Source organism: Acomys minous, assembly GCF_964271855.1.
Source record: "Acomys minous genome assembly, chromosome: 3".
Taxonomy (NCBI): Eukaryota; Metazoa; Chordata; class Mammalia; order Rodentia; family Muridae; genus Acomys; species Acomys minous.
Window position 1 is genome coordinate 82,378,119 of NC_140485.1, and position 70,346 is coordinate 82,448,464.

Here is a 70,346-nt window from a genome sequence, read left to right on the forward strand (position 1 = left end):
CCCTGGAACAGCAACTTGTAAGGGCAGATTCTGTGAATCAGGATGCCCCAGCCTTCATCTTCTCTGGTACCCTGCCAGAGCATATGCAAAGTGCTCAGGGCACACAATCGCCAGCGGCTCCCGCCCAGCCCCAGCGTGGAGCAAGAGTGAAGTAAGTGCTCATTAAATGCTAATGGCTGTTGTTATTGTCCTTATGGAAGGTCTAGAATTCTCCCTGTCTATTCACAGAGCAGCTTAATCTCCGCACCTCCCCCCCCCCCCTGCCCAGCCCCGGCCTCAGTTTCCTTCTGTAAACTGATGGAGTGATCACTTATCACCTGTTACATCACAGAGTTGCTGTGTCAAGGAGTATAGTGACAGAAACATTAATCCCAAAACTCCCTCCACTGCAGCATGTAAAGTGTATGGCATGGTGCATGTCTGCAAATGCGGACAAGGGATCAGAAGTTCAAAGTCACAGGAGTTTACATTTCACATGTTCCTATGGCTACCTCCCTCTGGGAACCCTTCAGTCTCCCCACCCAGGGACTAGAAGCCTAAGGACCTGCTCTTCCCTGAGCCAGCCAGTGCACGGCTCAGGTCTTCCAAGGTGGGGTTTGCGCAGAACCCGCGTGTCCCCCGTTTCGACTTGGTCTTCTCCAACCCACCTACAGTCTGTGTTTCTCTCAATTCAGTTCATGTTTTTCAAGTTGCCTGTAACTTTGAAAAAGTAAAGATAATTCCTGCCAGCAGAAAGTTGAACACTGTTACCTTAAATACAAGTTTCTCTGTTTAAGAAAGAGGGTTATGTTGATATTCGCTGAAGGAAATGCTTACATGTCAGGAAGTTGGTGGCACCCTCAGCAAGAGGGCTTACGGTTCGAAGAAGAGAAGTCCTGGGGTTGGAGAGACGGCTTAGATGTAGGGGAATGGATTTGTTCTTGCAGAGGACCCGAGTTTGACCCCCAGCTCTGTGTGAGACAGCTCACAACTGACTGGACTCCCAGCTCCGGGGACTCTAGTGTTTCTGTCTTAGAATATCTATGGACACACAGACACTTTTTTTTTTTTGAGACAGGGTTTCTCTGTGTAGCCTTGGCTGTCCTAGACTCACTTTGTAGACCAGGCTGGCCTTGAACTCACAGCCATCCGCCTGTCTCTGCCTCCCGAGTGCTGGGATTAAAGGCATGTGTGTGCCATCACACCTGGCTGCACACACACATTTTAAAATAATAAAAAATAAAGCCCCCCCTCCAAAAGAAGAGAATTCTCTGGTGGCTTTTGAATGCCTTACATCACTGGCAGACTCTTGTAAGAGGCAATGACTATGAGAGACACCATCTCTATACTCCATGAAAGATCCATGTCAGGCCAGAATCTAATTAATTAATTAATGGAGATTTCTCGGACAAGTGGCCCTGACCAGCACTCCCAGCTGTTTTCCTCAATACTATCTAATAGAGGGTCTTCTCTGGGGAAGAGGATGAGGATGCTGTGGTAGGAATATCTTTGTTTCTCAAGTGACCAGGGTGACTAGGGTGGCTGTCCCCATCTGCACAGCGGCCAGCCTGCTAGGACTCTCCACTGCTGGCTCCAGGCTCTTGGGGAAGGCATTTGAATGCAGTGGTATGTGGCTTTCTAGAAACAAATCAGAAGAGGAACCCATGGCAAATGTGATACAATATACAGGGAACCTCTGTCCTAGTTGTGGTGGGGCAGACCTATAATCCCAGCTCTTTTTTTCTTTTTTCTTTTTTTTTTGGGGGGGGGGTTTTGAGACAGGGTTTCTCTGTGTAGCCTTGGCTGCCCTAGACTCACTTTGTAGACCAGGCTGGCCTCGAACTCACAGTGATCCACCTGCCTCTGCCTCTCGAGTGCTGGGATTAAAGGCGTGTGCCACCACGCCCGGCTATAATCCCAGCTTTTGAGAGACTGAGACAAGAGAGGATACATCCAGGCCAGGCTGTGTGGCAGAGCAAGACCCTGTCTTAAGTCACAGCCACCACCAAAATCCCATTTCACCCCTAGGGCTTTGTGGGCCACAGCCTCTGAAGGGTGTGCTTAGCAGAACTGTTGACCACGGTGGAAAGCTGAAAGTAGCTGGAATGTTCATCAGCAGGACACTGGGTGAGTAAAGATGCTTTGTTCCACACGGTGGGCAACTGCACAGCTGAGAACAGGGATGCTATGACTGTTACACAGGAAAAGTCCACGCTAGATTGGTGAATAGTACAGTCACCAGGAAACCAGACACACTGGGCCAGGAGATGGTCCAGCAGCTAAAGTCTCCGGGGCACAAGCCCGACAACCTGAATTCCATACAGAACTCAGAAAAAAGGAGATAACTGACTCCCCAAATTTTTTCTCTGAGATTTATAAACACCATGCTACACACACACACACACACACACACACACACACACACACACACACCAATATTTTATAACAGAAACCGGAGAGATGGTTCAGTGGTTAGGAACACATACAGGTACTGCTCTTACGCAGGCTCAGAATTAGGCTCTTAGTTCACAATCACCTGTACCTCCAACTCCAGGGGAATTCACTGCCTCTTGTTTCCTTCAGCATCTGCACTCATGTGCATATATCACACCCCTCTCACACTCATGGGCATATAGCACACTTCATCCCACACTCACACGCGTACATCACACCTCATTACACCCCCCCACACACACAATTCATAACCTATGATCTTTAAATATGTGAGTGTGTGTGTGCCTGTTCATGTGTGTGGAGGGCAGAGGACAACCCCTAGCGTTGGTCTCTTGCACACTGCTGACCGTGTGAGGAGAGCTGACACTGCTGACTGGATGAGGCTAGCTGGCCTACGAGCTTCCGGGATTATCCTTCGCCCTCACCATAGGAACCCTGGGAAGAGAAATCTGTACAGCCGCATCTGGGGATTTGTGCTCCGGTCCTCACTGAGCAATCTCCCCAGCTCTTTTTAAAAACTGTATTATAGAATGGGCTACACAATGAGACCCTGCTTCAAAAAAATAAATGGGGGAGGAAGGATGAGGAGGAGGAGCAGGTAAAAAGAAGGACACGGCGGGGGGGGGGGGGAAAGCAAATCACTAGGAGAGAGGTGTGTGACTGACAAAAATTATCACCCAAATATATATATATACACACACACACACACACAAATCAATAAGACAAGGACGATAAAAAAAAAAACCCGTCATCTAAAGATTTAACTCACAGACTAGAAATCACAAACAGCCAATAACAATTGAAAAGGTTCCCCACCTCTGACTAATTAGGAAAAACCCAAATTTAAAGCGCATCTCTGCTCATCACACTGACAGCCCTTAGTCTGCTGGATGGATCTAAACGTGATCCATCACACACGGACAGGAAGACTCCCAGGTGATGGGTGAGGGTGGGGGGCTTGCACCGTCTCTTTGGAGAACAACCTGGCGCTGTTCTTCACTTGTTCTGTGACCAAACAGTCCATCTCTGGAGACACTACAGGGAAAAGCTCAGCCATATACATCAAATTCTCCTAACCAGCAGGGCCTTAACCCTCCTTCACCTCTAGGTGGCGTAATCTGGCCCTTCTGGGTGACTACTGGGCGAGCTAGAGTCTAAGCCCAGAGCCTGGTACCTAGGAGGTCATCTGTGTGGAGGGAGGGGGACCAGGGAGAGACCAAACCTACTCAGGACGATGTTAGGAGATGAGTGGACCGGGCTGCAAGCGGAACTCATCCACAGAACAAGTGCTCCACTGCAGTAAAGAACAGGCCCCTCCGCTGGCTACAGAAAGTGTCTCTAAAACGCACCATCAAGGAGGAAAGCCAGCAAACGCCAACAGCCAAACAACAACAACAACAAAATCCACAATCCACGCACCCATGGAAGAGATGTGGCTGTGATAGGCATGACGCACATACATTATCCTATGATAACGCGCATGCAACTGCAAGACCAGCTTTAAAAGGCCCTCAGATGTATTTCTGGCCACATCTTGCTTTGGAACAAGGGTTAGACAGTTTCATGACTCTTGCGGATCCTGTGGTTTCTTGGCATTGCGTCTACCAGACCAAATGCAAGGGGCAAACCCACCCGCTTCTCACGGTCAGCGGGTCCTGCTCCATTACACCAGTGTCCACACAGTGAGAGCTGGGAAGATGGTTCGGAGGACGGAGCACCAGGTGTGTGAGCATAAGGACCTGAGTTCAGATTCTCCCCCACATAAAATCCAGGCAACTCCAGTGGTAGGGAAGGGAGGGTTGCAGGCGGATTCTGGGGCCTCAGGGGTTTGGTCATTCCAGCTAAAATGGTAAGCTCCGGGTTCAGGAAGCCTGTCTGAAAAAGTAAGGTGGAGAATGTGAAGCATGTGTGTGCATGTACAAACACACACACACACACACACACACACCATACATACCACACACCACACACACACACACACACACACACCATACACACCACACACACACACACACACACACACACACACACACACACCATGCACAGAGAATTCAAGGAAGAATGGTCATGTTTCTGCTTTCCTTTGGAGCCAAAATGACCCAGGGTCACTCTCAAAGCCTGCCACCCACTGGGCTACATGGTGTCTCTCCAGTTATGGTTCTTTGCTTGATGCTGATCCGGTTCTACAGGACTACGACCTAGGAACTCTGTACTGTGTTTTCTCCCAGCAGGGACATTCTTGTTAACTACTAAAGCTGTCACAATCAGGAAGTTGGCATTGCTATACCTCAGTGTGATCTTCAGAGCCCAGCCAAATTCAGCCAGTTATTTCAGTAATGAAGCCCTTTATTGTTTAAAAGGTGAGTCTGGAATGCACTGGGCACTGGGTGCTGTTTTCTCTTCCGTCGCCCTGACTCTAGATGCATCTCTCAGTTCTGCTTTGTCTTTCATGGTTGTGACATTTGAGGCCACTTATCCCATGGAAGGCCTCTTGGCAGGGGCCTGGTGTGTACCCTGCTTTCCTGAAATCAGAAGTCAGTGTGGCTTCTGAGACCAGAACACTGCAGGCAGCCTCTGGGCTCTCCTCTGTGTATCCTGGCAGGAGACCTCCATCTGCTTAACAAGTGACCTTTCAAAAATTCATTTTTGCCGGGCGGTGGTGGCGCACGCCTTTAATCCCAGCACTCAGGAGGCAGAGGTAGGCGGATCGCTGTGAGTTTGAGGCCAGCCTGGTCTACAAAGTGAGTCCAGGACAGAAAAACCCTGTCTCGAAAAACCAAAAAACAAACAAACAAACAAAAATTCATTTTTGGATATACGTATTTTATTTTATGTGAGTAAGTGTAGCTGAAGTTATGTAATTATGTTTTTGTTTTGATCCCAAGTGTGGGAGGTGATACGGCCTTTAGTTTATCCACAGCTGATAATGGCCTGATGAGAGGATGCATGATCGTCGTCAGCTGGAAACTGCCTTGTGTGTGGGAGGAGGGTCTTTTCCAGCTGGAGAACATGCTTATGCAGACTCTAAGACGGTATAAATAGGAACCCAGAATGTGGGGTGGCGGAGGGTAGTGCTTTGGGGCGCTCCTAGAAAGACTACTTCAAGAAGTCCGCTGTGGATTCATTCTGTTGTTTGCTGCTGCTGCTTGCTGTTTGCTCTTTGGTGTTTGGCTGGACTGCTGGAATCCCGGTGATGAAGAGTAGAAAAGCCCCCAAGGAACTGAGTCTAAAAAGGTCTACATTGCCTGTTCCTGCTAACCCTGTTTCTCTCCTACTGAGGGTTGGTGGGTTGGAAGGGAGTTAAGGGCGTTAAAGAACCCTAAATAAAGTAGATTAAAAAAAAAAAATCAAAGCCTCCATATAAGTGTTTTTCCAGAAAGTATGCATATGTGCTATGTGCATGCCCAGCACCCAAAGAGGTTAGAAGAGGGCACTGGGTGCCCTGGAACTGGACTTTGGGATAGTTATAAGGCGCTGTATGGGTGCTGGGAACTGAACCCAGGTGCTGCACAAAAGCAAAAGCTCTTGACTGCGGAATCTGTCTTTCCAGCCCCTGGTGCCAAAACCTTGGATCACGTGATCAAACCTGTCCCATCCCTGCTTCTCCCCTGTGAACTCTGCCGCCTTCCAGCACAATGGAATGAGGCAGGCGTTAAAATCATGTAATTTAGGGCCGGAGCCAAGGGTGAGCACTGCTCTTGCTACAGACCTGAGTTCAGTTCCTAGCACCAGTTGGCTCACAAAGCCTATAACCCCAGTTCTGGGGAGATTCAATGCCTCTGGCCTGGGCAGGCACCTGCTCATGCACATACACACACACACACACACACACACACACACACACACAGAGAGAGAGAGAGAGAGAGAGAGAGAGAGAGAGAGAGAGAGAGAGAGAGAGAGGGGCAAAAAATGTGGCAATTTCCACAACAAATCTCCACACAGTGCATTTAGCTTTGACATCCAATAACTATCTTTGTTTTTGTTGCTGAGATGGTGACAGGTGCTTCCATCTTTTGAGACACTTGAATATTTCATTTAGTGATGACACTCCGAGTGTGATGTCGCATCCCTGTTTGTGGCCGTGACTCGGTCACTTTCCTAAGCACTGGTTCATTTCCACAGATCTACAAGTTAGCTCTCCGCTGCTTCCAGGACTTCTCATGGCTAGGATGTGACGTATTTATTTGCAAGCGTGCTTAGGAAAATTGCTTGAGGAATGGAGGCTTGGTACCCAGGGGCATGGTACGGGGCAGTCCTAGGGAACTTCTGAGAGCAGGTCCCCGGCTCACTGGGACATGGTCTTGCCAAGCAGTTCATATGCCATGCCTGAGGCCCACTCTCCAGAGGCAAGGGCAGCCGGCTAGCCTCTGCACGCTCCTCTGGCTCCTGGTATACGATGTGACCATCTCATTCTGTACTTGTTCCTGACTCATTATACTGTCTGACTGTCTGGTTGACAGACCGGCTGACTGACACCACAGCCTGTGCCAGCAGTGCCACCTGATATGGACTTTAAACCTTCAAAACTATATGCTAATTAACCTGTTCTTCATAAGTAGCCTGTATCTGACGTTTTAGCTCTGCTTTGTTTTTATTTTGATGGGAGGATGTGTGTTCATGTGTAGGCACACGTGTGTGTGCCAATGCACACGTGCACGTGGTTAGCCAAAGGTCAGCCTTAGATGTCTTATCTCAGGAACTGTCTACCTTGTGTCTTGTTGTTGCAATTTTTTAGTATTTATTCATTCTTATTTTATGTGTACAGGTGTATGCCTGAGTCTGTGTATGTATACCCACATATATGCAGTTCCTGAGAAGGCCAGAAAAAGACATCAGATCCTGGCACTAGAGTTACAGAACAGTTGTGAGCTGCCACGTGGAAGCTGGGAATTGAACCCAGGTCCTCTGGAAGAACAGCCAGTGTTCTTAATGTCTGAGTCATTCCTCCATCCCCCGCCCCACCCCCTGCCACCTTGTTCTTTGGGACAGAGTCTCTCTCATTGACCTGGAGCTGGCTGGGCAGTGAGCCTCACAGATCCACCTGGGACTCTAACATCTACCACCAAACATGGTTCCCAGGGATTTGACTCAGGTCCTCACGTTAGCACGGCAACCGCTTTCCTGACTTACCTGTCTTCTAGGACCTGTTTTAAGATCTATGTAGTCCAGTCTGATCCCAAACTCAAAGCAATCCTCCTGCCTCAGCATCCCAAGTGCTGAAATTCCATGTGTGCCCACCGAACCAACTAGTGTTTTATACCAGTGATGAAGACATCACAAATACTTACATCAATCCGCTTGTGTCAAAGCTCACTGACTCCAGCTCTGGTCTGCAGCATGGACCTCACCTGGCCTTCACCTTTCTCTGTTTGCAACTCCCTTCTTTGAAGATAAATAACCCGGCTTTCCTTATTATTGGTACAAGGGTCTGCCTGTTCAATCAACAACTGGTATCCTGCCATATCAGCTGGCTTTAATGCTTGATTCAAAATGCTGCCATCACCTCCAACAAACAGTGGGGAAGGCAAGCAGGAAAAAGGAAGCTGCACAATTTATTTTCAAAGTGGTAATAATATATTCACAGGGTTGCAAAGACGGTTCCCAGAGTCCACGGCTGGGCAGCTTTTACAGCCACCTATGACTCCAGGTCCAGAGTTTCCTATGCTCTGGTCTCTGTGAACATCTGCACTAACATGCACATACCCACACACAAACACACATACAAATTTTTTAAAAAGTGATATATTTATTTTGTATAAAAATAAAACTACAGAAAAGTGCAGAAGGTTTCCATCTCACCTTGAAGCCTCATTCCAATCATGACCAGTTTGTTATCTACCAGCTAATATGAATGGGTCTTGTGGTGTTTTGTTTGAGACGGGGTCTCACTATGTAGCTCTGGCTGGCCTGGAACTCACTATGTAGAACAGGCTGGTCTTGAACTCAGAGATCCACCTGTTTCTGCCTCCCGAGTGCTGAGATTAAAGGCTTATGTCCCCATGCCCTGGCATGAATATCCTTTTATTTATTTGTTTATTTATTTTCAGCTTTTCTTTTTTTTTTTTTTTAACTTTTATTGAATGCCTATTATTTACACATCATGCACCAAAATCTCTCTTCCCACCCCCCTCCCCCACAGTAAAATAAAACAAACAGACAAACAAAAATCTTGTCACAGAATCTGTAGTATATCAAGCAGTATAGCCTTTTGTCCACATATGTTTACTTTCAAATGATCATTCCTAGGAGTCATGGGTGTGGTCAGAGGCCTACACTGTCGTTACTGGATCCTCACTGGGACTGCTCTTGGATATCCCGTTGTTGCCATGTGTCAAGGAGATTCTTAATCTTTGAATCTGCAGGTCTGGCCCCTTCATGTGTTCTAGCATGTGATATTGGGGTAGATATTGGGGTGAGGTCCACTCAGAGCCCTGGATCAGGGCCCACACCCTTGTCATCATGGCAGGGCCCTCTCTCCCACTCCTGTGTCATCATGTCATTGTGGCAGGGCCAGATCACCTGCTCCTGTGTCCTCAGGGCAGAGCCAGATCACCTGCTCCCATGTCTTCAGGGCAGGGACAGTTCTCCTGCTTCTGTGTCCTTAGGGCAGAGCCAGATCACTTGCTCCCATGTCATCAGGGCAGGGTCAGCTCACTTGCTCCCATGTCTTCAGGGCAGGGCTGGCTCACCTGCTCCGGTGTCCTCCAGGCTAGCTCTCCTGCTCCTGTTCAGTCCACCAGATTCCTGCTGTCCGTCAAGGCCTGGATGGCCTCCTACTCCTGTGGGTACTGGATCTTGTCAAGCAGGTGGCAAGGGGAGGCCCCTAAAAGTCTTCTTTGAGTTGCTTGCAGAAACCATTGATGTTGGCCCAGCTTAGCTTCTTGTCCCAGGGAACTTGTGGCTCTGTTGATTCAAGCCTCCCGAGTTTCTGGTTCCATCATGTGCTCTGTCCTGCCCCTAGTATCCACCTCTGCAAGATCCAGCCTGTGAGAGGAGGTCCATGAGGCCTATGATGTGGTCAGTGCAGTCCTCACTCATATTCGACTCGAACAGCACCCTCTCCTCGAATGGCATCTCCTTGGCTTGTACTACACCAGGCCACAACCCGAAAATCATCAGCAGTGGAGGCATCCCGAGGCCCCTGGGGGATCACCAGAACATGGTCCCATGGTCCTGGGGGTGGGGGATGGCATGGACGATCCACCTGACAGGATTTCCTTCTTTTTAGGAAACACCAGCTGTGTGTTTTGGAGCACTCAGTATGGTCCTTTGGTGGCTGTGCAGTCACTGCTGTTCTGCGGATCAGACACAGTGTGCGATAGATGCCATCTTGGATGATCTCGGCTTGGGTATTTCTAATACGTTGTGCTAAGTGTTTCTTCCCAATCAGGCCACTCTCAGGGGTGAGCATTTCTGTGTAGCTCTGGAACCCAATCCTCCTCAGAATGCATTGAGGACCTCGAACCCCGTGGACATGTGCCTGCTGCGCAGACCCACACACCCACTGAATATCCTTTATTTTGTACAAACCTGCGCTTATATTATTTTCCTCATTTGTCAATACATCATGGAGCCCTTTCTATAGCAATACAGTAAGTATTGTTCTATCTTTTTAATGATTGTGTAATATTCTACTGCTTGCATACTACAACTTCAGTTAGAGGCTTCCTGTATAATAGACATCTAGATTGCTCTTAGTATTTTGCTAGACCAAACAAGGCTGCAATAAAAGGATTTTAGTACATTCAGTTCATGAATGTACAAACACATTCAGAAATGGGATTGTTGGTGTGGGGTCTTTTCTGTTACATGTTCAGTGATCAGTACCTTAATAGTTTGTCTTTCCTTTTAGAATGTCAGCGTGAAGAAGGGACTCTGCCATTCACCACTGTATTTTCAGCATCAAACCATCACAGCGTAAGAAACATTCAATAAACACGTACTCAATGAATGAATGAATGAATGAATGAATGAGCGGGCTGTGCTTTCTGAGTCTGGACTAGATTATCAAGCGTTATGAGCATTCACTCTGTTCCTGGTGCTATGTGTCCTTTGCTGACTTCCCAGACATTCCTCGGGGGTCAGGACTGCTTGGCAGCTACCAAGTCCATGACTATGTGAGATTACACAGGCAGCCTAGACCAAGTCACAGCCTCCATCTGTACGGCATCATCGGACTCTGTGGTGTACCCCACTGACCATGTCACTTAGCCTCCAGACACAGATGCCTCCCCCCTCACCAGCTGCACTCACTCTCCTGGCCCTATCAGCTTCCTTCTAGCCTCTCCCCAAGGCAAAGGCATTTGCCCCAACCCTCAGCCAGCACAGGCCAGGACCAGGGATGGGAGCTGTCATTTCCATACAGCTGTCCCTGGGATCTGAGCCCGTGGGGCTCCCCCATTTTCATTGAAAAGGCTGAATTGTCTTGGTGTTTTTTGGGGGCTGCCTGGGCGGGGCCTAGTGAGGCTATTATCCTACATTATCTCACTCCCCTGCCCCTGAAAAGAGCCTGTGACTGCCCCTCCCTCCCCGGCTGCAGCCTTTTACACTTAATTACCTCACTCAGCACCAGCAGCCTGCAGAGGGACCACAACTGGGGCGTGAGTAATCCTGCCCCACACACCCAGCCTGTCGGCAAGGAGGGACTCACCCTGTGGCCTGGGAAGAAAGGAACAGGGTGTGTAGGCCTCCCAGCCCAAGCACTCTGGGGCTGCTACCACGAGGGCCAGGTGCTGACCCCAGACTCCCCGATGACCTTTGCCAGGCCAGGTGTTATGTTCTCCACCTCCCTGGCCCTGGACTGGGAGCTCAGACTTCCCTGGGCTGCAGAAGAAGAAACACAGCTTACTGCCTTGCTTCCAAAAGTCAGGCCTGGACTCCATCCCCAAAGCGTCCCATACCACACCTTGCAAACATGGCTTCCAGGGGCGAAGCCACCCCCTCACCCTGCCCCAAATGCCTTGTGAACCTTTGTCCTCTTTCCTCCTGGCTCTGATCTTTAGTGTGCTGGAGATGTCACTGGGCCCAAGGAGCCCTTTCTTATTACCCAGCTGCTGGACATAGTCTCTGTCTGCTTGTCTTAAGAGAAAGGAAGAAGACAGGGAAGGATGGAGGGAGGGAGGGAGTCTCTGTGAAAGACATTGCTGCAATCCAGTGAACGTGAGGAAGAGTCCACAGTGAAGGAACAGACCTGCTGGGAGGGTCCGTGCTGGCAAAGCAGATGTTCTGGATGTTCTGATCAGCCTCCCCAAACCCACTCTACCCCATGCTGCAGGCTCCTAGAGTCCAGGCTTTGGGACTCAGGAGCCTAGATGACCTGGGTACTCTCAGGTCAAAACTGCTTCTTAGCGCCTGCGGGCCCCCCCCGCCCCCCCCGCCCGTGGCCCAGGTTAGGGAGTCTCCCATCACTTCGAGTCACTAATGTCACTCCCATATCAACATGGGTCACCAATGTCACTCCCATAGGATGGCTCGGTTGGAGCCAAGAAACAGCTTCCTCTCCTCCATCAAATGGCTCTACCATTTCTCAGGGCAGGGGACAAGCAGACTGGCTGCACGGTCCCGCCTCTGTCTCCCACTCCCTCCCAGGACCACAACAAGGAACTAAGCATGTGACAGGTGGCAGGAGGGATACATTTGAGAGTCAGCAAGGCCTGCGGGCCCTTTCTCAGAATAACGGCTTTAAATTAATAAAGCACATAATGGTGCAAAGGAAACTCATTATATAGGAACAGTTATCAAAATAAAATTGCATCGGAGTATGCGTGCTTCTTTGTTTCATTTTGTAGCATGAGATTTTGCAAATAACCATAGTTTTTTTTCCAAGTTGTGAAAAACATAAAAATCAGACTGTGTCTCAAAATCATAAAGAAAGTGACCAATGACTGAGGCATAACCCCTAGGCTGCATGCACACGCGTGCACACACCCACACCCACCCATATATCATATGTACACACATATACACACACATACATACAAATACACACATATACACATACATACACATATACATATACACATATACAGACACAAACAAATACATACATGCACATACACATATACACATGCACATACAAATACATACGTATATACACATACACACATACATACATACACGTGCATGCACACACACCTGGAACTTCTGTCATAGGATAAGAACACATCCCTGATTTCTATCCGTGACAAAGCCACGGATCCTGCTATTGTCACCGTGTCTGAGCCTGTAATCACGGGGGGGGGGGGGGGGGGGAGGGTAATGAGTTTTGAGGAGAGCGCAGTTTAGTTAAAGAGGGAACACTTGCCAGGCATGGTGGCGCGCACCTTAACTCTAGTACCGGAGCAGCGGGAGAATTGGAAGTCCCAGGCTAGCAACCCCGACGCTGCCTCATTAAAAAGCTGTGGAGACTGCAAAGACGGCTCAGTGCTGCTCTCCCAGAGGGCCTCGGTTCGGTTCTCAGCTTGGAAGCTTACAATGGACTCCAACTCCAGTTTCAAGGGACCCAACCCCGTCTTCTGACCTCCTCAGGTACCAGGCATGCAAGCAGTGCATTTACAAACATGCAGACATTCATACATATAAAATAGAAAATTAATAAACCTTAAAAAGAAACAAATCACTCTCAAATGTATAATGCTTTCCTGTCTGAGTTAACGGTAGGCTTCCTGAGTTCTTCCTATGAACTCCGGCTTTGGAGAAATAGGAAACATACCACAAGCGTGTTAGCATTTCCCTTCCTGTTTCTTTGCAGACATCGCTAGTCAATTACCACACTCTTTACCAAGTTCCAGGCAATTGCTACCTAGCCACCACAATTTTGCTCTTAAGCTGTAACTGATTTGCCATTCCTGGTCTGTGCGTAGGTGTGTGTTAACGGATACCTGTGGTAAAATGAAGCTTAGCCATGATACAGGCGAGGGAATAAAAATAACACTTGAGAACAGGAAAAGCAAGAAAGGCGTAAGAAATGTGCTTGGGGGCACCAGAGAGATGACGGTCCAGTGGTTACATTTAAAAGCAGTGGCTGCTCTTCCAGAGGACCCCAGTTTGATTCCTAGGACCCATGTGGTGGCTAATAACTGTCGTGGCTCCGGTTCCAAGGGATCAGATGTCTTCTTCTGGTCTCTGTGGGCACCAGCCACACACAAGGCATACGGACATACATGCAGGCAAAACACCCAAACACATACAATAAAAATAAACCTTAAAAATAAAAAGGAAAAAAAATGTATCTGGGAGTCCCAGCTGTAGAGTAAAAACAGTGCCATTTTCTTTCTCCTCGGGCCTTCTCGCCTGTCTCTGGAGTTCTGCATGAACTCCTGGGCCCTTTCTTTTTGAAACATGAGCCAAGCGGAGCAGGGCTTAGGGAGGTAGCCAAAACGACAGACTCATGTCGTGTGCTTCTTATTGGACCACGCCATGAGCACACAGTGGGACTGTCCTCTGAGATCCTGTGTGAGGAAGTAAGCAGCAATACGAGCATGCCCAGGGTCTTCCCCGAGTGTGAGGACAGAAGAACAGGAGGTCTGCATATCCCAGAGGGGGCCAGCTGGCCTGGAAACAGAGTCTGAACAGGAGGAATTGGTTAGCACAGGGTCAGAAACATGGAGGGAAAAAAACCTCCCTGGGTGCAGAAACACAAGAGTGCAACTATAAGAGAGTGGGTTTGCCATTGATTCACGATGGTAGGGACATCTCTCACCTCCTACCCAAACTTGGGCGATGTCACTGTTCCTGTCTGGGGGAGGTAGTACAAAGAGGAAGGTCCCTGGCCAGGGTAGCTGGCTTGTCAGTAGCATCAGAACAAATTTGAACGGAGGCCACCCATGCCTTTAGCGCCTGTGTGTCCATCCCTCTGCGTCTGGTGTGAGATAAAGGGGGGGGGGCTGGAAGGTGAAGAGTGGGGACATGGGAGGGTCTGATGCCTACCATGTTTGGGGTCAAGTACGGGGGACTAGTGCTAAGTCTCCAGCTTTCTCCAGGAGCTGATGGTGTCCAGCTGCTTCATGAGCGAAGTAGAAAGCCAGAGCCAGAGCCAGAGGTGCTGAGTGAGGTTGATTCCTCTGTGCCAGAAACCCTGGGCGCCCCAGAAACGCCGACTCTGCAGCTCTGACAGCCGCCTTCACATCTGCCAGGGATGGCTCTTAGCTCAGCCAGTGAGGAAGAGAGGGAGGCAGGAGAGGCCATCCCTGGTAAGAGCCAGCCTTGGCTTGGCAGGGAGCCTAGATAAATTCAGGGAAGGCACTCTGCTGCTCCATGCCTCAGTTTCTCCAACTGTCAAATGGGGATGAGAGGAGATGCTGTCAAGATCTCCAAGGATGCTCAGGTTTCGTTTTACTGGAGGGTGACTCTTCTCTAAGCCTGACAGGGCAACTGCTACCTCCAGCCTCAGTCTACCAAGGTGCAAAACCTACCAGCTCGGCCATCCCACTGCCCCAGGCAGTACTAGGGCTAAAATTTGACTTACAGGGCCTAGAAAGATGGCTCAGCAGTTAAGAGCACCAGAGGATCCAGGTTCAATTCCCAGCACTCACATGGCAGCTCACAACTGTCTGTAACTTCAGTTCCAGGGGTTCTGACATCCTGACATGGACATAAATGCAGGCAAAACAGCAATGTACATAGAACAAAAATAAAATCCAAATTAAAAAAATATTGGCTTGCAGTATTCAGAGGCCAGAGTGCTCACACTGGGCAGTGGTGGCGCAAACCTTTAGTCCCAGCATTTGGGAAGCAGAGGCAGGCAGATCTCTCTGAGTTCAAGGCCAGCCTGCTCTCTACAGAGCGAGTTCCAGGACAGCCAAGGCTATGCAGAGAAACTCTGTCTCGAAAAAACAAAATAACATCATCATCAACAACAAATGGCTTGCAACGCCCCAAGCCCATGCTGTGAAGCCTCTGATCCAGCTCACTGCTTGTATATGAAGCCCTACCACTGGGAACTGCTGAAGCCTGCCTGTCCCAAGTCCCCTGGCCCTGAAGAACCTGCATGATCAGCCTTTGGCCAGCCAGTCACTCCCAAAAGCCCTCAGCAAGGTATTGAAATGTGAGCATTTCAGAGACAGAAGTATCTCCAACTTTGAAGGAAAGACTCTCACCAGGGAGTGTCTCTGAAATGGGGTGGGGGCTGGAGTGGAGGGGGTGAGTGTGGGTGGAGGGGGAGGGTGTCCAGCAATGGCCCCAAAGCATAAGCAATCAAAGTACAAGCTGGCCAAAGGTGAGCAGAGGGTTGTGGTCACAGGAGGAGAAGTCTCATTGGTTTCTTCACTCCAAGGGGTTTGTTCACTGACCTCCCATCACGTGCCCAGATCTAGGTCCATGGTGGGGCTATGGCAAGTGGGGCAGAAGTGGGAGGGGCAGGGACATTCCTTGCAGCAGTCTGTCCACTCACTCACCCAGCACTGGTGTATTGGGCATCTTGAAGAGAGGCCCTGGCGATTTATGACGAAGAAGGCTTTGCACCCAGACAGTTTGATCAGACGCAAGGCAGGGTCGCAGCTGGGTCTCCTTGGGCATGTCGAGTCAGCTCTCTAAGCCTTGGTGCCTTCATCCTGATGGGGAGCACGGTAATGGGCGTGGAGGCCTAGTTTGGGTTCCTGGAACACAGTAAGTGCTCAGGAAACGCACAGCAAAGAGGAAAGTGAGGAGGGCTCTAGGCAGTGGGAAACAGCCTTGGGGTCAGAGAGCTTAGGGGACATAGGCACTTTCAGAGGGTTAGGATCCAACCCCTGCTCAGCTCTTCCCTGAAGCCTGTGAGGGATCTGAACGGTCTGAGCCAGTAGGAGTGAAAATGCTAAAGTTCCCAGGGTCTCTTTTTGAGAAATTTCTGCCCGGATCTTTGCAGCTGGAGTAAGGGCAGTGTGGTTGGAGAGGCGAGGCCCGGATGTGTGGAGTGTGCCGCCTGGGGAGAACAGTGATGCTCAAGTACAGGCTGTGAGACCCAGGGTGAGTTACTTAATTCTTTCTGAACTCAATTTTCCTGGCTGTAAAACGGGCCCAGCGGTGCCGCCCGCCTTCTAGGGTGAGTAGAACTAAGCACCATTTGCAAAGTGCATAGGTCTGTCCCTGGCATGCAGCCTGGAACTCTGTGTTTACAAAACGAATAAAGGAAAGCATGGGGTAACCACAAGGCGATGCCCTTGGCTTTTTCTCTGGCCTGGGTTCCTGAGGCCTCATTCACAGGCCCTTCACCACCCACCATAAGGTCCAGCAGGGGCCTCCGGGACTAGGCTTTCGATCCCAGGTGGGATGCCTCCACCAGAAGTCAGGCTTGCCAGGACTTCTCTGAGCTGCTCCAGTCAGAGCTGCTCAGCTCTGGTTTTTCTTCCTCTTCTGGCTTCCCAGCAGCAGAGCACAACCCTGTGGGGGGCTCCTTGTGGTCATGGGTCCCTACTCCAACACCCCTCCTTGGACTCACCTCCTCCCTCACATCTGCTTCTGGGATGACCAGAAAGACACAAGCAGGAATGGCATCTATCAAATCTCTGAAGATGGGGTTCCGGCTTCAAGATACTACTGGTTCAACCCTTCCCCTCCTCTGAGGAAGAAGGTCTGGATAAAAAAACGCACTTGAGACACAGGACAGAGCACGCACGGCTTCCTAGAGAAGAGCCCCATCAGTGCAGCCCCGATGCTTTTGTGGCCACTCCTCTCCTTGGAATTCATACAGAATTCCATTATCAGCTCCGGACAGCAGCTCAGGGACCATCTTGTCCCTTTCCAATTCAACAGACAAGAAAGCTGGGGGCCCAGAAGGGAGAGAGGATGGAGAAGAGCGTAGCAGGGACCAGGCTCCTAACTCCCATGATGGTGTTCCTTCTGCTCCCTACAGTGACAGGTGCAGATCCCTGATGCCCACCCCTTGTCACAGCTATGCTGGGTAACCTCGGAGCATACTGCCAGCCATCTAAGGTCACACAGATGAGACTCCTGTCTAGATGCAAGGCAGGACAGAAGGAGATGCCTGGCAGGGTGGGGTGTGGGTTGGGGGACAGAGTAGGCTAGGCTGGCAGTGTGAAGCTAGGCTTATAGCAAGCGTGAGAAGGAAATAGGAAAGGGAGCCACATAAACACGGGACGTTCCTCAGCTTCTCTGCATATGGACCAGGAGGTCCTGAGTCAGTAACAGGGCCTTCCCCCCAGGAGGCTGTGCCAAGGTTCACTGTGGGACAGGCTCTACTATGAGCACTGCACCAGTGTGCTGGCATTTGGTCATCACTGCAACCTTGCAGCAATGCCATCATTGTCTCCAAGTCAAAAAGGACAGTGTGGATATCCTGACATGCTTTACTGAACTCAGTTTCTTTAATTCGGAAGTAAGTGGTTAGAAACGCTCAGGAGGAGGAGTGTTTGCTGGGCTGAACTGTTCTGCCCATCAAAGCATCATGAGAACACCCTGAGTTTCAGCAGCCACCCCCTCCCCCGCCCCCACTTCTGTGCCTGTTTGTTCAGAGTTGGGCTTACAGTTGCAGAAGCTGCTGTGGGAGATTTCTGGAGTCTGCGTCCTTCACTTAACATAAAGCCACGTACCCCCTCCCATCCCCCCACTGAGGTCTCCTCGGAAAACCTGTCCTCTCAGGCCTATTGGGTGGTTCCTCTGACTTCAATACTTTAGCCAATGCCATGGGGAATTAAGGCATTTTTATTTTATGTATTTTGGGGACAAATAGTAAGCTCATGTTGTGAAAGACAGGGGACAGAGGCCCTTCTTGGTGTCCTAGTGATGAAGCTATGCTACCGCAGTATAGCTCAGTATATCCCATTGTCTCTAGAGAGGTACTTTGAACCTCAGGTCCTCAGACAGTTTCTTCTTAAGCTGCTATCTTAATTTCATTTCTGATTCTCATACACACACACACACACACACACACACACACACACACACACGTATATATTCTGAGAAAAATCAAGCTAGGAACATTAGAGAGATGGCTCAGCAGTTAAGAGCACTGAATGCTCTTGATTGCTCTTGCAGAGGACCTGGGTTCAGTTCCAGGGTCAGCCCTTTTCTGACCTCTTTGGGCACCAGGCACACACACACACACGGAAGGAAAACACTCATATACATAGAGTTTAAAGAAACGACAAAGCCGGGAGTGGTGGCTCACGCCTTTAATCCCAGCACTTGAGAAGCAGAGGCAGGGGGATCTCTGTGAGTTTGAGGCCAGCCTGGTCTACAAAGCGAGTGCAGGACAGCCAAGGCTAACAGAGAGAGACCTGTCTCAAAAACCCCCCAAAACAAAAAACAAACAAACAACAACAACAACAACAACAAAAAGATAAAAGGAAGTTAGCGGAGACAGGTTGGTTCTCATTCAGAATACAGGTTATAGGTTATAACCGCAGAGAAGCAGCTCGGTACCCCAGAGCTAAGAGTGGAGAGAGAATCAAACGCATAGGTGCCCTCAGCTTACTTTTTTCACTCATATATGGTCCAGGACCCAAACCCCCAGTGGGCTGTATTTTGCCACATCAATTAATGCAATTAAAGAAATCCTTCGTGGGCTCTATCAGAGGCCAAGCTGATTTAAACAATTCTTTTTTTTTTTTTAAGCAATTCTTTACTGATACTTTCCAGGTGGTTCCTGACTGTGTCAAGTTGACAAAACCAACCATCACATCTGCTAAAGATGGACACGTCACCTTCTAAATGAGGTCAAAGGTCTGGGATCTTACCCTCAGCTGGATACTGGTGAACTGAGACACATCAACTCTGTGGGGACTTTGCCGGTCAGTGAAGGGATGGGTTATTCTGTGGCCTGTCCAATGGGAAATCCTCATGAAGCAGAGTCCAGCCCCAGCCCCTACCTAGACAGCGTGGACCCTTGGGGCCTTGGTAAGCAATTTGGGCTCCGTTCTGCCATCTCTAAGACAGGGAGTTGGAATGGTGGAACTTTTGGACAGGCATAAGTGAGCCTCTTGGCACCCACTTGGTTTTTGTTTTTGTTTTGTTTCGTTTGGTTTGGCTGTCCTGGACTCGCTCTGTAGTCCAGGCTGGCCTCGAACTCACAGCAATCCACCTGCCTCTGCCTCCCAAGTGCTGGGATTAAAGGTGTGTGCCATGGTTTTGTTATTGTTTTTTTTAATTTTTGGTTTTTTGAGACAGAGTTTCTCTGTGTGACCTTGGCTGTCCTGGACTAGCTTTGTAGACGAGGTTGGCCTCAAACTCACAGAGATCCACCGGTCTCAGGCTCCCGAGTGCTGGGATTAAAAGCGTGCACCGCCATACTTGACACACCCACTTGTCATGGCAGTGCCCTGGGCACTCGAAGAGGAAACAAAGCCCAATACTCAGCCCAGACCAAGAGATACAGCTATACCACAAGGGTCACACCACCATTTGTTCCCAAATCACAAGGCTGCTTCTTCTAGGTAGGAAGCCCATACAACCAACAGGGCTATCTAGTCTTGGTTGTCTGCAATGTCACTGCAGTGCACGCAATCCTCACTTATTCTGGGCTCTGTGAACACCCTCTGTGATCTGTCCCTGCCTACTTCCTAGTCTTATTGCCTCTTCAACAAGTTCACGCCCATTGCCGTCCCAGATCTTTCAAACATGGGGTGCCTCAATGGCACCATCTTGCTTGGTTTTTCTACGGCTGGCTTGCATCTTGGCTTTGGTGTCACCTCTCGTAGGGGATCTCTGCTGGCTCCTTGTGTAAAGGCCCCAGCACCCTCCATCATCTGTTGCTAGGTCCCTCTCAGCACCAAACACCTCTCTGAGAGGACAGAATTGATTTAAGCATTTCCTGTTCAGTGCTCACTCACTGTCCTTGGATATCAGCTTCCGGACAGTGGGGACTCAGGACGCCTACCTCAGTGTTAGTCCATAACCATGTGGGAAGTGAGTTCCAGGTCCTCCACGCACAGTTGTACAGACAGAACCTGACCATTCTAACCCCTTTATAGGTGACAACTCCTATAGTGCTCCCATCAACACTTGAGCTGACAGCAATGTTGTTTCCATTGATGAATGCAGAAGCCAAGGCACATGTCAGCTGAGCAACTTGCCCAAGGTTCTACAGCTACATGGCAAGAGGGCTGGGGGACCGCAGCACACACTGTTGAGAGGATGCTGTGTCAGGTACGGGCATTACTTAGCTTACGGGCTCAGAGACTGGTGGGCAATGTCTACAAGGGCTGGCTTTGTCTACAATGATGGAAGTCAAGGCCACCCACTGTTGGATATTACTCCTCACATAGGTCTTGAGGACAAGTAGGGTTAGCTGGAGTAAAGGGCACCTCATCATCTTTCACAGAGACCTAAAGGGTAGCCAGGCTGAAGAGCTGGAAGAAAGCTCTTTGAGGCTGAGGCTGAGGCACAAGATGATGATGATGAAGACCATGATTAAGGGCTGAGGTCATCTGAGGGCAATAATAATAACAATGTCCCAAGGCGCAGAACAGGAAGCAGTGTGACTAGGAAGATGAACAGAGACTCCCTGGTTGTACAGAATCTTGGCAAGACCGGGTACCCAAATGTTACTGGGAGATTTCTTAGCCAGACTTCCAGGACTGTCCTAGCCCTTGACTTCATGGTATTAGAGGACACTTACAGGTTTGGAAACTGCTGCTGCCTTGCTATGTGAATTGGTCTTCCATTCCCTACTGGCACTGGAGGACCCAGTCCCCAAGGACATGCCCATTCCATCAGCTTTGCATCCATAATAGATGATATGGGCCAGGAAGATCCCGGCATCCCCAGAGTCCAATACTAGGACTCCAGCATACTGACCTCACCCCATATTTGTTCTGGCTGATCCACCACCCCAGGGTTTGCCTGGCTGCCTCTGAGCAGGAGACTGAGCTCTCCAACTCCGTAGTCCCTTCCAAGGCATGGTTGCTCTCCCAGGTTTGGACTGATTTGTGTTGGGGGGGGGGGGGTCTGCTTAGATCCTTCCGGAGACAAAGGAGCTGACCTGCAAAGAGTTCCAAGCAGGAGCCCCGCTCCCCCTCCCCTCTCCCCCTCTCCCTTCGCAGTCCACGTGTCTCTATTGTCTGCTCCCCCGCTTCAGGGAAAGACACAGCCTCCGATGTGTCAAAACCACCACCCCCCGGCAGCAGGGAAATTAATTACTGGGCGATTTTCACTTCCTCTAGCAGCGCTCGCCTGAGCTAGGCACCGGAACAGGACCGGCTGAGCGAGGCCGTCATCGGCATGGGGGACCCGCTCCTTGCACCGGTTCCGGAGAAGAAAGTTGAATCCCAAACCCAACAGGGGGCTCTAGTAGGAGCCCAAGCTGGGGGCAGGGAGACTTCACCTCGTTAAATCTGGGCATCTACACTGCCACTTCAGAACTGGGGCAGAGGGTGGTGACTGGCCGGCTCACTCCTGCTCCCCCCCCCCCAATCCTCATGTGCCTGAATCCCACCTGCGTGGGGCCGCTCACCCTTCAATCTCCTCGTCTTCTCCTCCTATTTCGCACCTCTTTTCCTTTCTCCCCCGCCCCCCCCCCGTGTGTGTGTGTGTGTAGCAGCCTTTTTGTGTGTGGCCTCTTATTTCTCCTGCGGGTGCCTGAGTGTGTGTTGACACTTTCTCCCTGTGCCTTTCTTGTCTGCTTCTCCTGCCTTTTTGTCCTTCTCTTGCGCTCGCGCTCTCTCTCTCCTCTCTCCCTCTCTCTCCTCTCTCTCTCTCTCTCTCTCTCTCTCTCTCTCTCTCTCTCTCTCTCTCACACACACACACATTCTGATTCATTCTCATATTCTCTCTCCTCTCCGCCCCCCCGCAACCCCCGCCCGCGCCTGTGTCCCTCTCACTTTCTCCCCTCCTGCCTGCTCTTTCCTCTCTACGCCTAGCCTGCCCCCACCACTGGTTCAGGGGGAACGTGTGCGGAGCGATTGTCCTGGGGGACATTTGATGGATTAGAGCGCTGAACAGTTCCATTGCTGGGGGACCACCTGATCTCCTCCAGCCTGCGTCCCATATAAAGCCGGCAGCCGGAGTGCTGAGCACAGCTCTTGCGACCGCCAGTGTGCGCGCCGCCGCCGCCGCCGCGCCCGAGCGGCACCCAAGCCTGAGCCGCTACCGTCGCCACCCCGCCGGATACGCAGCCGCCCGCCCGCTGGGAGCTGTCCAGTGCTGAAGCCTGCGCCGACAGCCAATCGCGCCGGCCGGCAGCCTCCCCCACCGGGCCGTCCGTGCCCCGCGAGCCCCCCGCCCCGCGGCACCATGCCGCGTTCCTTCCTGGTGAAGAAGATCAAAGCGGATGGCTTCCAGTGCAGCGGGGTGCCGGCCCCCACCTACCACCCCCTGGAGACTGCCTACGTGCTGCCCGGCGCCCGCGGGCCTCCGGGGGACAACGGTGAGTGGGTCCTGGGGGAAGGGAGCGGGGGGCTCCCCAACTTGGGCCGCAGCAGGGAACCCTGGAAGAGACGTCTCCGGCCGTGTGCGACTCCGGGACTTCCTGAGGGCCGGCCGGGCGGGGCTGGGACTAGGTCTTACAAAGGAAAGTGGCAGGGTCGGCTCATCCCGCAACCACGCGCCAGCCGGGACTTTTAAAGTTGTGGCCCTAGAATTTGGCTGGAGTGAGGGGGTGACAGAGAGAGACACCTCTAAATGGCTAGTGGGGGGGGGCGGTTTGAAGTACCCTCTCACTGTTGAAGGAGAGAGACTGGCTGCCTGAATGTTCCCTGGTGGGAAGGTAAGGGACCGGGACTGCCAATCCCTGAAGGAGAGGAGATTGGCTCTCTGGGGAAAGTGTAATCACCCCGCCTCCCTTCAACCATACTCCCCCTGGCAATGCCAGACAAGTGCTCTCCAGCCCTCCTCTCTCCAACTCTTTTGTTACCCTCCGCCACATGCCTGCCAAAGGCTGGGCCTGTCCTAGGGACTCAAAGGATGAGATTATTGGAAAGGGTTCATCCAGCGGGCCTCCTGGTCCCCTGTACTGCACTCCGCTCTCTATGGCTTCTCACCCTTACCCCAACCACCGGCTCCTTTGAAACCCTCCACATCCTGCCCCACCCCCACACCCCATCTCCTCTTAGAGCAAGTTTCTGTAAGGAGAAGGGTTTGGGGGACAAGAGAGGTCATTCAAGCCCCAAAGTGGGTGACCCTCAGACAGCAGAATACGGGTGCTTCTGTGAACCTTTTCCTCGCCAAGGGGGGGCGATCACAATAGCACTCAACAGCCCTTCCAGGACAGGTGTCTGGGAAGGAGAAATCACTTTGGTTGGTGAGACATCTGACATCACAGGGGTGGAGGATGGAGAGAGAAAAGCAGGGCGCTAAGGATGAGTCTGAACCGGCAGCTGAAGGGGCAGTCAGGAACCCGGGAGGCCGGGGGCATCTCCTAGGGGATTTCCAAGCACTCGGCTACATGCCAGCAGTCTACCAAGCCAGGTAAAGAGAAGGTGTGAGCCAATGGGTCTGTGACCTCATCAAGGTCAAAGAACGTAGGCAGTAATCAGGGGTGCTTCTTGGAGCCCCTCCACTCCTGGCACCACTTCTTCCTCTGTCCACATCTCCTACTCTGCTGTCCTCTGTTCTTGACCTCGAGGACCTTGTGGTGGAAGGCAGAAGCCCAGGGAGGTGGCTGGCAGGACAGGAGGTGGTGGACCTGGGGCTGTGCCAAAGCTGGGGACTGTGTTCTGGGAGCTGGAAGAAAGTGAAATCTCTGCAGGGCTGGAACCCATTGGATCCCTTAGGAGACTGACATAAAACTCCTGTGGCCCACTTGATCCTGTTCCTGGGCCAGCTGAGGAAACCCGGAGAATTTCTCACACACAGCCAAAACTGCAGGCTGTTCCTCAGGAGTGAGGCCAGAGAACGCCTTGTTTTGAATCTGGCCCAAACAGGCTTTGGGGAAAAGCCCCTGAATGTACAAACGGAAATGGAGGTGTCCTACCAGGCTAGCAGCCTAGAACCACCCTTTGTCCCTTTCCTAACCGGCTCAACCCCCTGGCCTCTGGGAAGCCTGGAGCTGCCCTAGTCCCACGCCTGGCTTAGAGATCAATAGGGTAGCTCTGGATCTGTGACTTGCACTGTGACCTTGGGCAGGTGCCTTCCCTTCTCTGATCTTGGCCTCCTCAGCAGTGCAAGAGTTTAAAGCGTCCTTCCAACTTTGAGTAGCTCAGTTTCTGCGGAAGGTTAACGGATGTGGGAGACACTGGGTCTGAGGGAATAATACTAGGATCTACTGTCACGGTTTCTTTGGGGGCTCACTTCACCCATACTATGCCTCCCAGAAGTTTTCCCAGATTCGGTCCCCGGCAGCTGCCTCATGGTAGAACAGGGCACCCAGCCTGGGCCACCTCGCCCTGCCTGGTGAGGATGGTCAGTGTGGAAATCGGGAAGGATGGCCCTTACAGCCCTTACAGCCTTTCAGCTGGAAAACGTAGGGTCTGTTCTGTCTTGTTTTCCAAGGGCCTCCTCCTTCGATGGGGTGTGGCCAGGATGGGCAGTGAGGGCTCCCTGCGTGGGTAAGTGTTCGGAAGGTCCTCTGAGAGCATGCGTGGCTTCTGGTGGCCCGTTGTCTCTCCGCTCTGCTGGAGATAACCTTGCTGAGCATTTGAGGGAAGTGTGAAAAATTGCTGAGCTGACATTTTCTCTCTTTCTCTCTCTCTTTCTCTCTCTCTCTCTCTCTCTCTCTCTCTCTCTCTCTCAGCATGTGTAAGTGTGCTGGGTAAACAAGAAGAAAGAGAGGAAGGGGGAGAGGAGGAAGTGGGAGGGATGGAGGGAGAAGGAAGGATGGGGGATGGAGGGGGGCTAGAGGTAGTTCCAGTTATTAGAAAGATCCTTTACAAGCCATTTCTGCAGCTTGGGCTGCAGGGTTAGGATGAGGCTGCGGGTGGGGGACGTGGAAGGGGGGAACTGTGAATGCAGAAGTCAAAAAGGCTTGCTCATAAAGGCACAGGACCCCAAAGGAGGTGGACCCCTCCAGCTCTGGGAGTGCCTAATAAGTCTAGAGAAATCTTAGCGAACACCCCCCCTTACCCTACCCCACCCCCACACCTACTCGCCCCTGAAGGTAAACACTATGTGTACATGGTTCCAGACTAACTCCAAGCCCACAGAGCCTCAGAGAGAGAAGGACCAGCCCCTCCAAGTTGGGAAAACCCAGGATAGTCTTCCAGAGCTCCTAGAAGAAACAAGGCCTAAGTCCCCTCCTTTCAACAAGATGCGCTTTCTCCCCTTGGCCACGTGACCTTTCTACAGTTGGTTGCCTCCAGGAAGTCCTCTCTTCTCTCTGCTTCCAGGGTGTCTCTGAGCATAGATTTATCTCTCTGGGAAGTGCCAACTCACACCCTCCTTCATGCCCCCCAAAACCTAGCCCTCCAACTCCACCAACCCCCCGCCTCCCAGCCTGAGCCCGTTGCCCTGTGCTGGGACTCTGCAGTTCAGACGAGGCAGCTGCTTTCCGCCTGCTTATCAGTGGTCTCTGTGGTCTCCCTTCCAAGGACATCTCCTGGAGCGCCCACCTCCCCTCACACTTGTCTCTGACCTCCAGCTGGGAGCCAGGCCCCCCCCCCCCCCCCGCTACCCCAGCCCTGTCCTACCCACACCCTTTCAGAGCTCACCCTCCCTGGCAGACGGGGATCAATGCCGATCCAATAACACAGTTGTCTGCCCTCTGCAGCTACATTAAGCCTCCCCCGGCAGGCAGAGGAGAGCTCCTATCCTACCCATGGGCTTATCTAGATGACCACATTACACCGGCTCCCACTTCCTTTCACTGCCTCTGATGGCGCCGAGTAGTCGCTGTAGAGCTGGGTCTGGGAGCCCAGCTAAATAGACTGAGTTGCAGTACATCTTTCCCACACCTCAGAAAAGTCCATCTGGGAATGCAGAGCCCCAGCCCCTCAACAGAGAGAACCCAGAGAAGGCTGGGTAGGTGCCCAGGGGCGCACAGCAGGCCCATGTGTTTGTAACCACATGGCCTTAGGCATAGTGATCTTGATCTAGAGTCCAGATCCAGGCTAATGTACATGTCCAGTGCCATTGTTTATATACAACTTCAGATTGAGGACTAGGCCCAGACTCTAGGTCCAGCCAAGGTCAATGTCTAAGGTTATAGGACCAGGTTTGGTTTCTAGAATTCATCCAATGCCTAGAACCTGGTCTACCTCAAGACTCTGGGTCCAGCACCAAGACCCAGACCAATTTCCAGTCCAAGGTCATTCCAGATCCATCTCGAGCCCAGCTGGCACTGAATGTTTTGGGTAGTTTAGCTCATCTTCCTCGGCCTCAGTTTCTCTCTCATGAAAGGAACAGCTGAGCATGACCTAGTTCAGCTCTGACTGGGGACTGGAGTCCAGTTTCCCTATGAATTATCGGGGCTCAGTGCGAGTATGGAATAGTAGGGCCCACATGGAATATGGAACCTGGGACCCATGCAGTTGGGGGCTGAGAGAATGGGAGGGTGGTCAAGGCCCTTACGTCAGTCACAGTACAAAGCCCACGGTCTCTGGGGCCACACACGTGAACACATTCCCACTGTGCTCAGGGAGGGCAGCCTGGGAGAATCGCTGCATCTACCCTCCAAAAAAAAATAAAAAAATAAAAAAATAAAGGCTTGGAGGAATCTGAAAAGTATAGATGGAGCCTGCCATACATCCACATTGGGTGCTTTTGGGCCCACAGCCTGAGGGCCTTAGTGAGGGTTGGCTGAGATGCTGCTCAAAGACAGCTTTCTCACTGTGTTTTCTGGGCGACTGCTGCTAGCCTCTGAGTAAGGGATTTCAGAAGGGGGCCTTTTGATGGCACCTTCTGGGGCAGAGAAAGGAAGGGGCAGAAAGCAGGAGCACTGAGGAGGAGGCATGCCATATACACACAGCATACTCACTGTTCAGGAAGCCCAGAAGTAGCCAGGCAAACTACCTCTTAGACTGTAGCAAGATACCGTTTCACCACCCAGGCCTGACAACTTCAACCCGAGCCTCATACTCCCATCAGCACAGCCCCTTGCAAGGCCCTTCCTATCGATTCCCACAGAGCTGAAGGCCCTCCCTGTGCGCCACAGGAACTGGGTCACTGTCAGGAAAGCCCAGAACACAGGGAATTTCAGGAGTCAGGGTGGGGGAGGAGAGCTGGAATTCTCTAGAAGCCCCTTGGGCCTGGGTCAGTGGGCATCAGCCTCAGGCTCTACCGCCCTGGTTGTGTTCAGCCAGACCCCTCACTCTGCCCCCTGCACCCCTGTGGGCAGATGAACAGAGGTACCAGCTGCCAGGCCTTTGGAGAAGGTGGGTGTCATTCTGGTCCAGTGCCCAGGGAACAGCTAACAAAGATGCTATAATAGGGGGAGGGGGAGGTACTCAGCCCCTTTGCCCGGCTCTATGAGCAGACAGGAGAAACTATTTTTATCCTGCTTTGCTGCTGACAGACCTGGCTTTCTGCTCAGCTGGCTGGCGCTGATTCTTGAGGCCTGAGGCCCTGGCACAGCAAGAAATAGCTCTAAATATACCCACACAGCATCCCCACGGCCCCACTGCAGCGGGATGAGTCCTCTCCAGGAACCCAGCTGCCCCTTCCTCTGCCCATCCCCAAACAGGGAGGTGGGGCTGAAGCTAGGAAGTCCCTGGAGGAAACCTGGCATCCTGGGAGTCCTGGGAGACACTGGGGAGAACAGCTTTGGGCTGGATCCATTAAGAAAAGGCCACCAGACAGGCTCTGATGAGAGCTTGTTGTGTGATCCTGGGAGGGTGAAGGCCCCTCTCCGGGTTCTCCGGCTTCTGCAGAAAGGTACGGGTGGGTCTGACCTTAGACTTGAGCTAATGTCATTAGCCTCAGCAAGGGCCTCACACACAGTAAATGCCCAGTAAGTGTGAGTCACTACTGTTGAGTATCATTTACAGAAATGAACAGGAACGCTGGACCATTTTCCCAGAGAGGCAGTTTCTCTGCACTGCATCACATCACTACTGCCCCATGAGACCCAGGCCAACTGTGTGGCAGCACTGGAAGACACCCTACCCAGCTGCTTCTCTTCCCTTCTCCGCAGGCTTCCAGTCTCTCTCTGAAGCCTGGCTCCCTATCTAGTGACCTTGGGCAAGTCCTCTGCCCTCAGCAGGCTTCTGGAATACTGTGGCATCTGTTCTCAGGGCTGGCTTGTGCCGACTGCAAGTCTAGAGGACACAGTAGCGCTTGTAAGACTCTTCCTCACCCAGGATCAAGCAGGTGCATGAGGTGGTGCAAAGGGGCCCCAACACGTTAATTCTTATCATTTCTCTTCCTTTCACTCCTGTGGTACCATTTTTTTTAATGGATACTGCAGTCCTGAGCGTGCAGACTCTGGGGTATACCTGCTGAGCCCTCCCCGTAAGTATGGCATAGGTTCTTATGGTCCGTGTCCCTGGGGAGATTTCAGCCTATAGAGGCATCAGGACTTCCATGAGGTCACAAAGCTAAGGTCTGTGTACAGGAGTCAGGGGGGGAGGGAGGGAGTCAAGTGTCTTCCCTCTGTGCCCCACTTCAGCAGGACCCAATCAAAATCGACCTTTCTCTGCTTGTCAGCGTAGGGCAACCATGAGTGGGTTCTGTGCTAAGGTTGTAAGCCCGATGTTACGGTCTGTAAAGGATCTTCCAGGGTTCAGGGCAATGGAAGCAAGGTGACTTGCCCAAGGTCACGCGGCAGCCTGAGACATTCTGTCGCTGGCCATCATCAGGAACACAAGGGTAATAATGACAATGGCTTGAGAGGCTGGGTGCCATGCACCGGTGTTGGACCGAGCTCCCTGCATGTCCTGCCTCCTCTGCCTTCTATTCCACCTACACAGCTCCCTTGTGCAGATGTGGTGGACTGATCTTGAGTCCTTTGCCCTGTGTCACCCAGTGCGGAGCTTCTGTGGACTGAAAGGGAAAGGGGAGTAATGAGGGAGTTAAGATGTAGAAGGAGGAGCTGGAGAGATGGCTCAGAGGTTAAGGGCACTGTCTGTTCTTCCAGAGGTCCCGAGTTTAATTCTCAGCAACCACATGATGGCTCACAACCATCTGTGATGTGATCTGATGCCATCTCCTGGCCTGCTGGCCTCACATGCAGGCAGAATACTGTATAAACTTATTTCCACAAAGAGGCCTGTAAGATGCTCCCAGCTGGACACCAAGGAAAACCACAGCACACAAATCTAGCTGGAGAGACTTGGGGCAGTAGACCAGACGAGTTGCTAGGCGCATCACTAGAACTGTGGCCCCAGGTGTGTCACTTAACTTCCTTGGGGCTTGATGTCTGGTTAACCACACTGTTGTGGGGACAGGATGCACTCACGCATGTAAAACACTTGGAATGGAGCCTGACGTCTCAGCGAGGGTCCTCTTCAGATACTGTAGAGGCACAGGGGAGTCAAGTCTTGTGCCCAAGGTCATACAGTGATGGAGTGGGAATATAACTCAGTATAGGGTGCTTGTCTAGCATGCATGAGGCCCTGGGCTCAATTCCAAAGGAGGGAGGGAGGGGGAAAGAGGGGAGATATGGAGGGATGATCCGATGGACCAAGGTCACTATGCTAGTTACTTTTCTATTGCTGTGATAAAACACCATGAGCGACGAGTTTATTTAGGCTTATGGCTCCAGAGGAATGCAAGTCCATGATGGCAGAGTGAAGGTACCGTGGCTGGAGCAGGAAGCTGAGAACTTATTTTCAAGGGCAAGCACTAAGCAGAGAGAGCATTCTAAGAATGGCGAAACCTCAAAGCTTGTTCCAGGTGACACATTTCCTCCTGCAAGCCACACCTCCTAAACTCTCCCAAACAGTGCCACCAACTAGGACCAAATACTCAACATCTAAGTCTCAGAGGAGCATCTCATTTCAAGTCACCACAGCCACACATGGGGACCAGTAATGTGAGAGCCCCAATGCAGGCAGACTGCTTCCAAAGCTACGCTTTTAACCAATATGCCGCCATCCATCAATATCAGAGCATACAGAGTTGGGGTCATTGCCGGGCACCATGGTGTAGGTACATCTTTAATCTCATCACTTGGGACACAGAGGCAAGTGGATCTCTATGAGTTCAAGGCCAGCCTGGTCTACAAAGTGAGCTCCATGACAGCAAGAGCCACACAGTGAGACCCTGTCTGGAGAAAACTCTAAATAAATAAAAGTGCTGGTCACATGATCAGACCAAATGACATGACCACTCCCAAAAGATCTCATCTCATTTACAGTGACCCAAGACATAGACGGGCAGATGACCCTTTTCCATGGCCTGCGAGGTGTGGCCTTGTCCCAAGGGCAGGTGGACAGGACTGCTGACAGCCTGGCTGCTGAGCTGGTAGGCCAGGCTGCCTCGAGCATCTGACACACACTCCACAATTACTAAGAGCCACTCCCTGTATGGGGCCCAGGAGACAGGAGAGACCCAGACACTACCCTGTCCTTGGGGGTCTCCTAGGGCACAGGGAATAAGCAGAGCGGTGCAGTAGGGTTCACTCTTTGTTCCATCCCATGAGCAGATCCCATCACTCCGTACCTCAGTTTCCCTAGCTGTCAGAAGAGATTTTTGTAAGGATTTGAAATGATAGTAGAGTTCTCAGTAAAAAATCTGGCACGTAGTAAGAGCTCAGTGACTAGCTCACCAACTACACCACATGGGGAGGCTAAAGGGAGAGAGGGTCTGGAAGCAGCCGCAAAATAAACAACCCAGCCCTCGACAGAAGTGTCAGACTGGCTCCTGGTGTGGGCAGTCTGGGCCTTCCAGGCCAAAACCAGACGGGAGGGAAGGCAAGTCCTTCCAGGCCAGTCACCCTACCTCTTGAATTAAAGTCGCCACCATTGTCCCCTCGCTTCTGACCAGAGTCCCTGACTGTTGAGCCACCCACCCTGATTCCCCAGGCAGTCCTGTGTGTAAAGGTTCCTGCGCAGCACACAGATAGGACAGAGAAAAACAGACACAAGACTGACAGTGTTGACAGGTAGTCTGTCCAGAGTTGTAACCATCCCAAATGCCAGAAAAGGCAGAGGCCTGGAGACTGGTCAGCCAGGCCCTTTAAGGGAAAGAAGCTGGCCACAGCGCCCAGCCTGCCAGACACCCTGCAATCCTGCTTTGAAGCCCTCCTCCAGCTGTTCCTGCGTGAGGGAACCCATGGGCAAAGGGGCGTTACAGATCCCTGAGGTCAGATGGAGAGGGCCAAATGGGGCTGCCACTCCTCAGCCATGAAGGCTGGGAAAGGGCCTCACGTCTATTGTTCTCTGGGGTCAGAGGACAATGGGGACACTTGGTAATTAAGTGCTGGATGGTAAGTTTGCTCAGTGTCTACCAGGAGCTCTCAGAGGAGCCCAGCCCCCAGGGTCCCCAGGGAAAGGACTAAGATCAGAAAAGGCCATAGGAGTCAGAGACAAATGGGGTGGCCCCTGCTCTCCAGAAGCCCCTACAGAGTCCCCTGAGAGAGCCTCAGCCTGCCCACACAGCAGTCACTCAAACACATGACAGGATTTCTAACCCAAACTCCAGCCGAACAGGTGGAGAGTAAGCATCTGTGTCTATCCGTGGGTAGACATACATACATACATACATACATACATACATACATTACATACACACACAAGCCTTCTATCCTGGTGTTTCTATTACACATCACACTCTTGACTCTGTTAAGTCCTCCAGAAACTGGGGCAGGTGCGTCTAGTTGGACTCTGATTCCTTTATGCAACATTTACTCACTGCACACCTGCTGTGTGTGCCACGCAGGGCTGAGTGCACAGACCTAGAGAACTTGAAGTGTAGTGGGGAGAGGCAGACAATTAAATAATCTTCATCGAAGCCACTTTTTCGAGGGGAAAAAAAAAGTATAATTATAATGCCAACATTTATATAGCAATTATTGTGCACGCTCTCAATTTCTTTACATGTGAAATGGGAACTATAATTATACTATTTCTAATGATTGAGTTAACCTTTGTAAAGCATTATGTCCAGGCTAGCATACAGTAAGTGCTTAATACTTGCATGTTTATGACCCATGATTTTTATATTGGGTCTTTATATATATCTATATATCTATATCTATATCTATCTATCTATCTATCTATAACTTTCTATCACTCAAAGACCCTAATCTATCTATCTATCTATCTATCTATCTATCTATCTATCTATCTATCTATAACTTTCTATCACTCAAAGACCCTAGAGCTGGGTGTCTAAATACAAGTTCCATTCAAAACAAACACATTTAAAGACGGTGTCTCAGGGTGTTGCCCAGACTGGCCTCAAATTCCTGACCTCAGACGATCTTCCTCCTTCAGCCTCCCTCTTGCTCCAGTGTAGCTGGGACAACACATCCACCACCTGTAAGCTCCATTTTGCAGATAAGAAATGTAATGAAACTGGGCGTGGTTATGCACACCTGTGATCTCAGCACTTAGGAGGCAGAGGCAGGTGGTTCCCTGAGTTCGAGGCCGGCCTTGGTCTATAAATCGAGTCCAGGACAACCAAGGCCACACAGAGAAAGACTGTCTCAAAGAAAACGAGAAATGCAATGAAGGCAAAGGCCGTCGTTGTATTATCTAATGACTTTAATCCCAACACTCAAAGAGCAGAGACGGGAGGATCTCTCAATTCGAAGGCAGCCAAATTAACTACATGGCAAGTTCCAGGGCAGATGGAAAATTAAGAAAATAAAAGGCAGAGATTTGCCATGTTACAGAGGTGGAAACACAGAATGTTCTTGGGGTCGGGGAAGGGCACCTTTGGAGTGCAGAGGCTGCGGGCGTGCTTAAATTGGTTGCCTGTCCCTCAGTGCCTCAGTCTCTCTCCATTACACAGAGTGTAAGGCTACCTCCACTGCGCTGTTGTGCACACTAGTGACAGTGAAGGTCAAGTGGGCTGAGCCGAGCCAACCTCTGCACCGACAGAGGTCCACCCAAGGGAGGCTCTAGACCCGGGTGGACAGGCTGGCTGGGGGCGCACCGGCATAGGGCGGCCTGCAGGACCAACCTCGACCCCCGCGTCCTCACTTCCCTCTTTGTCATCTGCAGGTTATGTGGCGCACTGCCTGCCCCCCAGCGGCTACGATGGCGAACAGAAGCCCGGGCTGGAACTGGCGCCCACCGAGCCCGCATACCCGGCCGCGGCGTCCGAGGAGTACAGCGACCCCGAGAGCCCACAGTCCAGCCTGTCGGCGCGCTACTTCCGCGGGGAGGCGGCCGTTACCGACAGCTACTCCATGGACGCCTTCTTCATCTCCGACGGGCGCTCGCGGCGGCGCCGGGCCGGGGCCGGTGGCGGGGACGCGGTGGGCACTGGGGACGCGGGCGGTGGCGGCGGCGGCGGGGAGCGCGCGGGGCGCTCGGGGGCAACGGCGGGAGGCGGGCACCGTCACGCATGCGCGGAGTGCGGCAAGACGTACGCCACGTCGTCGAACCTGAGCCGCCACAAGCAGACGCACCGCAGCCTGGACAGCCAGCTGGCGCGCAAGTGCCCGACGTGCGGCAAGGCCTACGTGTCCATGCCCGCGCTCGCCATGCACGTGCTCACGCACAACCTGCGCCACAAGTGCGGCGTGTGCGGCAAGGCCTTCTCGCGGCCCTGGCTGCTCCAGGGCCACATGCGCTCGCACACAGGGGAAAAGCCCTTCGGTTGCGCGCACTGCGGCAAGGCCTTCGCCGACCGCTCCAACCTGCGCGCGCACATGCAGACGCACTCGGCCTTCAAGCACTACCGCTGCCGCCAGTGCGACAAGAGCTTCGCACTCAAGTCCTACCTCCACAAGCACTGCGAGGCCGCGTGCGTGAAGGCTGCCGAGCCGCCGCCGCCCCCCGCCGGCCCAGCCAGCTGAGCCTCTGCCATGCCGGATGCCCCGCAGAGGCTCCTCCTACCCCCTCAGTCTGCATCCTCCCCTGCCTGCGCCCTCTGCTGGGTGGGGGTGAACCCCATCTTGGCCCAGAACTCTCTTTTCAACCCACCCTCCCCACCCCCGACTAAGCCCACCATTCACTTCCTGCACCGGATCTCTTTCGCACTCACCCACATTGTCCATCCTGGCCACCACTCGGACCTTGACCCCCATGTCTGGCCTTCAAGGCTCCCAACTCAGGCACCAGGTCCGTACCTCTTCCGGGTCCCGGCGCTGGAAGTTCCTCCGGCCCGACTCTAGGCTGTGCTCCTTAACTAGATCTTTCTTACTTCTCAGCTGAGTCATTGGCCGTTCCTCTATTGGAGCCCTCATTCTAAACCCAAATGTACCCTGGACTTCCTGTCTGCCTCAGTTTCCCTGACCACCACACAGTCCAATCCCTTGGGTGTCTCTGCTGAATTTCCGTGTGTGTGTGTGTGTGTGTGTGTGTGTGTGTGTGTGTGTGTGTGTGTGTGTCCAGCCGGGAATCTAATCTTCACCTCTCTTGGAGTCTTCTGCATACCCATCCCTGATCACCCCCACCCCACCCCCACCCTCATGCTTGGGCCTTAGGTCCAGCCACGTAAACACATGATTGCACCTGACATTTCCACCCTCCTCCATCTGCCCGGGTCTCATCAGCCATCCTACTCTCTGCTCTCTCCAGCTCCTCCTTCCCTTTAGTACCTCTCCAGCCCTCAGTTTTCCTAGCCGGGAACAGAGTTGGGAGGCAGCCCAGGGCTCTGTCCTCTCAGGTGTCCCCTCTTGGCCCGGGACAGTTCCCGCCTAGGCCTCAGGCCTGGAGCTGTGTTTTTCCCAGGTTATCTGAGCACCCTCCCTCCCCGCAGGACTACAGGTTCGCCTCTGCCTTTGCTGGAGGACAGCCTGGAGCACCTCACCCGTGGACCCCACCCCTCGTCCGGCAGGGCCCCTTCAGCTATTTATTTGTGTGTTTGTTTATTTATTTATTTATTTATTTACCTATTTATTCTATTTAATCTCTTGGCTTCACCCAGGAACTGTCTGGCTTCCCCAGCTGGACTGGGAAGTCGAGGAGCAGGGTCAGCAAGGCCATATAGCTCGCTGCTCCTCCCCTTATGGGTCCGGGGGAGAAGCACTGAACTCCACAGGAAGAGGCCTGGAGAAATGGGGGGGGGGGGGGGAGGCGGAGGCTGCTGATCCTCAGCTGGTAGGGGAGGGGCCACCAGAAGGTCCGATTTCGGGGCAGGTCCCCGGCCTCCTGAGCCTTCCACTCCCGTCCCAGGAAGCGGTTCTCGAGCCTCTCTCTTCCTTTGTTTCTTATTTATTCCTCTTTCAGAGGGACCCCAGGTTCCAGGGACCGACTGAGCCCCGGACCCACTGGGGCCTCTGGCCTGCTCCCGGGAGGAGTGCTCTCTCCCGGCCACGACTATGCAACTCTCCCGGGCAGAGGGGCTGGGACTGCCAGCCAGGCGCCTGTTGGCCACCACTACCTCCTCCACCGCGCTTTTGCATGCCCGGGCGAGGACCGAAGCACACACCTCCGCGCGCGCGCACCGGCCCGGCCCCCTCTGCTTTAAGCACACGCCTCTGCCCGCACCCCTCAGCGTCCCCTTTGTGGGCAAGAGCCTTGGACACTCAGACCTCCTTCCCCTACCCCTAGCCACAAAAGAGGGTGGAGATTACAGACCGCTCCACGCTGCCCTCTAGAGGTGGCGCTTCGTTCTGCCCCAGGCTCCTGCAAGGGAGGCTGCAGAGATGTTGGGAGAAAGAGGGGTCACCAGAAGCAATTACGGAGGGTGCTGACCCTGTAAATAGGAACTTCTGACAGCAATAATTTCCCATGCATGCTAAGCCTTTTGGACCCTCCCTCTCTCCATACTCCCAGCTCACCCACCCCCACCCCTGTTCCTTCCCCATCTTCAGCAGTATTACTTGTAAACGCAATTCAGGGATATTAAAGGGACTTTGGCCACTCGCCAGTGCCTCCATACCTTTGACAGGGGACCCGCGTTTAGACTCCTCCTCCCCAATGCCTGTAGGTGGCATATAGGTGCCTATAGGTGGAACAGTGTGCTAGTGCTCCAACAATGGCAGCAGATGTGGAACAACAAACCCTCAACAAACACACAAGAGTCTCCAGTGGGGTCTGAGGAGCACGGGCGGCGGCGGTGACAATCCTTATCCTCCCACTTGGAGCCTCTGCAGCTACACACCGTCCTCCTCTGCTGTGGCAGGCCGTTCAGGAACAACCTCCATGCTAGGTTAGGGGCTGATACCCTAGTCAAATCCCGATGAAGGGGATGGCCGTCATGCCAGGAAATGGCTGCTGAAAAGATCTGTGGAAAAGACAGAGGCCTCTGCCACAGAACTGTCTGTCACCTGCTGGTGGTCAGGAATGCACCAGCTGGGGCCAGAAGGAGGCAAGTCTCTGGAGCGTTCTAGCCTGGTCTGCATAGTAAGTTCTTGGCTACCTAGTGCTAAAACAGTGAGACCTTGTCGAAAACAAAACAAAACAAAACAAAACAAAATAGCACTGCAGGTACCATCGAGGAGCCAGGCGGCCACCGCCACTGCCTCTGCCTCAACTGGTAACTCCATCTCAGCAGTGCTGGTCGCGGTGCTGTAAGGGTGCTACCGAGCTCGACAGCAACAAGAGGCGGTAAGGCAGGCCCCTCTGCCCACTCCTGCTATCCAGATACCTGACAAGTGCATTCCACCGGCAGGATTTAATATATGGCCACCCTCTTGTCGGCAGGAAGTCTGATTTTCACTTCTCAGCCCCTCGCTAGAGCCAAAGCCCTGGGGGAGGAGGGGCTGATACAGATGCCCCACCACAGTGGTCCACCCCCCCACCCCATCCCCCACCCTTTCCTCCTTAATTAGCAGCTTAAGGGATATCTTGGTTGAAAGTATCATCACCCAGGAGGTTAAGATATGGCTACACAAAACCAGTTCTTGCTTCAGTGCCTCTCCGGTCTTAAGAGAAATAGGCAGCCTCTTTCTCCTTACACAGGAGCAGAGGGTCCTGCATGGCCGTGAGGGAGTGAGCGTGTGCACGGAGCCCACACTGCAAGAGGCAAAACGGGGGCAGAAAAGGCCTGTGTCCCCGAGGGCTCTAGAAATTGATGAAAAGGCCACTCTGAAGCTTCAGGGTTGGTCTATGGGTTGTTAAATACGGCTCTTTACCCACAGGCTAAAGCCCCTACTGGCATACAGGCATAGTCAGCCTGTCACCATGCCCCCAGAGGCCTTCAGGACTGCCTGCCCAGCAATTTTGCCGGCATGCCTAACAGCCAGCGAAGGAGTCTGGTTCCTGTTCCTGTAATCCCTGGCCCCTCTGGCTTCATTTCTACCCACGTGCACGTGGGTTTATTGTTTGAATTCCCAGCTCCTCTCTAAACTGCAAATTCATATCAGCCCTCAGGGTTCCTCCACTCCATACCCAAAGCACCAGGGAGCAGCCTGAGTCTAAGGCCAGGGCCCATGGTTTCCTGCCATAACAAGTGGCTGCCCCACCCACCTAGCTGCAGACAAAGCCCAGAAGTTGCTTTACCCATGGCTCTGCCTACCCTTACCACTGCTCAGTCCATCACCAGCTCCTGAGCTGGTTTCTCCTCATCTTCTCAATCTCCTCCTTAGTTCATAACCACCATCATCTCCTACCTAGGCCACTGGACCAGCCTCTCATTGGTCTCCTGGGAGCCTCTGTGCCCCCTTAATATCGGCTCCTCAACCCAGCACCTGTGGACATCTTTCCCAAAGAGCAGGTCTCCTATCTACCTGACTGTATCTGGGCAAATAAACTAAGCAGAGAAACTCTGTTTCTCAAGAGGGACACGGTAGCTGATGCTCAGGAGGCTATGGTAGGACTTGTCTGACGTTCAAGGCCAGGCTAGGCTAAATAGTGAGTTCTAGATCAGCCCAAGCTATAGAATAAGGGCCTGGCAGTATGTGCCTGTGACCCCAGTGCTGGTGTGTGGGGAGTAGGTAAGACAGGGGGGTCTCAGGGGCAAACTGCTCAGCCAGTCTAGCCAAAATGGCTGCAAATCCAGCGAGAGGCTCTGTCTCAAAACAATAAGGTGGAGAAGAATAAAAGGAGATGCTCAAAGTTGGCCTCTGGCCTCTGCACATATGCTCATGGGTGAACCTCAACTGCTCACATGCACTCGGAGGTCTAGAAGTCCTAGATTGACGCTCCAGAAAATTCCAAGTCGGCTGTGGCTCTGCTTCCTGCTGTGCAGATGGCCACCTTCTGCCTCAGCCACATGGTGCAGGGACAGCAGAGCTTCCCAGGGACTGTGTGTGTACACACAAGCGTATGTGCGCACGCAAGAGCATTAAGGATGGAGCCCAGCCCTCAAACATGCTTGCCTTACCAGTAAGCTCTGCCCTCAGTGGGGGTGGGGTGGGGTGGCGGGGCTTTCATCAGGGTGCTGATCGCACTGGTGAGGGATCTGTTCTCATGATCTCATCTTCTCCTAAAAGAATCACCTCCTGCCAGGCATGGTGGTGCACGCCTTTAATCTCAGCACTTGGGAGGCAGAGGTAGGCAGATCGCTGTGAGTTCCAGGCCAGTCTGATTCCAGGACAGCCAAGGCTACACAGAGAAACCCTGTCTTGAAAAGAAAGGAAGGAAGAAAGAAAGGAAAGAAGAAAGAGTGACCTCCTATAAGCGTTCGTCTGGGGTTTGGGTTCCAACATGAATATGGGAAGGACCAAAAAAAAAAAATCCCTCTGGGGACAGCATTCTGCCTATGTCCCTCCTCACTATGTAGAGCCCAGGCTGCTGGGGAACACCTACTCCTTCCACCTCAGCCTCCTCTGTGCTGGGATTAAAGGCATGTGGTGCCACACTAGGCTGCCACATGCTCAGGTGTACTTTCTATCCTAACAGTAGCCAAAGTTCCAGATCCTTCATGATCCAAGTGTCACCTTTGCATCACCTAACCCAGGCGCTGGCCAAACTCAAAAGCGATCAGAGGATGGCTCCTCCGGCTGTGAGTCTGTGAGATCCAGCAAGTCACATGCTTCCAAACTACAGCGGTGGTCAAGTCGCTGGCTAGATAGCTCCATTCCAATAGGAGACAAGGGAAGGGCAGTCCCTTCTGATACAAGGGACCAGGTAAATCTTAAGAGCCAGAAAACTGGAGAATGTTCCTTTTCAGGCAACACAGAGCCCTCCAGGACTACAGGTGTAGCCTTTCAGTTCCAACCTCTGGACACACAGGGAGGCAATCCTGTTTCCACAGCCCACTTAGCAGGCCTTGTACCACCAGGGCCCTAGGCATCCTAGACCACTACAGACAAGGCAATGTTCTCTAGTTCTGTACAAAGAAGGCATCCAGGATGATCTTGGAATTGCCTTCCGGATCGTTCTTCCCTTGTCTTGAAAGCGAGTTCCTGGTTCCAGCTAAACAGCTCCAGGGTATTGTCCCAGGAAGCCAAAGGCTTCTGCTTCTTCCTACCTCCCACCTCTCAGATCAAAGCCTGCACTGGTGGGTAAGTTCATGATCTGAGAGTCAGGCATGGTGTGGTGTGCTTGGCCAGTTGCCAAGCAGATGAGGCTATCTCAGGAGCTGAAGGCCACTGTTCCGCTACACCCACCAGCACCATCCTTTCCTGAGAATTGGTGGGCTATTCAGTCATCCCCTGTCTTCCCCCACTAGATGGAAAGCTCCATAAAGTGGGCTGACAATGTCTGTCTGCACACCATTAAACCCTTTGGGCCTCGCACAATAGGAACCAGTAGTTATTTTTGGATGAACTCCACACATTTAAGTCATTCATGGTTAATGACAATGGTTCCTGCTTTTACAAGTAGCCGGGGTTTGGTTTATGCTCTTTTTGTTTGTTTGTTTGTTTGTTTCTGTTTTGTTGTTGTTGTTGTTGTTGTTGTTGTTTTTTTTTCAGACATAGGCATCTGAGTGGAACATGTCCCCTCTCTCTATGCCATGAGATTTGCAACTTAGATGCTACGGCTCAGATTGCCAGCCACTTACTGACATCTGTTCATTCCTGGCTTAGAAAGAGTACTCCCACTGAAGCTGAGCAGGTTGACATTATGAATAAAGACTACATATCCCAGCTTCCCTAGAAGTCAGGGTGACCAAGTTGTGGACACGGGGGGGGGGGGGGGTGGGTGGGTGGGGGGGGCGCGCACCAGGGGGTGGGGGGGGGGAGGTGTTAGAAGGAACTTCTGAAACAGCATCACAATTTCCACCCCCTTCCAGGCTCAAACTCACAGGAGATGGCTGGTGCTTTAGCAGCAATACTAAACCAAGAGGCGACTTTGAAAGAGAATTAAAAACTGTCTTTTAAAACACACAGCCGGGCATGGCGGCGCATGCCTTTAATCTCAGCACTCACAAGGCAGAGGCTGGCGGATCGCTGTGAATTCAAGGCCAGCCTGGTCTACAAAGTGAGTCCAGGACAGCCAACTCTACACAGAGAAACCCTGTCTCGAAAAACAAAGGGAAAAACAAAAACAAAAACAAAAACAAAAACAAAAACAAAAACAAAAACCAGCAACACAGAGCTAGGCACACACCTATAATCCCAGCAGAGGTAGGAGAATCGTTCTAGGCCAGTCTGACTATACAGCATGTTCTAGACCAGCAAGGGCTATATAGTTAGACCTTGTTTCAAAATAAATAATAAAATAAAATGGTAGAGCAGGAGAGTAGGCCTGTGCCCACTTACTGACCAAAGAGCAGCCATCCCAGCTCTGGACTTCCACTTCCAGGGGATGACAGGAAATCCTCCTTTCCACTTCCTCCTGCTTCCTTCTCTTCTCCTTCTATGAGAGAAGAGACTGGTCTCTATGATTAGGCCTCTTTTTTTTTTTTTTAAAGATTTATTTATTTGTCATTATTACATATACAGTGCTTGCCTGCATATACACCTTCATGCCAGAAGAGGGCACCAGATCTCATTCCAAATGATTGTGAGCCACCATGTGGTTGCTGGGAATTGAACTCATAACCTCTGGTAGAGCAGTCAGTGCTCTCACCCTCTGAGCCATCTCTCCAGCACCGATTAGAACTCTTTCATAAGAAGCCAAATGCCATTGCTGTTGGCAGCCACGTTCTTGCCACAGAGAGTTAGTTAATCCCTCTACTGAGAGAGGAAGAGAAAGTCAGCCTCCCCATGGACAAAGGCATGACCCTTAGGTTCTTTACACTGATTGACGCTGGCTTCCTGCCACTTGCAAATGAAAGTCCAGACTAAGCCTGGGCTGGCCTGGTATACCTGTAATCCCTCTACCCAGGAGGCTGAGGCAGGGGGTTCTCAATAATGAGACCTCATAGTTAGATCCTGCTTTGAGACCCAAATAGGGAATCTGGGCTAAGACGTTGCTACAAGAACACCAGGATGGAAATACAGAACTGGACAGACCTTCACGTCAAGTTATTAATCTAAAATGCAAAGGCCAATATTTACTGAGCCCCTACAAGGTGTTGGACAATGTCTAGCAACATTACCTAACACATCTCTTTTTATCTCCCAGGAACCCCACAGGTTGACACTACTATGTCCATTTTGTAGATTAGGAAACTGAGGCACAAATGACGACTGCCCCCCCCCCCCAGACCACACATCTCATATTGTGTAATTTTAAGCCAGGCAGGATATAAATTACAGGTTATGACAGTGTAACGTGTAAAAGGAACGTTTATTCTCCTGAAATAATTGTCATCACTGAGGATTACTGGCTCTGTCTGCTAACCTAGGCCTAACCCTGGAACTTTTGTACAATCTAATGTAGGCCTAGAATGTTTTCAGCCTCTGAGACATACTGCTTAATAAGCTCACACTTTTTTGTTCTTTCTGAGCTCTGGGCTGGCTGGTTCAACTCAGCTGTTCTGGCTCTAACTCCTCTCCCAGCTGACTTATTCAACCTGGCTTCTCTCTAGGCTCTAGAATTGTTTGGCTTGGCTTCAAACTAACTCCAGCAATCTTTTCTAATCTTCTGGCTCCTTCTCATTCTCTGGCTTGTTCTATGCTCACCTGTGTCTAGCTTGTTCTCACATTCAACTGTCTCCTCTCTCATTGCTCTGTGTTGCTCCCTTAAGTAGCTTCCCTTCCCTCTAACTTCTTGTGAGAGTTGGGCATATCCTATTCTGTCAAATCTTCTCTGATTTGTCACTTTTCCTGCCACTCAATTAGATAGTCCCTTTAAACATGGGTACTCCCTTCTACAAACTTGCTTTACCTTCACTGTTTGGGATTAAAGGCATGTACCACCACGCCTGGACCTAAGCTTTTCTTTACCTGAAACTTGCTCTATACCAGGCTGGCCTTGAACTCAGATCTGCTTGCTTCTGTCTCCTGGATTAAAGGCATGTTTGTATTCCAGCTGGATCACACACACACCTAGAAGGTCTTTGGATGTGATCTCTTGTCAGAACAGCCATGTGAAATTAATCCATGTAACGATAATTAGTCCACCAACCAGTCCAGCTGGTCAGTTATTGGGGGATCGAGGGGGGTCGCAACCTGTACATAAAGACATGGGCGGGAGAGAGACAGTAGCTCAAGCGAACAATTGCTTGTCAAGAGCTCATTTATTAAAGGTAAGGGCAGGCTTTTTAAAACCTGCTTTAGGGCGGGCGGGGTACGCAAGGGAGTAGTGGAAAAGTACAAAATCTTCTGGGTTGAGCCCCGGGAACATTTGCAAGGGGAGGGGTCTTTCAGGTGAGACAAAGCAGGATGTCTCTGTGAATATCTTAGGATCAGATCGCTGTCTTCTCAGGACTAAGCCGGATGCCTTGCATACCTAATGAGTGGCCCAGCAGGATGTTGGCTGCAAATACTGAATGGGTGGGAGTCGGCCTCAGGCCTTTTGGTCCCTGGCATATTCATCCCTTTTGTTTACTTTGGCCTGAGGGAGACCTTACAGCCCAGCGAATGACCTTTAGGAGGTCACCAGTCATTGTTACAGGATGGCGGTATATTTAAGAATCACTAATGTCCAATGTTTCAGGACAACAGTTATTCTGGACCGGCCAAATTCCCAAGGAGAGGGGGCCTCGCGATGGCCTGAGCCTGCTAGAGGATCGATGCTCAATCTTACCACGCCTATGGTCTGTCCTCCCACCAAGGACCGACCGACGTCTGATAACCGAGACTTATTCGATCGCTCCGTCTCTGACTTACCAGGCACTATCGCGGGTCAGGTCAAGGTGGGCTCAGGCCAAAAGATATAGGGGAGGGCTTGCACAGGTTTACCAAAGGCACCGAGGGCACAACCAGGCTCACCATCCAGCATTCTGCATCCTCGGGAACTGCAAAGGCCGCCCATAGGAACTGCAAAGGCCGCCCGTAGTTAACCGACTGAGGCGTAGGTGAAATCTCCTGGATGGAAATAGAAGTCTCATTTGAGTCCTCAGTCTCCAGGCTGCGGTAGTGAACCTGGATATTCTTGGTGGCAGCTTCAACCTGACTTTTAACAAACCCTGTAAGACGGTTTAAAGTCCATGGGCCAAAGGATAATAGAAGGAGAACACCAACGAGGGGCCCGAGCAGGGTGGGGAGAAGAGTAGTAAGCCAGGGGGAGGCAAGGTTAGGGTGGGGGAAATTCCCCCTTTCAGAAAATTTAAAAATGAGTCGGGGTCATGAATAGTAAAACGGGGAAGAAGAATAACAAGGACACACCAGTCTTTGGAGGAAAGGAAGGTAGGGGCATAGACGATCGAGGTTAAACCAGAGGAACAAGCAAAATGGGTGTTATTTGGCGCGAGAATGTAGGGGAGGGAGAGGTCGGGAATGACAGTCTGGGCGCGAACGTCGCTGAGGGGAAGAGGTTGGGGGAGGGAGCATATGGGGACCCAGGAGGCAAGTACCTATGCCGGAAACAGGCTGGAGGGTAATGCGATTGTCGGGAGCTAAGCCGGTGAGGGTGGGGTAACATTAGTAAAGAGCAAGGTGGAAAGAAGAGCAATACCCTCGTAAAAGGGCGGGGAGGGGGAGAAACACATCCAACATTCAGGAAATGACAAGGAGGAGTCATTCTTTTTTTTTTTTTTTTTTTTTTTTTTTTTTTTAAGGCCCATATGGAGGCATTTGTCAACTGGGGAATGACATCAGCCGAAATGGGGGGGGGGCCCAGGGGGAGGGTAGGTCGGAAGGGAGGGGGTGGGAGGGGAGGGAGGCATGGGGGTGGCGGGTTTAGGCGGGGGGGGGGGGGGGGGCGGGTCAGGAGCAGGAACGGGAACAGGATGATGGAAAATATGATTAGGCCCAACCACTGCAGCGCCCTTACTGGGTACCTTTTTCAGGAGGTGTAACCAAAACGTAAGTCCAAAATCGTACTCTGATTTATAAACACGGAGGCCCCATTTAAATCCACGACCCGTCCAAATGGCACGTTTACCGGGCTCAGTGGAGCGAATGGTCAGGGGGTTGCACCAGCCATTGGTGACTGAACGAGCTACATTGCAAAGGTCTTTAAGGGTCCCAAGAAGAGGATGGCTTCCAGTACGTGTCGCCAGTGGTCTCACACCCCCAAGAGGCACAGTAAAAATCTTGGGCCCCACCACAGCGATGAGAGGGTCCCGGGAAAACATAGAGCCCTCCGGCCCAAGCAATCCCATCTTGGTGTAAGGTTTTGTGGAGCATGATGCGCTCCAGGTCATTACAGCAGCCGGGACTGGGACCACCAACCGAGCGAGAGAAAAAAAATGTCTTCCACGCCCCAAGAAGAGGGGCCTCCCAGGGCCAGGGCACAGAGGTCAACCTGTAAATCGAGCCACTGGGGATTAATGCCCTGAGAGGAGGAGGAACTAACAATATCTCCCGCTTGGTTAATAATGACCCAGATAAAATTATAGATTGTATAAGGCTGAGGTTGGCGCAGAAATGCGGCGAGAATCACTTCAGGGAGGCAGAGGCAAAGGAGCGACGTGGTGAGTAGCAACGTGATGCATCGGCGTTATCTTTTTTATCCTAAAAAAGAGCACAATTACATCTTTTCCTCAGGGGAGTTCCCTGGGAGAGGGGGGTTAAAAGGTTTGACTAGGCGCTCAGGTAACCAGCGCGCATTTTGTTCTTTCTGATCATAAATGCAGGCATGACCTTTGCCCCAAATAAGGACTGGGTCGGGTCCATGCCATCGGTGGGTCAGTGGATCCTTCCACAGAGCCTTGGCATAGGTGGAGGAGGTGGAGGAGTGCCAAAGGCGATCGGCCGCCGAATGGCCAAGATCATCCTTTTGTAGAAAATTTAGGATGAACAATGCATGATTGAGAAGCAGGCGAGGCCCTGCTGTAGAGGGATATAGGATTCCTTTGGAAAACTGTAATTTATTAAGCATTGTTTTAAGTGTCTGGTGGGCCCTCTCGACAATTCCTTGTCCTTGGGGATTGTAAGGTATCCCCGTAACATGTTTAATCTGTAGTTGGGCACAAAAGGACTTGAAGGCAGAGCTTGTATACCCAGGGCCGTTATCAGTCTTTAAGGTATAGGGTTTGGGGGCAACAGTAAGGCAATATAAAACATGATCAATAACATCTCTAGTAGACTCTCCATCGTACAATAAGGCAATACAAAACATGATCAATAACATCTCTAGTAGACTCTCCATCGTACAATAAGGCAATACAAAACATGATCAATAACATCTCTAGTAGACTCTCCATCGTACAGTAAGGCAATACAAAACATGATCAATAACATCTCTAGTAGACTCTCCAGCGTGCGGAGAGGCGCAAATAAATCCACTAAAAGTATCTATAGACACATGAATATACTTAAGTTTCTTAAAAGAGGAAAAATGAATAACATCCATTTGCCAGACCTGTCCAGGCATGAGGCCACGAGGGTTGACTCCCGTATGTGGCTCGGGAAGAAAGGTGACACATGCCTGGCATTCTTTAACAATAGCCCGGGCTTGTTCCCGAGTGATGGAGAACATGTGGCGGAGGCTTTGGGAATTAAGGTGGTGGAGGGCGTGAGCCTCCCTGGCCATAGCAACGGAGTCGCTGGCGGATGGAACGGCCAGCCCTGAAAGCAGGGGGCGCGTGGCTGAGTCCACCTGGGCATTAAGTGTAGTCAGAGGCCCTGGCAGGGTAGAGTGAGCGCGAATATGACCAACGAAAAAAGGCTGAGAGCGCAAAAGAATAAGCTGTTGGATACGGGAGAAGAGAGGGGAGGCATTAGTAGCAGGCTTAATACGAGGAACCGTCTCGAGGAGTGGAACAGAGGACGCGACATAGGCACTATCAGTATATAGATTAAAGGGAGTATGGGGAAGCAATGTAAAGGCGTGTGCGACAGCTTCCAGCTCAACAAGTTGAGCAGAGGTATGGGGGGTTTGTTTTTGCAGGATAGCTCCGTCCACAGAGAGGGCAGCAACCCCGGTAGAGGAGCCATCAGTAAAAACCAGGGAAGCTTGGGGGAGGGGTCTGGAGCGGGTGACTCTCGGGAAGATGACAGGTTGTCGCTGCAGGAATTGAATTAGTTTATCTGGGGGATAATGATTATCTAATAGGCCGCAAAAAGAAATACAGGAGACCGCCCAATCATCTGAATTTTGAAAAAGCCACCTTATTTGTGTGGCCGAGTAAGGCGTGATAATAGAGTGAGGGTCCCTTCCGAAAAGCCTGGTGGCCGCTTCCCGCCCCTGTCGAATGAGAGACGCAACCAGAGTAGGATAGGTAGGAAGGACCTTAGTGGAGGAGGAGGGGAGATGAAGCCAAAAGAGAGGGGTCCGTTGCCAGAGCAGTCCTGTGGGGGCAAAGAGGGAAGGAAAAATTATGAGCGCGAAAGGCTGGGTAGGGTTAGTAAGGGGAGGGGGAAGAGTGAGCAAGGTAGAGGAGGAAAAGGTTGGCGCCGCGCGGAGGAGGCCATCATCGGAATGATATCGAGCAGCCTCCTCCTCAAGGGTGGCAGCAGCATCCGGATCCAAGGGCTCATCTGGGGCCTGAGAAAGGAAAATGGCGGAATGGCGGGAGGCGCGTGAAGGGGCGAACAGGAGAGGTTGGCGGACCGGACCGGACAGAGGGTGTCCTTTTTGGGGGAAAAACAGAGGCACAAAGTGGTGAACACCCACGTTCCATAGCGGAAATGGGGTCCTCATAGGTGGGAGGAAGCGACGGATAAAGACGGCGGGGGGAAGGGGAAGCCTTGGACGCAGGTGCAGGGGAAAGATTTTTTAAGGGCTCCGAGGATGTAGGAGGAACAGAATCGGGGGGCATGTCAATGAGCGCAAGAGAGGAACCCTGCAGAGAGGAACAGGAAGGAACACGAGAAGGAGGGAGAGATTCGCGCAGGCAGAGTTCAGCCACGGAGAGGAGCTGCCTCTGTCCGCTTTCGTTTTCGCTGGACTCAATTATGTCCCGTATAAGGCCCCAATAAGAAAAAATACTGTTCGACACCGCTGTATTACCATCTTTTTTAATAAGTGCATTAAGCTCACGCCCCACCTTTTGCCACTTTTCAGAATGAATAGTAGGTCCATCAATCATGAACCAGGGACAGGTCTGGTCAATAAAAACAAAAAACTCAATCAAATGTTTCTTTTTTACCCTAATACCTCTCTCTCTGAGTACATCCTTTAAGCCTTTTATGAACTTTGCTTCCTTGGACAGTGAATGGCCCATTCTTGAGATATGCGAACGGATGACTCACCTAATGACGAAGCCGGCCGGGCGAGCTCGGCTGGTCATGAAAACTCCTGTGGACCGGTCCCTTAATCCGTTCGGGGAGAAACCCGCACCTCGAGTCCCTTCGTGGTCGCCAGATGAAATTAATCCATGTAACGATAATTAGTCCACCAACCAGTCCAGCTGGTCAGTTATTGGGGGATCGAGGGGGGTCGCAACCTGTACATAAAGACATGGGCGGGAGAGAGACAGTAGCTCAAGCGAACAATTGCTTGTCAAGAGCTCATTTATTAAAGGTAAGGGCAGGCTTTTTAAAACCTGCTTTAGGGCGGGCGGGGTACGCAAGGGAGTAGTGGAAAAGTACAAAATCTTCTGGGTTGAGCCCCGGGAACATTTGCAAGGGGAGGGGTCTTTCAGGTGAGACAAAGCAGGATGTCTCTGTGAATATCTTAGGATCAGATCGCTGTCTTCTCAGGACTAAGCCGGATGCCTTGCATACCTAATGAGTGGCCCAGCAGGATGTTGGCTGCAAATACTGAATGGGTGGGAGTCGGCCTCAGGCCTTTTGGTCCCTGGCAGCCATGTTCTAAACTGAAATTCTTCCACAGTCACTGTCCTCTTAGCTGGAGTTCTGGTTTCCCACTGGTAAGGGCTGAGCCTCCAGGCTCCTTGCAAGCTGTTTGGGGGGCCCCGGTGGCCAAACGAGTAGCAAGAAGAATTCATCACGGGTGTGTCTGTGGAGCCCCTGCTATAGCAACAGGCCAGTTACCACCAATGTCTGCTAACAGTCCAGAAAGGTCCAAGCGATCTGCAACACTGCCAACCTGTGCTGGTGGAAGACTGGCATGTTCTCTTCCCATGGTAAACACGGCACCCCTGGTAATGTGCTTTGTGTGGGCAGAGATCGCTGTGGGGGCTCAGGGCACCTGGGTTCAGAGCCGGCGGGTGCTGGGTGAGTCAGCTGCTGCAGAACTTTCTGGCACAACTACAGCTAAAATCAGAGGAGGACTAAAGGGACAGGACACCGACATCCAGTCCTCTGCCGCATCTTTCTCTTGTCAACATCCATCTGTCACCCACAAGCCTCATATTCAGCCGGCATCCGCCCACCTATTTAACCCACACACAGGTGACTCAGAGACGGCTGTACCCCAGGAGGGGGGTTGATTGTCCCCTCTAAATTCATCACAGCCATCCCCGTCGGTGACAGATCCCATACTTAAACGGCTCGGTACGTGGTATATCCCTAGAGAATGCCAGTCAGTCCTGGGTGACTCAAGCTAGCCAAGTCAGACTGACTAGAGAAAGCACTCGATGCTGGTGTAGTCTCTTTCTCTTTTGGTTGTGAACAAAGGTGGAGTCCCAGTTTGCACTGACAGCTACCTTGAGACTGTGAGAAGTAGAGAAGAGTGCAAAGCTGCCTCTGCACCCCCAAAGAAATGTTCTACAGGCACCACAGGATGAGGTACCCTTCTATGTGAAATGAAACAGGAACCAAGAGGCTGGCAGGACTGAGAAGCAACACGGAAGGCCCCGCTGCCCAAGCTGGAGGGATGGGCAAGCTGGTTGGGGGAGGGGCTTCAAGCTAACCTCATAATCCTTTCACCTTCCAAACACTCGGGGAAAGCCACCTGCGTGTCCAGATGCTGCATAAACAGGATTCTGTGTGTGCATCGCTGTCCATCCGCTGAGGGAGAAGCACAAGGAATCAGGGAGCTACCACATAAAAAAAAAAAAAACACAGCTCTTACCCCAAGGGCATTTAGGTCACCCCCAAAACCGTGTTCCAACATGGTCACTAAGAGTTAGTAAGTATTAACAGTAGCAGAACAAAGAAAGTAGGTCAATCAACACAGTTAAAACTCATTCATCCAGGGGCTGAAGAGATGGCTCAGTAGTTAAGAGCACTGGCTGCTCTACCAGAGGACCCAGGTCCAATTCCTGGCACCCACAGGAGGCTCACAACCTTCTGTAACTCCAGTCCTTAGGATCCAATACCCTCTTCTGGCCCCCACAGACACCAGGCATGCACGTAATATGCAGTCACCCACATAAATAAATGAGTTTTTCAAAGTTAGCCAACGAACTAAGCGCAGTAGCGCATGCCTGTAATCCCAGCACTGGGGGAGGCAGGCAGATCTCTGTGAGTTCGAGGCCAGCCTGCTCTACAAAATTAGTCCAGGGCAGCCAAGGCTACACAGAGAAACCCTGTCTTGAAACAAACAAATGAACAAACAAACTAGCCAATGGCTTAAAAAAATATATACATTCATTGATGTGCCAGGTAAGTGAGCTTTGACCAGCAAAGCCAGGAATCTCCGATGCCGGCTGTGACATCCTGAGCTTGTGGGTTTGTCGTGGCAGGTTGTCTATCAGAATATCATAAAAGGTCACAGTCCTAGTCACATGAAGTTAGGTCACACAGAGGGAAGGGTGGTAAACAGCTATGGGAGCAGTTAAGGAGAATGTAGGAAATTTGGTTCTGGACCTATAATATTCCAACCTCGTCACAATGACTAAGTTTTGATCAGTCCATCAGCCTACAATGTTCGACGTACATGGGCTTATTTCTGGGAACTCTACTTCACACCTCCTGCTCCATCCAGCCGGTTGGGACAGGAGAGCAACTTGGTGTCCTGCTTTGGGGTGCCTTGGTGGCCTCCGTATGCTTCTGGGCCGCTCAGATGCCTGCTCCATTCAAGAGCCATCTAGCCAGGAGAGGCTAGGCTCAGCACCTACAGCCGCCCTTGCCCACAGTCTCTGTCCTCAAAGGGATGCGGGCTGGCTCCTCAGAGCTCTCATCAGGAGCAAGCCCTGTGACCTCCCTGATGCCCTTCATTGGTGGCTCCTTTTGGTAGCACCTACAGGGGCCATCTCCTTCTGCAGCCCCATCTCCTAACAAGAAGCTCCAACAGGTCCCAAAGCCTGTTAGAACCTTACAGGCTTCTTCCCTTGGGCCTGGGAAGGCTTGTACCAGCTTCCTGACTAGAACGTTACAACATCCAGGCTGACTTGGAAGTGACCCAGCCTCTCTAGGGTCTCTCGTGGTTTCCTCACTGCTGGAAACCACTGGGAGGAAGCACAAGCCAGCTGTTGGGGCTGACATCTACCGCAGCCGCTGCCAGGCACTTGCTATGTAGCCAAGCGATCTGACTTTGAGGATTTGTTGTTGCTGTTTTTTTGGGGGGGGGGGGATTGTTTGTTTTGTTTTTGTGTTTGTGTTTGTTTTTTCTTACCCTCAAGTTGATCTACTTTGGGGAGGGCCTTCAGTAGTCACAAGTACTTCTATTTCCTGGATATACTTTGAGGTTATGTGACATGTAGAGCTTCAGGGTAGAGCCATACAGAACCAGAGAAAACTCCAGAAGGTGCTGTGGCTAGTTCTGTAGCTGAGCCCAGGGGAGCCGGTAGTGGAATCCAGAGCGATCCAAGGAGCGGTGTTGCCCAGATTGGGGCTTCGGCTCACCTACTCCTTAGTTCCATACCGTGTGTGTGTGTATGTGTGTGTGTGTGTGTGTGTGTGTGTGTGTGTGTGTGTGTAACATAACTTTTCTATGCCTCAGTTTCCATCTCTGTGAGGTGGGATTGGCATTGTGCCCAGCTAGCAGGGTCGCTCTGAAGTGTGAATAGATCACCACACCTACTTTTATCGTCTGTGTGTGTGTGTGTGGTCATTGTTCCCAGCTCCCACTGCGAGCCAACTCATCCTCGCTGGGCAGGTCTGACCGCCCGCGTCCTCGCCTCTGAGGGCCTGAGTCACAACGCTGTGCGTCACCGGTGCCTCTGCTCCACGACTTGCAAACTCACCCTGAGTCAGCGGCAGGGCGCGTCCATTGAGCGCATCACGAGGGGGCGGCGTATCGCCGCAGCGGGCAGCGGGCCTCTAGGTCGGCTTGGGGCTTCGGCTCCGGTCGGGTGGCGCGGCGGCCGCTCTATCACAGCACGGGCCGAGCCACTCGGACAGGGCAAGCGCAGCGCTGTCGCCCCCCGCGGCAGCGCAATGGTACAGCCCGGCCGGGTAAAGCGTCCGTGCGACGGTGGCGGCTAAGAAGGCGGTATGGGACTGCGCGCGGGTAGAGCGCTCCGCGGGGCGGGCGCTGGGCCGGGCGCTGGGCCGGGGGCTCCCGAGGGACGGGGACCCGGTGGCGCTCAGGGAGGCAGCATCCACTCGGACTGCATCACCGCGGTGCACAACGTGCCTATCAGCGTGCTCATCCGACCGCTACCGTCCGTGCTGGACCCGGCCAAGGTGCAGAGCCTCGTGGACACGATCCTGGTGAGCCCGCGGAGCCACCCGGCCTGCGCGAGGGAACAAGAGAGGGCGAGCGGGTCCGGGTCCTTGATCTGCCAGAGTTCAGCTTCGCCTGCATAACCTTGACGGACTAGTTGAGTCTCCCCAAGGGCCTCGGGTTCCTCACTGGGACTTTGGCCATAAAATAATGATCCGTAGCACACATACTCAAGGTGCTGCGGTGCCCCGGGGGTGATTTTAGCTTCTTGGATCAACTCTGTGAAGTAGCTGCTGCTCATTCTGTACCGAGGAGAACCGGAGGCACAGAAGTTTGGGTTTTCTAGTTTGGTTTTTCAAATCAACTTGCACTAGGTCAAGTGTTTTCAAGATGGTACAGTGAGACCTCACACGCAGGCAGCGTGTGTATCCTGATATTTCTATGGCCGAAACCGATCGTGGCAATGGCCTGGGTGTGCCATGTCTCTTAGGAGGATCTCGTCCTAACGGGAAGTAGGAGAGGACCAAGGTCAGTCTCTCTTGGAAGGAGGGCCCGCTCAGGAACTAGGGGTTGGAGGACACTTGTGTCAGGTTAGGCCTACATGGCTTCCTGTCCCTTCTTCCAGAATCTTGAGCAGTGTGCCGGGAGACCCCTGAGTCCCCAGGATGCTTGAGTGATAAATTTGCACCACTGCCTTACCGTGTGAACTCCACAAAAGCAGGGACATTGCCACCTTGGTGCTTGCCTTCAAACTAACTATGAGACTGGGATTCAGCCTGGATTGCCCTCTTGGTACCCTTGAGCCTTTGTGCAGACTTACCCCAGCCCCGGAAGCGCTCCCGTCCCCTCCTTGCTGTCATCGGTTTGGTTTTCTGTACACATGATGCTAGGAGCAGGACTCGGAAGCATCACCATCCCACTGCATCACTAGCTTTTTAATTGCTCTGTTGCTTTTAACTCCTTCATCTTTCTGTCTAGGTGTCAGAGTCACAACCTGCCCACCCTATTGGTACAGGCTGTCTGTGACCTCACAGCCACTTGGGTGCCCCCTAAGCGCAGCTGGGAGCCTGATGGCCAGTTTAGACACCCTGCTCCCATGCTGGAACCACAGGCTCTGGAGGAAAAAAGGACCCGTCTGCCTCGGTCACCTGAATATGTCCCCACGAACAGGATTGCTTAAAACAAGACACAAACCAGGCGTGGTGGCGCACACCTTTAATCCCAGCACGGGCAGAGGCAGGCAGATCGCTGTGAGTTCTAGGCCAGCCTGGTCTACAAAAGTCCAGAACAGCCAAGGCTAACACAGAGAAACCCTGTCGCAAACAACAGCAGCAGCAAAAACGAGACACAAGCCCAAAGTTGTGCTTTGTTGCTGCTTTTAAGGCAGGGTGAGTCTCTGTGTAGCCCAGGTTGGCTGGGAACACATTGTCTTTCCAGGTCAGTCTCGAGAGTGCTGGGATTACAGGTGCACACCACCAGGCCCAGCTCGAAGTCAGTTTCATTGAGCCAAACTAAGAAACCGGCAGGGCTGGTTACTTGAGGGCCTAAGAGAAAATGTATTTACAACACCCCCCCCCCAAGTCTTAGTTACTTTTCCTTTTGCTGTGACAAATGCAACTGATGGATGAGAAGGGTTTATTTTGCCTGACGGTGCAACGGTGCGTCACGTCAGGAACGGGAGGCTCTTGGTCACGTGTCTCCAGCCAGATTGATGAAAACCCAGTTGTACACACCTTACTGTCCTCTCTATATACAGTTTAGGACCCTAGCGTAAGGGATGACGGATGCCACCATCTCAATTAACCTAACCAAGATACCCCCCCCCCCCCCGCCTTGGTCAGGCGTGCCCAGAGAGGCCCACTTCCAAAGCCATTTGGGAGTTCATCAAGTTGGCAGTTGAACCCCTTAACTGAGGGCCTCTCCTTCATCTTCAAGGCGGCAGCAGCCTGTGGGGTCCTGCCCACCTCAGGTCACGTAGCCTCTTTTTGCCACAGCTTTTCCAGAAACCTGATGATTCCATTCAACCCGCCTGGGCAACCCAGGGCAATCTCTCAAATTTCAGGAGCCTGAAAACCCACTTCTATCAGCCGACTTCCACTATGTAAGAGGGGTTTCACAGATCCTAAAGATCAGGAAGTGGGCACCCTGGGGGACTGGTCTTGAGCCTACCCACTGTCAGGCCTTCAACACAAGGCCTGTCCCCAGGGCTACCCTCCATGAAGTCCTCCCGTGCATCAGCTCCCTGATTGGATGAACGCAGGAGGCCATCTGCTCAGCACAGGTCCCTTGCTGCTCTACAGAGGAGCCATGGTCCAGGCATTTGGACTCTTAATCTGAACTAGTCCGGATCTGTAGCTTCCCCAGGCTCTGTGCCCCTTGTCACATGAGACTGTCCTCATGGCATTTGTCACTCCGTTTATTCACTTCTTCCTGCAGTCTGCTCCTGGGACCGACACCCCGTCAGGGTGAGACTGTGTGGGCAAGTAGGCACAGCGTCTGTCGTTCACATGGTTGCAGAGAAATGTTCCTCACATGGTCTTTGCGGGGAAGCCCCTCGCTGCCGTTCCTCTGCTGGAAATACTCTTGGGGCTGTTTTATTTATTTATTTGTTTTTATTTAAGATTTATTTATTTATTACACACATATAGTGTTCTGCCTGCATGTGTGTCTTCACACCAGAAGAGGGCAGCAGATCTCATTATAGATGGTTGTGAGCCACCATATGGTTGCTGGGAATTGAACTCAGGACCTTTGGAAGAGCAGACAGTGCTCTTAACCTCTGAGCCACCTCTCTAGCCCCGGGGCTGTTTTTTTTTTAAGCTGCCAGGGTACCACCCACCAGCTTGCAGAGCCCTTACCGTGGCTGAGAGCCTGCTGCACCTGCCAGCGCGGGCCCTCCTATGGAGCCCCAGTTGCCTTAACAAAACGCTTTGCCGGTTCTCAAGCACGGTGCCACGTTCACTCACCCTGTGTCCCTTCTCTCTAGGAGGACCCTGACAGCGTGCCCCCCATCGACGTCCTCTGGATCAAAGGGGCCCAGGGCGGCGACTACTACTATTCCTTCGGGGGCTGCCACCGCTACGCAGCCTACCAGCAGCTGCAGAGAGACACCATCCCTGCCAAGCTCGTGCGGTCCACCGTTTCGGACCTGAGGGTGTACCTGGGCGCATCCACACCAGACTTGCAGTAGTAACCTCCTGATGATGTCCCCCGCCCCTCACACCAGCACCACTTCCCAGAGCTCAGAGGACACACGCGGCTGGGCGGAAGCTGTAGCGAGGATATGTTTTTATTGTACCTAAGGGGGGAGGGGGGCGGTGTCTGCCTCATGGTGGCCTCTGCACTAGCACCCAGGCCCAGGAGTGAGGGGCCCCGGTTCTCCTGTCTGTGAAAAGATATCATGACCTTGACGCTGAAGGAGGAGGAAGTGAGAAAAGGAAAGGACGTGGTGACAAGGACTCCTCCCGTTTTTTTTTTTTTTAATCTTTATGGTATCCTATCACTACGTGAACTAGGCACCAGGCAGTAAAGGAAAACCGAGTCACCCTGGTGTACAGGAGAGATGTTTGTTTCCCTCATAACCTGTTCCTGGAACAGATAGCTACCTGCAGTATTGTGTCAACAGCTCGGTGACGGCGGGGCTGCCTCCCAGTATTCCTTTGGCCTTGCCCTCCCTTGCTCCTTACTTCCTGGTCACAAGACGGCGCCTGTATTTCTAGGAATGGTGTCTGTGCTCAAGGAAGAAAACCCACTGGAGCAACTTCTATCAGAAAAGAAAACCTCATTCAGAGGTTCAGGGTCCTGGTCCATGCATATTTGCACACAGTGTCCTCGGTCTGAGCTAGCCAACCATTGTCACCCAAAGCAGACGTTAGAGAATGCTGTCCCAGCCAAGCATGGCTGCCGTGGTTGTCTCCTGACTGGCACTGTGCCTCCTGCAATAAAGCTGAGATCCCTTCATCAGGAAAGGAAGAGATGTGTTACCAGCCTTTGCCACAAAACAGGCCAGCCCCAAAACTTAACAGCTAAAAAGGTACTCCGTTATCCCTGATTCTATGGGTTAGCCCTTGGTGCTCGGCTCTGCTGGTATGGCCTGGTCCTGCTCTCGAGGCCCACAGTCAACTGGCAGCTCAGCTGGGGCTGGTGGGGCTGGGAACCACCGGAATCATGCTTAGGGCAGTTGGCTTGGTTATCCTGTCATCCTCCTACGGGGTCAGCCCAAGGCTTATTCTCAAGATGGCCTCAGGGTTCCAAGAGCGAGACGGTAGCGTGACAAGGCAGTGTGGCTGGAGATGTGGCTCTGCTGTTAAGAGCACCTACATGGTGATTCACAACTGTAATGTCAGTTCCAGATGGCCTCACACCCTCTTCTAGCCTCTGTGGGCACAGACACGCACATGCAAGCAGAGCCCCCAATTACATTTTTTGTTCTGTTTGTTTGAGGTGACTGGTGCCAGGACAGTGTCCCTGCCGTGCAGTTCGTTCCTCAGATTTAAGGGGTGCGAATGGACCCAGCTCTCAGTAGGAGGAACTGTAAAGAGCATGGGGCTGTTGTTTGTCACAGATGAGTCTTGGTGGGCAAGTGACAATTTCTCACTGTCACACATAAGCACTCCGCACACACAGGTCTTTGCCAAGTCTTAGCCTCAAGTTACAATTCTCAAGACCTAGGAGTCATGGCATGGGGTCTTCAAAAGCTGGGTACCCCATCGCCCCCCAAGGATGACTCACTAGCAGAATAGGGCAGGCGATGGGACACTGCAGAAGGCCTTCTGCAGACCGAGGGTCCTGAAGGCTGAGGAGTAGCAGAGTAAGGTGGCACTTGCTCCGCTGTCTAGACTCCTTAGTCACGTGTCACTTAGTCTCTGTTTTCCCAGCTCAATAATGAGGACAACAGCTTTCCCACCCCCTGAGTGTCCCAGAAAATGAAATGGAACGGGATAAAATGCAACAAGGTGCTTGGAGTTGTATCTTAGGACCAACACAGATGGGGAGAGAGCGCGTTAGCAACCTGTGCTCATACTGTCTGGGTTTTAGTTATCTCCAGTGTGTGCAGTCCTACAGCTGGGGTGGACTTGGATGAAGAATGTATTGGGAAGGCTGGGCATGGTGGCACACGCCTTTAATACCAGCACTCGGGAGGCAGAGGCAGGCGGATCTCTGTGAGTTCGAGGCCAGCCTGGTCTACAAAGTGAGTCTAAGACTGCCAAGGCTACACAGAGAAACCCTGTCTCGGAAAAAAAAAAAAGAATTTATTAGAACTCATTATTAGTCTTCGCAACTCTGTAAATCTAAAGTCATTCTAAAATAAAAGTCTATTTAAGTAAAAACGACACACAGTGCGGTGGCTTTAGCCCAGCATTTTTATTTGGGTTTGATGGGCCTTTCCCCTCGAACTTCAGATCTGGGGCGCTGGAGAGTGGCATATCTCGAAAGCTCTCAGGAACACATATTTCTAGAAGGTTCTCAGGACCAGCTGCTGTCCAAGGAACACAGCCAGGACTCTGGTCAGATAACACAGCTTTTTGTGTTGGGCTCTTGGACTGTGTCCAGGATACTTGAGCTCTGGACCAGCTTGGGCAGGTATTTCTCTTCCCTGGGAGGAGGGTGGAGGTGGGCATGGTCCTCCAAGCTGTCCGAAGGGCTCTGTAGCCCTAACTTTATGACCAGGGTCAGGAAAGCAGAGGATGTTCCTGAAGTATCACTGTCTCTAGTGAAGAGACCTTCGTGCACCTGTGGCAGAGGTAACTGCAAGCCAGGTACCACACCTGGAAAGGGCGACTCCATTTGGAGAAACCCAACCAGCAGGCCTCAAAAAGAGCAAGAGGATGGGGTGGAGGTCATTTAAGAAAGGCAGCTGGGAGCCAGTGGCCCACGCCAGCACTGGGGAGGCAGCGGCAGGCGGATCTCTGAGTTCGAGGTGTACAAAGTGAGTTCCAGGGTTGCACAAAGAAACCCTGTCTCACAAAACAAAACAATTCTCACGGGCACATAACGAGTTCCAGACCACCCTGGAAACCTTAGTAAAATCCTCTCTCCACATAAAAATAGGAAGGGGCAGGAGAGTTTTGGCTGGCGTACTGGGTTCAATCCTCAGAAAGGGGCGGGCAGGGAGAAAGGGGCGTGGTGTAGCTGTCAATTGGGACTGAGATGCATTTCCCTCTTCCACCAGCAAGTGGCACTGTTTTCCCGCCCCTAAAGCAGAGCGGCGTCTTGGGGGAAGGCGCTGGGCTGGAGGGGGTGCGGAGGGAGGGATTGAGGAGGGATTGAATGAAGCTTGGGTTTAGGCCTGAGGACACTGAACTGGAGTGCGGCCCTAGCTTGCTGCTCCTCCAGCCTGCTCTGTACTTGTACCTTAGGGGCGCTGGGTTCCTGTACAAGAGGCATCTTCAAGAAGCTTTCTGGGTTCTCATGGGATCATGGGTCCCTTCCCCTGCCCTCAAGAAAAGGCAGCACGTAGGGGGTCCCTGGGGCTCCATGAAACCCTAGAACCAAATCCTCTATGGTAGATTTAGATGGTTTTCTCAGTTTTATTAAGATGAGACTTTAGTTAATGGTTGCATGCCTATAATCCCAGCACCTCGGAGGCTGAGGTAGGAGTATGGCAAGTTTAAGGTAAGCCTGGGCTACATTGTGGTCCCCCCAAAACCCCAAAAGATATTAAAAGCTTACATAATTAAATATTTTTAGCTAAAACACTAGGAGTAAGACGAAGTCCACCATGGGGCTTAGACCTGGCTGCCTCCTTAGCCATGTAGGGCAATGAGTTTTGACACCTGCTCTTCCAGAAGTCACATGCGTATGCATTCATGCGTGTCTAGTGTGTGTGGGGGGGTGTGGGGGTGTCAGGGGCCAACATTAAGTATCTTGCTCAATCATTCTCCTTTTTGAAAGTTCGTTTTTTATTATTATTTAAAATTAAGTGTGTGTATCTGTAGGTGCACATGACTGCAGGTGCCTGCGGAGTCGAGGGGTGTTAGATTCCCCCCTCCCCCCAGGAGCTATGGGCATCAGTGATTGTAAGCCTCCTGGGGTGGGTGCAGCTCTTAAGGGCTGAATCATCTCGCCAGCCCCCTGCATCCTATTTTTTGAGACAAAGTCTCACTATGTAACTGTTTAAATGCTCGCCCTGTAGAGTCGCTCCCTGAACCTGAAGCTCATTCAGCCCGGTAGACCACCTGGCCGGCAAGCTCTGATGATTGCCTGCCTCTACCTCCCCAGCTCTCTGACTGGAGGCACACAGGTGACTGCCTAGGGGGTTTAACTCGGGCCCTCAAGCTTGCACAGCAAGCACCCTGCTGACTGAGCCATCTCTCCAGCCCTCGGCATTTGAAAGAAAATGTATATGGATGTTTTGCCTACCTGTGTGTCTGTGCATCACAAGTGTGCCTGGTGCCACAGAGGCCAGCAGAGGGCATCGACCCTCTGGAACTGGGTACAAAGAGTTGTGAGGCCCTGTGAAGGTGCCGGGAATCGAACCCCCGGTCCTCTGAAAGAACAGCCAGAGCTCCTAACCACTGAGCCATCTCCCTAGCACCCCACCCCTTTATAAAGCACTGTTCTCAGGTTGCTCTCTTTTGGCACTGGCCACAGTTTCTGCTGGCAGCAACACCCTCCTCCAGCACCCTCGGGCTAGGGTCTGCTCCATGGCCACATTTTCTGAAGGCCTTCTACCCTTCTTCCTCCCCTCCCCCCCCCCTCAATCTGTTGTTACCTTTCTGTTTTATTTTCTTCATGGCTCTCTCTGGTTTTCTTCGGTCTCCACTGATGTCTGCTTTGCCCACTGAAATGTAAATATTTTTTAATTGATTTATTCATATTACATCTCAATTGTTATCCCATCCCTTGTATCCTCCCATTCCTCCCTCCCTCCCATTTTCCCCTTACTCCCCTCCCCCATGACTGTGACTGAGGACGACCTCCTCCCCCTATATATGCTCATAGGGTATCAAGTCTCTTCTTGGTAGCCTGCTATCCTTCCTCTGAGTGCCACCAGGCCTCCCCATCCAGGGGGCGTGGTCAAATATGGGACACCAGAATTTGTGTGAAAGTCAGACCCCACTCTCCAAATGCCAATCTTCGCAGGTCATCTGCCCTGCTTGTCACCCTGAGCCCAGTGGTGAGAGCAGTGCTTAGCACTTAGTAGGTGCTCATCAGACAGCTGTTGAGCAAATACATCCCATGGGAGGGAGCCCGTTCTTTCTTATTGCTGTAACTGTCATACCCTGAGAGCCGTTCTCCTCTTAGAAGACACTTGAGAGTCCGTTGGCTGCTTGTGCAATGTGTGATCCTCACATTCCATGTGTGTTCAGTCAGCTAAACACCTAGACATGGGACAGCCTAACGACACATAGCAGCCTCCTGCCCAGGTTCTCCTTATTGGTGACCTCTCCAGAGGGGCTGTTCCAAACGCTGCCCAGGCAGAATTTGGGGACTCTTCTTCCAAACTCTGGCTCTTTATTTGGACCATGATCATGATTAAGAACAAATGAAAGCTATCAGCCCTTTTCCCCTAGCTAGGCAGCTCACAACACCTGTATATCCTCTGCTGGCCTCCATGGTCCCCTGTATTCACGTGTGCATACTCACAAGCATGCATATAAATAAAAATAAAATTCCATTTTTTAAAAAAGAAAGACACATTTGGGCACTTTCTGTGGCTCCCTAAGCTCAACAGACAGCTTTTGGGGGCTCCGTACTCAGCGCTAACAGCACATCTCAAGAGCGGTGCAGGCCTGTGCACATGTGAGGATGCTCAGAGCCCGACCAGCCGGCACTTAAAATACCCTCTCTGGGTGGTCCCTAAACTGCTTGCTACCCAGGGCCCCCAGAGCACTAGGCTTCAACTGGGTCCTGGACTCAGGTGCTAGTGCTGGGAGACAGCAGGCCAGGCCTGGAGTCTGGGTTAGAGGGGCTCTTAGGAGAGGCTGTGACTGGCCTGGCCTAGAAGGGGCCTGAAAGACCTCCAAACTTCGTGGTGGGTGTACAGACCACACCTGCTTCCTCACTTGCCGTTCCATAGAGAAAGGGATGCTGCCTACTTCCCGGCCCCACAGCCCTAGAGGTGAACAGGACAGACATGATCTTACCTGTTACACAGATCAGAAACTGAGTCTCAAAATAAGCAGCCACCTGCCTGGGTGCTCCAGCTCGCCCCGCCCCATATGGGGGGGCCCTAGGGCCCCATCCTGAGCCTGACCCCCGGCTTTGCCTGACAGATGACCTCAGCTGCCGCCAATCCATTGGTTCCAGCTCCGGAGGGAAGGAAGAACAAAGCACGCTTTGTAGCCGGCTGTCCCCTCGCCTGGCGCGGCCGCCTCCGGGACCCCCTCCGGAACTCCTGGCGACGCCCCGCGGCCGACAGCCGTGTAATGTCTTCCAGGCGCCGGCTCTGCACACCGCCGCCGGGCCACCTCCGGGCCGACTCCCTGTCCCTGAGCCGTCTCTGCGCTGAAAGCTGGCCCTGGGTACCAGGCGGGTGTAGCCACCTGACAACTCAATGCACCATCCTTGGGTAACCACTTTTGGATGGGAAACACTGAAACTGTTGATGGTGTTATTACGGCCGCTCTTTTGTTTCGGGGCTTTAGGTCAACAGTCCTGGGTTCCGATGTCTGTGCTACTGACTAGCTACCAGCTCTTGTGAGGGCCATCCAGTTCAGAACAGTAAGAACCACTGACTGACTGCCAACTATGTGGCAGTGGCAGTGTCCGGGGCCAAGGCTGTCTTCCACCTTTAAGTGTCAGGATCAACCTTCACAGGGGCAATTTTTACCTTCATTTCACAGAGGAGAAAACCCAATTTCAGCTGCCCTGGACACAAATGTACCTCTCCAAGTCTCAGTTTCCTAGTATGTATATATTTCCTAGTAATATATATATATATATATATATATATATATATATATATATATATATATATATATATATATACATATATATATATATATATATATATATATTTTTTTTTTTTTTTTGGTTTTTTGAGACAGAGTCTCTCTGTGTTAGCCTTGGCTGTCCTGGACTCACTTTGTAGACCAGGCTGGCCTCGAACTCACAGCGATCTGCCTGCCTCTGCCTCCCGAATGCTGAGATTAAAGGCGTGTGCCACCACGCCCGGCTTCCTAGTCTATATTTTAAAAAGGTCATAGCGTAGGCTGTTTCCCCCCCACCCACACCCACCCCTCCCCACCTCCCCACCCCCACCCCCTGCCCAGCACCAGTTGTCTTAGCACTGTCCAGAGGAGCACACAGCTGGAAGCAGGTGCCTAGCCCAAATGGGTCTTTTCAGAAACACTGATATTTCTTAGGACTCTTAGTGGGGGCTGCAGCAGCCATTGGGCTTATAGAAAATCCAGAGCTTCTGCCCTGACCCAAAGTCATCTCCCTTAAGTAACAAGTGTACAGTGAGTATACAGCCTTTTTGTGGCTTTGAGCAGTGGAAGGACACAGGCTGCCTGAGGCCACGGAGAGGAATGGGGAGAGAGAGGCCAAAGCTTAATGCTGAGGAAGTGTCGTCATGACCACCCAGGTGATGCCGGCAGGCAAAGAGGTATGATGAGGATCTGGGAGGTTTTTGAGTCCGGGAACTGGGAGAGGATGGAGGGGTACGTATGCGGCTCCCTGGGTAACTAGTAGCCTGAGAGACCCAATCAACCATGAGACACACAGTGAGGCCCACTTCCCAGGAGCCCAAAGATCTTGAATTTCTGACTGTTTGTTTTGTCTTAGACAAAAGGAACTGGGAAGCCGTGTGTGTGTGTGTGTGTGTGTGTGTGTGTGTGTGTGTGTGTGTGTGTATGCTCAAGTACAGAAAAGCAGGAGAGGGCACAGAAGCAAGGGGCCAGGGAATACCTTTGCAGTCCTGCGATCCTGCAGAGAAGGCCAGGGTTTGCATGAGACACCTGGCAGCAAAAAGAGAGAAGCTCAGCTGGATCTGGAGGGAGAGAGGGGCCCCTCAGAACCAACCCACACCCCATGACAGTTCCCTGGGTTTGCTCTCCAAATGTGATCTTATGCTTGTCACAGCAACACCACAGGGCAGGTGCAATGGCCACCTGGCACATGAAAACCCAAGGCTCGCTCGCCCAGGTGACGTCCCAGAGTCTGTCCTGGAAGACAACGCCCCTGGAAGCTGATCTGATCCAACCGCAGGCTGTGTCCCTTGAAGGTCTGTTATTCTGGGAAATGCCCAGCAATTGGAAGTAGAGGGGGCCCGTCCACTTAACTCAGAATGCATGAAGTACCTTCTCAAAGGTGATGGGTTCACGTGGCCTCCTGGACATGTTTGAAGAACACATGTAGAAAGCTATTCCAGCTGGAGAGATGGCTCAGCGGTTAAGAGCACTGTCTGCTCTTCCAGAGGTCCTGAGTTCAATTCCCAGCAACCACATGGTAACTCACAACCATCTATAATGAGATCTGGTGCCCTCTTCTGGTGTGCAGCCATACATATAGGCAGAACACTGTATATGTAATAATTAAATAAATCCTAAAAATAATTTTAAAAACTTAAAAAGCAAGCTATTCCCGGCTCCTCAAGACCAACGCTCTCAATGACCCCCCACTCCAGCTCACTCTATCCAGACAATCTGGCTACCTCAGAGGCTTCCTGACCTCAGGGCCTTTGCAAGCGCTCTCTCTCTCTCTCTCTCTCTCTCTCTCTCTCTCTCTCTCTCTCTCTCTGCAGTTCTAGTTTGTCTCTAGGCCTGTCTTTTTGGTTCTCTCTTGCTGTCTCTCCAGGATGTAAGATCTGTGCAGTCAGGGCCTGATGGGCAGAGTGGATAAGTACCTGGGGGGTGAAGCTGCTGGGGCCAAGCGCATAGGGAACGGCAGGTGAGGGGCGGGCACTGAGGCTGCTCCTAGGTAGAAGGCTGCCTTGGCTCTTGGTTGGCAACTTGATATCCAAGAAGAGGAAAACTCGTTTTTTTGAGGACTTGCCTCCCTCAGACTGAGCATGTCTGCGAGGCGTTTTCTGATTGGTTGATGTAGAGTGGCCCTGCCCACTGTGAGTGGTTTTATCTCCAGGCAGATAGGCCTGGGCAATGTAAGAAAAGTAGTGCCTCCTCTTTCCCTTCTCCTCCCTCGAAATCTTAGTGAGGCTGCCACTCTCTGAGCTTCGCCATGCTGCCCAAGGACAACAATAAAAAGAAAGATGCCAGAAAGCTGGCCAAAAAAGACAAAGACTCAGTAAATAAGTCTGGTGGCAAGGCCAAAAAAAAAAGTGGTCCAAAGGCAAAGTTCAGGACAAGCTCAACAATCTAGTCCTGTCTGACAAAGCCACATACAACAGACTCTGTAAAGAAGTTCCCAACTATAGGCTTATTACTCCCGCTGTGGTCTCTGAGAGACTGGAGGTTCGCAGTCCCTTGACCGGAGCAGCCCTGCTGGAGCTGGTTTCAAAGCACAGAGCCCAAGTAATTTACACCAGAAACACAAAGGATGGAGATGCCCCAGCTGCTGGTAAAGAAGCATGAGCAGGTTCAATCAGCTGTATATTTGGGGAAAGAAAACTTTATTAAATTAGGAAGAAAGAAAAAAAGAAAAAGAGAGAGAGAGGTAGCAAACTGTGAGCCAGAGCCAAACAAGTAAGCAGTGTTCCCTGGGGTTCCTGCTTCAAGCTCCTGCCTTGGCTTCCGCCTTGGTGGACTGTAACATGCAAGAGGAAATAAACCTCGTCCTCTCTAAGTTGCCTTTGGGCATGGTGCCTGTCATAGAAACAGAAAGCAAGAACAAAGGCCCAGAGGCAGGTGAAGGTGCTTGCCACCAAGTCAGGTGGCTTAAGTTAGATCCCAGGCAGCCACGTAGTGCAGGTGAAAACTTAACTCCCACAAGCTGTTTTCTAACCTCCGTATGTGTGCCAAAGCATACCCCATACCTGTTAGTGAGCTGTCACATGCGGTCACTCATGGTTATTTTACACACACACACACACACACACACACACACACACACACACGATAAATAAAACCTTAAAAACTCAAACAAACTTTTTTTTTTTAAACAGCCACACACAGAGTCAGGCCAGTGGTGGCACACACCTTTATTCCCAGCACTCGGGAGGCAGAGGCAGGTGGATCTCTGAATTTGAGGCCACCCTGGTCTACAAACCAGGACAACCAGGGCTACACAGAGAGACCCTGTCTCAAAAAACAAAGAAACAAACAAACAAAAAACAAACAACAGAAAACCCAAAACAAAGAAACAAAACCAGCTACACATTATTTGCATGGGGCATTCCTTTTCTCTCTAGGCATGTGATCAAACGATGTTTTTGTTACTTCGTCCACCTAAACTCCATAGGGTTTTGTGTGCTTTAATTTTGTTTTAAGTATTCTGTTTTCTGTCTATCCATCTACTCATTAACTCCAAACTTGACTGTTTGGTAAACATTCTTTGAGACTTTGGCTACACCCTCAGGACATCTGTAATGCTGTTTAACATTGCAATGGGAGTCTGACTTCTACTTTTATTTTTTAAATTATTCTTCTATTTTTTAATGTGTGTGTGTGAGTGGGTGCTAGGAATTGAACCCAGGTCCTCTGGAAGAGCAGCTGTGTCTCTAGCACCCAGATGTCTAAATTTAAATGTGTGTGTGTGTGTGTGTGTGTGTGTGTGTGTGTGTGTGTGTGTGTGTTTAAGATTTATTTATTATGCAGTGTTCTGCCTGTATGTACACTGGCAGGCCAGAAGAGGGCACCAGATCCCATTATAGATGGTTGTAAGCTACCATGTGGTTGCTGGTAAATTGAACTCAGGACCTTTGAAAGAACAACCAGTGTTCTTAACCTCCGAGCCATTTCTCCAGCTCTTAATTACATATATTTTAAAGTCACTTTCTTTTCTTTTCTTTCCTTCTTTTTTTTTTTTAAGACAGGGTTTCTCTTTGTAGCCCCGGCTGCCCTAAAACTCTCTTTTGGCCTCGAACTCACAGCGATCCACCTGCCTCTGCCTCCCAAGTGCTGGGATTAAAGGCGTGCGCCACCACTGCTCAACTAAAGTCACTTTTGAGGTACAATTCACATTCAACAAAATGAGCCCATTTTAAATGTTAGAAAACCTTTTTTTGTTTTAATTTTGTTTATTTAGTTAGTTTATGCATGCACTGTGCTTGGCATATGCCTGGTACCCATTCGTGGTCAGAAGAAAGTGAAAGATCCCTTGGAACTGGAGTCACAGATAATTGCTAATCACCATGTGGGTGCTGGGACTTGAACCTGCGTCCTCTTGAAAAGCTGCCAGTGCTCTTAACTGTTGAGCCATCTTTCCAGCTGCAGAAATCTTAACAGATTTACACAGCCATAGAACCACAGCCGCAGTCAAATGCAGAGCATAGCAGTCACCCCACGGGTCTATACTCATGCCCTGAAAATCCATCTGCCAGAACCTCCAGAGGGATATAGCTCAGTGGCAGAGCATTTGCCTAGCATGTGTGAGGTTCAGGGTTCAGCCCCCGGTACCACCACCACAAAAAAAATACCAAAGTGAGAGGACAGCTGAAAAGCCTTGCCAATGATGGGGAAGCCAGAATCCTCATCACATCTGAAAGGTACCTGAACACAACGTGGAGACAAGATGCCCACGGATAAGATCCTAACAAGACAATGTCTGCGAAAGCTGAACACCTACAGGAGAGAGTGCGAGAGCCCTAGAGCCAGAAACCTTACGTGGACAGGCAACTGATGTGGGGGAGGGGAAGGGTTCACAGAAGATGGCCCACTGGGTCATCTCCTGCTGCACAAGCCCGGTGACCTGAGTGGCCTGGTGACAGGCACACAGAAGACCCCCAACAACTATCTATTGAGTGGAAAGCTGTAAAAAATGAAAGACAGAAGGCTGGCGGGATAGCTTAACTGGCAAAATGCATGAGGACCTGTGCTGGATCCCCTATAATCCACTTAAAAATGCTGGGTGGCACACACTTGTAATCTCAGTGCTGAGGAGGAAGGGACAAGCCGATCCCTGGGCCTTGCTAGCAGCCCAGCCCAGCCAGATTGGCAAACCTCAAGCCAATGAGAAACCGTCTCCCAAAAACAAGGTTGATAGTTCCTCAGGAATAACACCAGGTTCACCTCTGACCTCCACATGAACGGCACACACATGTGCATGATACCCACCAACACAGGTATGCGCACACACACACACACACACACACACACACACACACACACACACACACACACACACGACACAGGCACCCAAGACACTGAGCTGTTCCTCTAACGGTTGGCCTGTATTAATCCGGGAAGGCTTTCCAGAGGAGGGGGCCTAGAAACCGGAGCTTGACAGTGCTTTCTCCTTCCACTCACTGTACAGATAGGAAACACAGAGAGGTAAAGAAGCTTGCTCAGGGGCACACAGGAGGAAGAGAGAAACCCAGGACGCAGGGCCCCAACACACCATCTCTTCCAAGCACCAGGTAGGTCTTAGAGCAGCAGGCAAGAGGGAGCCTGGGGAGAGCCTCCCAGCCAGAATCTGGAATCCATTTGCCAGGCCAGCAGTGTTTTCCCAGGGAGAAGTGGGAGGCCCTAGCCTGCCCCCTCCCCAACACCATCTGTTCCCTGTTCCCTGTTTATTTATTTATACTTAAGTCTCACCCTCCAACCCTGCTGGGGGCACCAAACATACCAGTATCCCTGCAGAGAGGGGCTAAGGGGACAGAGGGACTGTCAAACCCCGCAGGGTCAGGCAGGACCAGCTCGTGCTGTACCTTAGTTCTTGCTGGCAGCCAACCTATGGGCTTGAGCCACCATGTGCTTGCTGGGAGCTGAACTCAGGACCTCTGCAAGAGCAGACAATGCTCTTATCCACTGAGCCATCTCTCCAGCCCTCAGCCTGTGTGCTTGGAAGGGCAGAGCTGGCATAGCATGGTGGACAGAGCCTAGCATGACCACGGCCAGCAAGACTGCTGTCCAGTTGGTAGCTCTGTGCTCCACTCCATCTCGGCAGAGGCAGCCTGCGCATCACTGAAGGCCCACCAATGCAGAACTCCTGTGCCCTCTCCAGGACCCTCACCCCTGGCCCTGGCCTCGTGTAGGTTAGTGATGCTGTGTTCCGCCTGGGGTCGAGATTGTCCTCCGACCCGACCCTCATCTTCAAGGAAGGCACAGCCACACGAAATAGGGGTTTCATCTCTGTTCCCTGGAGGCCACCCTAGAAGGCTGATATGGTACTGACTGCCTGCTACAGTGGCACCAAATGCAAACTTCAGGAAGCTCAACCCCGCTGCTTCCTAACACCATGAACTGAAGGTCCAGCAAGGAAGAAAGCCCAGGCTGCCCCAGGGCTTCTCGGCAGTCACCCACTCCAGCCCTTCACACATAACCTTCCTCCTCCTGAACTATAAGGCCAGGGTGCTTTCCTCCTTTTCCAGAGAGACCTTTCCCTTGGTCCTCCCCTACTGTGATTGCAATCCTCTGCATCCTCTTTGTGCCTTCTGAGAGTGCTCCCACCAGTTCTCTGTCCTGCTGAGTTGCCCTGCTACATGGCTAGTCTTGGGGTTCACAGAGATCCCTATTTCACTGAAGTCTGGGTCCCCTCTCCTGCTCACATCTCCTGCTTGAGCCTTCCTCCCTATCTTCAGGCAATCCAGGCTCAGTGTCCCCTCTGGGCTCAGGACCCTCTGCATAGCACACAGAGCTAGGGTCCCATGGTACCCTCAAAAGGCTTCTTGGAGAGGCAGGGGACTGAGCAGGCCCTGGTTCTGGGGTCCACACTCCCCTGTTATAGCCATGGGAGCAAATGTCTGCAAAGCCAGGGAACACTCCAGATGAGCCCACCGTGGCTGGGGGTTTCCACAGCTGGACAGGAAACCGCAATAGGGGTCCCACGGGGCCAGCAAAGTGGGGAGGGGACATTTGCTGGCCACACCCCTCTGCCTGATGGGCCCTGTGGAGGCTATTTTCCTCCTCATTGCCCTGGGGAAACAGGCTTATGAGGAGCTTCCATCCACCAGAGTCCTGCAAAAAAAAAAATCTGCACTGGGTTTGAACCTAGGCTTACCCCACATCCTAGCTACTTTCAGCCACACACCCAGGCCTTCCAGGGTAATATGGGGTAAGTCCACTTCGGGTCCTGCATTGTTCAGGCCTGGTGAGAGGGGAGACCCCAAGAACCACAGGAAAGATGTGAATTGTGGGGAGAGCAGGCAGGTGTCCAGGGTGCGCATCCTACCCTTCTTGGTGCTTGCTTTCCCGCCCCAATGGGCCCCGGCCCTCGCAGTGCCTCCTCATCTGGCCTCCATGTGCTCACGCTGCACCTGAGTACACAGACTGCCCAATCTATCTTGGACTGTCAGAGGATCAATAGGGCTCCCAAGGCCAGCACAGCGGGGCGCTGGAGGGGAGTCCCTAATGAAAGCCAAAAAGGGGACCTGGAGGGCATAGCCAGGCAGAAGAGAACGGCCAGGCTAAGAGTGGGCTCCCGGCTAGAGCCAACATTGAATAGCAAGGGACTGCCCGGAAGGCCCAGCTCTCAGGGCTAAGGCCTGAGGGTTCCCTGGGTGTGGAGGTGAGGAGGGGAAAAGCAGGCTGGTTTCCAGGCTGGTGTTGCCTCTGACCTTGGGGATCTGTCCCTTGCCCTGTTTGAACCTCAGCTTCTTTACTTTTGGAGGTGAAGGCTGTAGCTTTGGCCTAGTGGTAGAGTACCTGGCTGTGTGTGTGACGACTTCATCCCCAGTGAGGAGGGCCAGGGCAGAGGTTGCACTGCCTGGTGTGGTGCCACAGGGAGTCCTGGAGGCCTAAGCCAAGTAAGTCTCCAAAATGTGAGCAAAATAAAGCGAGGCATAGGGGTAGGCTGCATTCAGCTGAGCCCCACAAGCAGAGTTACCACTATTTTACCACTAAACCAAAGACAGTAGGGATTTGGGGGTGGGGGTGGGGGTGGGGGGGGAGCTGCCAGAGGCGGCCTGTATAGGTGGGGGAGGGAGCTTGCCTGGCTGCACTGCTGCTCACATCTTGCTCCCTGCTGATGTTTCCCCTGCTTAGACCATAAAGACATCCGATATCATTATGAGGCAGGAAGCATGGGAGCTGCCAGGCGGATGTTACCTTCGTGACGGACCAAACTGAATAGATCAGAAATGAGACAGATCGTCACCATGGGCCCCTCCCTGAAGGCTTCCTGCTCTCAGTACCTGGTGTGTGTGTGTGTGTGTGTGTGTGTGTGTGTGTGTGTGTGATCTGTAGTTTTAAAAAATCATCAAGCAGCCAGGCTGTGGTGGTGCTTTTAATCCCAGCACTTGGGAGGTAGAGGCAGCACATCTCTGTGAATTCAAGGCCAGCCTGGTTGGCATAGTAAGTTTTGAGCCAGTCAGGTCTACACATTAAGCATCTA

At 51.8% G+C, this 70,346-nt stretch overlaps 2 protein-coding genes, 1 long non-coding RNA gene and 1 pseudogene across 5 annotated transcripts; 3 read left to right on the forward strand and 1 right to left on the reverse strand.

Annotated features, from left to right (window-relative positions):
• Positions 1-8,244: 8,244 nt before the first annotated feature.
• Positions 8,245-54,976, reverse strand: LOC311593957. The gene is made up of 3 exons (XR_014777879.1): positions 52,834-54,976; positions 15,828-15,983; positions 8,245-11,256 (listed from the first exon to the last, which is right to left on the reverse strand). It is a non-coding gene; the product is annotated as an uncharacterized lncRNA (long non-coding RNA).
• SCRT2 (scratch family transcriptional repressor 2) lies at positions 22,113-36,158 on the forward strand. 2 transcript variants are annotated; one of them, XR_014777874.1, is made up of 3 exons: positions 22,113-22,732; positions 33,345-34,652; positions 34,683-36,158. XR_014777874.1 is itself a non-coding variant. In XM_084775359.1 (2 exons), exons 1-2 carry the CDS (start codon positions 22,600-22,602, stop codon positions 34,142-34,144), a joined length of 933 nt encoding a protein of 310 aa, XP_084631485.1. In that variant the 5' UTR covers positions 22,113-22,599; the 3' UTR covers positions 34,145-36,158. The 2 variants fall into 2 exon arrangements, 1 of the variants encoding a protein (XP_084631485.1); XM_084775359.1 differs by having other exon boundaries at positions 33,345-36,158.
• Positions 51,610-57,346, forward strand: SRXN1 (sulfiredoxin 1). Its single transcript, XM_084775371.1, has 2 exons — positions 51,610-52,060; positions 55,000-57,346. The coding sequence occupies exons 1-2, from the start codon at positions 51,842-51,844 to the stop codon at positions 55,201-55,203; spliced, it is 423 nt and encodes a 140-aa protein (XP_084631497.1). The 5' UTR covers positions 51,610-51,841; the 3' UTR covers positions 55,204-57,346.
• A 6,790-nt stretch (positions 57,347-64,136) lies between these two features.
• LOC311593952 (small ribosomal subunit protein eS25-like) lies at positions 64,137-64,489 on the forward strand (annotated as a pseudogene). The gene has a single exon. The product of its transcript is annotated as a small ribosomal subunit protein eS25-like (transcript).
• Positions 64,490-70,346: the final 5,857 nt, after the last annotated feature.

Bases quoted from the DNA above. Each gene is read 5' to 3' on its own strand.
- SCRT2 (XM_084775359.1), top strand. From the start codon at position 22,600: ATGCCGCGTTCCTTCCTGGTGAAGAAGATCAAAGCGGATGGCTTCCAG. The intron at 22,733-33,344 runs GTGAGTGGGTCC...TGTCATCTGCAG, and splicing joins CGGGCCTCCGGGGGACAACG to GTTATGTGGCGCACTGCCTG.
- SRXN1 (XM_084775371.1), top strand. From the start codon at position 51,842: ATGGGACTGCGCGCGGGTAGAGCGCTCCGCGGGGCGGGCGCTGGGCCG. The intron at 52,061-54,999 runs GTGAGCCCGCGG...CCTTCTCTCTAG, and splicing joins GCCTCGTGGACACGATCCTG to GAGGACCCTGACAGCGTGCC.